Source organism: Sminthopsis crassicaudata, chromosome X, assembly GCF_048593235.1.
Source record: "Sminthopsis crassicaudata isolate SCR6 chromosome X, ASM4859323v1, whole genome shotgun sequence".
In the NCBI taxonomy this organism is placed as follows: Eukaryota; Metazoa; Chordata; class Mammalia; order Dasyuromorphia; family Dasyuridae; genus Sminthopsis; species Sminthopsis crassicaudata.
In genome coordinates, this window is record NC_133623.1 from 61331983 (window position 1) to 61403330 (window position 71348).

At 43.1% G+C, this 71348-nt stretch overlaps 2 protein-coding genes across 2 annotated transcripts; both read left to right on the forward strand.

Moving 5' to 3' along the window:
* The first annotated feature begins 15302 nt into the window (after positions 1-15302).
* On the forward strand, positions 15303-41268 carry LOC141549041 (uncharacterized). The gene is made up of 7 exons (XM_074278389.1): positions 15303-15434; positions 15958-16572; positions 31557-31630; positions 32240-32535; positions 33930-34089; positions 38570-38693; positions 40896-41268. Exons 1-7 carry the CDS (start codon positions 15303-15305, stop codon positions 40896-40898), a joined length of 1404 nt encoding a protein of 467 aa, XP_074134490.1. The 3' UTR covers positions 40899-41268.
* Positions 41269-49908: 8640 nt separating this feature from the next.
* On the forward strand, positions 49909-68189 carry LOC141549216 (uncharacterized). Its single transcript, XM_074278641.1, has 7 exons — positions 49909-50044; positions 53239-53336; positions 54422-54469; positions 56072-57301; positions 58941-59092; positions 61772-61877; positions 65300-68189. The coding sequence occupies exons 2-7, from the start codon at positions 53291-53293 to the stop codon at positions 65434-65436; spliced, it is 1719 nt and encodes a 572-aa protein (XP_074134742.1). The 5' UTR covers positions 49909-50044; positions 53239-53290; the 3' UTR covers positions 65437-68189.
* Positions 68190-71348: the final 3159 nt, after the last annotated feature.

A 71348-nucleotide genomic window follows, 5' to 3' on the forward strand; every position in this document is an offset into this window, starting at 1 on the left:
TTCCAGTCCCTGGGGCTGAAGCTCCTGCCTCTCTATCATCTCCACTTTAAGATGCAGGAAATCTCTAGGAACTTGGGTGCTACCAGCTCTTCCTAACTCTAGGTCGAGTCTTCCATCCACTGGGCCAGTTAGCTGTCTCTCTTCAAGGCTGACCCTCTATCCCCTATATCAATATACCACTCCTGACCAGGACAGTGCTTGTGGAGAATGGATTATATCAAATTAGGGAGAAAAGGCCTCAACTTACTAATATGAACGTGTCTGCAGGTGGTCTCCAAGAAGCAAAAGCAGCTCATATTCACACAAGTAGGTGGCCATTTGCAAATAAATAGGTTTTCTCTAAAAAAAATCACTCCCTTCAACATTGAGAGGATTCAAAGCAGTTCCACTTGTTCAGTGATGGAGAGAGCCATCTATACCCAGAGAGGACTATGGGAACTGAGGGTGGAACACAACATAGCACTTTCATTTTGTTGTTGTTGTTTGCTTGCATTTTGTTTTCTTTCTCAGTTTTTTTCTTCCTTCTTGATCCAATTTTTCTGGTCCAACAAGATAACTGTATATATATATATTGGATCTAATATGTATTTAAACTTATTTAACAAGTATTGGACTACCTGCCAGCTAAGGGATAGGGTGGGGGGAAGAAGGGGAAAATGTGCAACAAAAGGTTATGCAAGGGTCAATGTTGGAAAATTTACCCAGGTAGATGCTCTGTAAATAAAAAGCTTTAATAAAAAAAAAACCACAACCCTAACCTTATATGCAATTTTATGAACAGAAGTATAGAACAACCACAAAGACCAGATATCAAGGAATGTACACATTTACAGTAGGGGCCCAGTGGTGTTTGCAGGCAGCAGGAAAGGAGCCAGGAGAACTCACTATCACCTTCCCTTCAAGCCCAACCCTCTTAGGAACATTCCTATTTCTGCCCAGAGAATCACTACCCTTCCATTCACCCAGCTTCATGGGCCTCAATGCCATAATTGAGTTCTCCTTCCCTTCATACATCCAATCCATCGCCAAAACCTTTCCATTCCCCTCCCCACCACTCCGGGCCTCCTCATTCAGTTTTCTGTCATTTATTTCCTGGATCACAGCGACTGATCTCTCAGCTTCCACTCTTTCCCCTCTCCCATCCACTCTCCATGCAATTCCCAAAGGAATATTCCCAAAGCAGAGAAAGGGCTACTAATGCTATTCCCTGACTCAATAAACTCCAGTGGTTCCCCGTTCCCGTGAGCATCAAAACCAACATTCCTCTATGTTTGGTCTTTAAAGCCCTTTACAACTTGGCTCTGACTTCTCTTTCTAGGATTATTATGCATGGCTCTCATCTGGCCCAGGAAAACTGTTCTTGTTGTTCTTCTTCCCATAAGACATTTCACCTCCCATCCCTGCGCTCTTGCATGGCTGCTCCCCTATGCCTGTCCTCCTTACCACCACCTCAGAATTTCTAGTTCTCTCCAAAGCTCGGCTCAGAATCCATCTCACATGAGACTTTAAATCCCCTTCAGCTGCTAGTATCCCCCTTCTATTTATTTGTTCTAATATATATTTTATTATATATATATTTATAATATATATATATATATATAAATACATATATATGTTTATATATATTTATAATATATGTGAAAACAATATTTTGACATTTTTTAAAAAATGGAATTCCAAATTCTGTCCCTCCCTTCTCCTTCTCCCTCTCCCTCTCCTCCTCCCTGAGCCAGTCAGCATTCAGACATAGGTTATAAATGTGCAATTCTATATAAGATTTCCATATTGGACATTTCTCCTCTTGAATATAGTTACATAGAGACACACTTGTTTTCTCCCCATAGAGAATGTAAGATCTTTGAGGATAGGGACCGTTTTATTTCTTTGTATTCCCAGTGCCTAGTACAGTGTCTGAGATACCTTAGTTGCTTAATTGATTGATTGAGCTAGTGGATCCGGGATAGGATGGATTACAACAAAAAAAAAGGGCAAGATCCCAGAGGATCTTCTGGTTCCCACCACCGCTCAATGCAATGGGTCTTTGGGTTGAAATTAGGGAACTCTGGGCCAGGAACTCAGTCCCACATGGAACTGAGGACTCTGCCTCCGGGGTCTTTCCTTCTGGGACACTCACTGTTAGTGAGTCAGGCATGAGTGATGGGGAGGCAGGGAGAAAGGGTCTTCACTGGAATAAGCTTCAGGAAAACAGAGGCCCAACAGTCTAGGTGTCTAAGCTTGGGCCCGACCTGCTTCCCAGTCCCCCTCAGACTTTTCTTAGGTCTTTGGTTAAAGCCAGTCAGCACGCCCAGGGCTATGAATAGGCTCTCTGTAGAGACAGGAGTGGATAGTTTCCAACCCAGTGAGCGAATTTATGCAAATGGAAGCCTACTGACTTACATTTTAAAATTAGAGATGGTTTCTAATGGGAAAATCCCCTCAATAAACTAAGGCGACAGGATACCATAGAGGAAAGGGCAGTGAATCGGGCAATAAGACACCTTGATTTGAATCCCAGTTATGTCCACTAATCAACTATAGGACCTGGAAAAACGAAGTCTCTTCTCTCTGGGTCTGTTTTCTCTTCTTCTTATATACTAGTTGTGAGATCTTGGACAAGTCCTTTCACTCTGGGCTTCAGTTTTTCCAACTGTGTTTGGCAAGGTTTGGAAAATGGTTGATAAATGTTTTTTCCCCTTTCATTCACCATATCATCTGGCTAATATTTAATATCTCTTTCCTCCTTTTTCCCACTTCAGTCCTGCTCTGTCAGAGCTGTTTTAGAAATCAAATGAGATAATAGGTTGAACTAAATGATCCCTAAGGCACCCTGTAGTTCTGGCATTATATGGTTAGGCTCTTAACATGTTGTAGGCCTGTTTGCTTTGACATTTCACTGGCTTTGGTACTTCCCCTTGGCTACTGGCCACCTCTCTATTTCTTAGAAAAAAGGCCTTTGCATTTCTTTCTATAAAATCAGCTTTTTAAAAAAATTAAAACTTTTTTATTTTCAAAACAAATGCATAGCTAATTTTCAACATGTACCCTTGCAAACCTTGTGTTCCAAATTTTTTCTCCCTCCTTTCCCTCTACTCCGTCTCCTAGAGGGCAAGTAATCCAAACTAAGGTAAGCATGTGCAATTCTTCTATACATATTTCCACAATTATTTTGCTGCACAAGAAAAACCAGATCAAAAAGGAAAAAAATGAGAAAGAAAACAAAATGCAAGCAAACAACAGCAACAAGAGTGAAAATGCTGTGTGGTGAACCACACTCAGTTCCCACAGTTCTCTCTCTGGGAGCAGATGGCTCTCTCCATCACAGGACCATTGGAACTGGCCTGAATCACCTTGCAGCTGCAAAGAGCCACGTCCATCACAATTGATCATCACATAATCTTGCTGTTGCCGTGTACAATGATCTAGTTCTTCTCACTTCCCTCAGCATCAGCTCTTGTAAGTCTCTCCAGGCCTCTCTGAAATTATCCTGCTCGTCCTTTCTTATAGAACAATAAAATTCCATAACATTCATGTGCCATAATTTATTCAGCCATTCTCCAATTGATGGTTGCAGTCCCTTGCAACTAGAAAAAGGCTGCTACAAATGTTTTTGCACATGTGGGTCCCTTTATGATCCCTTGGGATACAGAGCCAGTAGAGACCCTGCTGGATCAGAGTGTGTACGGTTTGATAGCTCTTTGGACAAAGTTCCAAAGTCACATGATGTCACCATCCACCACAGACTAGCTTGTTTCCAAGGAGGAATCTAGTCACCGTGATGACTTGGAAACATTCTCTTGCTGTGAACTGGGGGAAGGGAGAATTCAAGGTTTATTTCCCCAGTTAAGCTTCTTGAAGGCAAATTCCTCCCCCCCTCATTTGGATATCATCAAGGGAAACTCTTGCCTTTGGCCCCATCTCCCCAAAGGAAATGCACACCGTGCCCAGTGCTTACCCCCTTCTAATAATACTAGTCATTTTAAAAAATGAAAGGTTTTTATTTTTAATTTATTTTTTATTTTTATTCTGTGACATCAACCCTTGCAAAACCTTGTGTTCCAATCCCCCCCCTTCGTTCACCCCCTCTCCTAGATGGCAAGCAGTCCAATATATGTTAAACATGGTAGAAATACAGAATACTAGTAATTTTTGTCATGTAACAGCAATGTAACAGAAATTAAAGCATTCTTGTACCTATTGGACCTCGGGAAGAAAAGGGCCCAAAATCATACATAGGATCCCAGAGTTAAAGCTCGAAGGGCTCTGGGATGCCCTCTTGTCCAACTCCCTCTTAATACAGAAGAGATAACTGAGGCACAGGGAGGGAAGGGGACTGGTTGAAGGTCACATGAGTAGTAAACGTCAGAGGTAGAATTTGAACCTATATTTTCTGGGTCTAAATCAAGCTCTTGTAATTATACCAAATCACATTGCAAGTGAATAGCAGAGCTAAGATTAGAACCCAGGACTCTTTGCACAGAACCTCACTCACTCTCTGTTTCACATCTGGAGGCTTAATTTCTAAGGACTGATTTGAGGGCTAGACAGGTAAGGCTTATCTTGATATCTATGGTCCCTGAAAAGCCATAATTCTCCTCCTTCTCCCCCCCCCCCAAAAAAAAATCCCACACCACTCCAAAGCCCCAATTTCCTGGGAGCATTCTGCAAGAAGAAATTTCTGCCCGATGACGCCTTTGTACATCTTTCCATTGCTTTGGAATCCACACTCTAGGTTCCAAAAGAGCGCCTCTCCTAAGAAATATTGCCATTGGCAGCCTTGGCGGAGGCCGGGACAGTGTAGAGTTTTTGCCTCAAACACTCATTTCCAAGCAGGAAGAGGAGTCTATAGGAACTCTGTGTGAGTGTGTATATGTGTGTGTTTATCTGTGTGTACATATGGGTATGTATTTATTTGTACATATATATATATATATGTGCATGTCTGTGTATTTGTGTATTTATGTGTGCATCTATCTGTATGTGTATGTATATATGTACTTGTGTATTTACATCCTTGTAGTTATCTGTGGACATGTATGTACATATGTATTTGTGTATTTTTATGCTTGTATTTATCTGTGGACATATGTGTGTATATTTATCTGTGTGTATGTATGCATTTGTGTATTTACATCAGTGTATTTATCTGTGAACACATGGATGTGTGTATATGTGTGTATTTGTATATTTATCTATGTGTATGTATGTGTCTGTATATATATGTATTTATGTATTTACATGCATGTATTTATCTGTGGACATATGTATGTGTATGTGTTTATATGTGTGTGTATTTGTGTATTTATCTGTGTGTATATATATATGTATTTGTGTATTATGTGTGTGTATCTGTATACATATGCATGTATTTATCTGTGTATATGTATATCTACTTATATATGTATGCATGTGTATATATGTGTGTATTTGTGTATTTTATGTATGTGTATGTGTGTATTTGTGTATTTATCTGTGTATATGTATGTGGCTGTGTATATATATATGGCTGTGTATATATATATATGGCTGTGTATATATATATATATATGTATTTGTGTATTTATGTGTGTGTATCTATCTGTATACATATGTATGTATTTGTGTATTTACATACGTGTATTTATCTGTGAACATATGTATGTTTGTATATATGTGTGTATTTGTATATTTATCTGTGTGTATGTATGTTTCTCTCTGTGTATGTATATATGTATGTATTTGTGTATTTACATGCATGTATTTATCTGTGGACATATGTGTGTATTTGTGTATTTATCTGTGTGTGTATATATGTATTTGTGTATTTATGTGTGTATCTATCTGTATACATATGTATGTATTTATCTGTGTATGTATGTGTATGTGCATATCTACTTGTATATGTATGTATGTATGTGTATATATGTGTGTATTTATCTGTGTGTATATATGTATTTGTGTATTTATGTGTGTATCTATCTGTATATATGTATGTGTACATATGTGTGTACGTGTGTATCACTGTATGTATGTGTATGTGTGTATATGTGTTTGTGTATTTTTAATGTGTGTAGTTATCTGTGTATGCATGCATGTATATGTATAAATGTGTATTTATGTGTGTATGCATGCATGTGTATTTATTATGTGTGTATGCATGTCTATGTATTGTGCATATAGGTGTGTGTCCATGTGTATGTCCATGTGTGTTTGTGTGTGCACCTGAATGGTTCCATGGGTGCAAGAAGTCGAGGGGTCTGGCGTTCTTTCTGCGAATTTTGAAGGAAGCTCCTTCTGTATTTGGATGGAAACCAGCGGGGAGCCGGTCTCCAGTGTCCACATTTGCACTGAGGTACAAGTGTATAAATAATGGACTTTTTTGTGCTAGAGCTCCGAGTGCTGTAGTAACCTTGGGATCCTAAGTTAGAACTGGAAGAGATCCCAGAGCCCATCTAGAACAATCTCTTTTTACGGAGGAGGAAGCTGAGGCTCAGAGAAGGAAGGGACTTATCCAAAGTCACACCTAAGATCCTCAGTCTAGAGTTGGAAGAGGCCTTGAGGGCCATTTGGTCCAACGCCTTCATTTTACAAAAAAGGAAACTGAGGCTCAGAGAAGAAAGGGACTTATCTGAGGTCACAATAAGATCCTTGATCTAGGGTCAGAAGAGACCTCAGAGGCCATTGATCCCTTAATAACAAGTGCTCATCCCTGAATACTTGCAGACCTTCAGTGAGGGAAGCCTCCTATTTCTCAGGCAGTCCTTGGGACAGCTCTAATTAGGAGAAAATCACTTCATTTTCCATGAGCCTCAGCTTCCACAATCCTAAAGTACTGAACACATATTTACTAAACATCCAGATAATCCACTGCAGGATCTTTGCCAAGAAAACCGGCTCACAGAGACTCAGCCCCGACTGAAATGACCCAATGAGCAGGTGCCAGGCTCTATGCTAGTCATTTGGAAGGCAAGAATAAAAATGAAATTATCCTTGCCTTCAAACATCTTACAATCAAAAAAACGGATTCGAGATGCAGAACTGAAAGGCAATTTAGTAGCTTCTTAGTACGTTCCTCTCATTTTCGGGGGAAGAAACTGAGGTCTGTAGAGATGGAGTGACTGGCCCAAGATCACACAGGTAGTAAGTGGTAAAAGCAGGATTTGAACCCAGGGCCTCTGACTCCATGTATAACTCTAGTTTCCGTTGCACCACGTAACCGAGTTCGGAGGACCGACTCTGGGGTTCACCTCCCTGCTCTGGCCTTTATTCTCTGGATGTCCTTTTCTACACCTATTCCAGAATATTTCCAGTTAGGGTGCTGTTGTACAAAGTCCAATGGCTGCTGCAGCTGTGGGAGTGGGGCAGGGCCCACGCCACTGGTGGAAGGGGCCTTGGGACTCGGTGCCAATTCCAGTGGCCATCCCCAGCAGCACAGTAAGCCCGGTGAGGGGGACGACAGGCTCCCCGGCCTTCTGCCACGACAGGGTCTTTTCTGTTCCTTAAAGTTCACTTTTGACCTTCACTAGGTTTAACCCGGCACCCTTTGCACCCCCTGCTACTCAGTCTAAGTGGTGACTTGGAACTGATCTTAGCCCAGGAAATAAAAGTACAGCAGGAGGCCATTGGGCAGATGAGGCGAGTCAATGATTCCGGACCTAGGAGTGTCACTTCCCTCCTAGCTGCCAGAGAAAGGAAGTGGACTCACTTCTGGACCCAGTGAGGTAGTTAAAAGAGCTTTGCTTTGCCAAACAAGCCTCTGATCTCCCTTGAGATGGCCTCCCCTGGCCTGGCTGGCCCCTGTACCAGGGTTACAACTCAGAGCTATTGGTGGAACCTTGGAAAGAGAGGCCTGCGGGGGAAGTGCAGCTGGTCAGGGTGTTGGCCCATTACCTACTCCCTAGGAGGCCGAAGCTATAGAGTGAGAGCAGCCATCCTGCCCCCCAACTAGGGTGAGGGCCCGACGTGTGTGTGTGTGTGTGTGTGTGTGTGTGTGTGTGTGTGTGTGTGTGTGTGTGTGTGTGTGCTTCGTCTTTCTTGGTGAAGTTCCAGCTTGGGGGTATTACTCTGGGCTGGACTTGAGGTGAGGAAAAAGAGAAAACTGGAACGATTCTCCTCCTCTTTTTTCTTTTAAATTGACCATTTCTTTATTCCCCTTCTCCTGAAAAGCTGGGACTGAGTTTCCACCTTAATCCCCAGCTGCCTGTTACCTTTTCTAATAGAAAAGGATGGGCTTAGGGGAGAAAAAAACCAGGGAATCAGAAGAAAAGAAAAGGGGAGGGAGAGAGAAAGAAAGGAAAGAAGGAAGAAAAAAGGAAGGAAGAAAGGAGGGAAGGAAGGGAGGAAGAAAGGGAGAGAGGAAGGAAGGCAGGAAAGGAAGGAGGAAAGGAAGGAAGGAAGGAATAGCGAAGAAAAGGGAGGAGAAGGATGAGAAAAGGGGAGGTGAGAAGGTAAAAGGAAAGGAGGGAAGAAAGGTACAAAGAAAAGGAGGAAGAGGAGAAAAAAGTTGGTAAAATTGGGGGGAAAGGTAGGAGGAGAAGAAAAAGAAAGGGAGAGGGAAAGAAGTCAGAATGAACATAGGATTATCATCCATGGGATTTCACCCACCCAGAAATAAGGGAAACGAAAACTCCCCAAATCAACCGGAATGCCATCTTTCTGCCTCCCCAGGTCCTCCTCAAGGCGTGTCTAGGGTCATCTGGGTCCTAGCCAATCAAGCTGAAAAGGTGGTAGGTCTGAGTGCCAAGGGGCGAAGGTGAAGAAGTCTTGAGGGGGACAAGATAGAGCTGGTTGAAAGGGGTGATGGGTGGATGGAGGCCTTTGAATAGGTCTGAAGAAGTCAGGGGTTACTTAATTTTAGGAAGAAGTTTTTTTTTTTTTTTTTTTTTTTAATAAAATGGGATCAAACAATCTCCAGGAGAAAAGGGCAGGTGCTGTTGTCTTACTTGTAAACTAGGTTCAAGTATGAGGCTTTTGGTTAAAGTCACTAATAATAGTCAATAAACTTTTATTAGGCACCTCCAATGTGCCAGACACTATGCTAAGCATTGGGCGTCCAAAAAGACACAAAAATATAGTTCCTGCCCTTCAAGGAGCTTACAATCTAATGGGGGAGACAACCAGCAAACATATGCAAACAAGTTCTATACAGACTAGATAGGAAATAACAGAGAAAGGCACTAGGATTCAGAGCTGTTGGGGAAGGTTTCCTGTGGAAGATGGATTTTAGTTGGGATTTAAAGAAGGCCAGGAGGAAGAGGTGAGGAAGAAGAGCATTACAGGCACGGTAGAAAACCAGAAAAAGGCCCAGAGGTGGGGTGTCTTTTTTTGTGGAACAGATAGGAGGCCAGAATCCCTGGATCAAAGAGTACATGGTGGGGAGTAAGGTGTAGGAAGGGAATAGGTAATGAAGGGCTCTGAATGCCAAATAGCAGATGTTTAAAGTTTGATCTTGGAAGCAATAGGGAGCCATTGGAGTTTATTGAATAAGGGGGGAGGGAATGACATGATTGGATCCATGCTTTAAGAAAAATCACTTTGGTGGCTAAATGGAGGATGGATTGGAAAGGAGAGAACTGAGGCAAGTGGGTCAGGTGATGATAGTCAGCAACAAAATGGTGGCAGTGTCAGAAGACAGAAAGGGAAGTTTTAGAAAGGTATTGCAAAGGTGAAATAGCTGGTATTTGGTAGCAGGTTGTGTTTGTGGGGGATGAGAAACAGTGAAGAGTCCAGAACGACTCCTAGGTTGTGAGCCTGACGGACTGGGGGACTAACTAATAATAAGGAAGTTATAAAGAGAGGGGAGGGTTTAGGGGGAAAGATAATGAGTCAGTTTTGGGCATGTTGAGTTTAAGATGTCTTCTGGCCCAGGACAGAACCCTGTGGGAAGCCTGCAGTTAGAAAATGTAATCTAGGTGAGGATCCAGCAAAGGAAATTGAGAAGGAATAGAGAAGGAGCCAGTCAAGAGGGAGAGATCAAAAATAAGTGATAGAGCAGCCATTCTGGAGAGCCATTTGGAACTATGCCCAAAGAACTATCAAACTGTGTATACCCTTTGATCCAGCAGTCTCGCTGCCAGGTCTGTATCCCCAAAAGATCATAAAAAGGGAGAAGGACCTACATGCGCAAAAAATGTTTGTAGCACCCTTTTTGAATTGGCAAGGAACTGCAAACTGGATGCCCCAAATTGGTTGAATAAGTTCTGGTATATGAATGTTATGGAATATTATTGTTCTATAAGAAACGATCAGCAGAATGATTTGAGAGAGGCCTGCGGGGATTTACAAGAGCTGATGCTGAGTGAAGGGAGGAGAATGAAGGGAACACTGAACACAGCAAACACAAGATTATGTGATGATCAACTGTGATCTCTTTGCAGCAATGAGATGATTCAAGCCAGTTCCAATAGACTTGTGATAGAGAGTCATCTGCATCCAGAGATTGAATGTGGATCACAACATAGTATCTTCAGCTTTTTTGTTTCTTTTTTGCTTGCTTTTTTTCTTTCTCATTTTTTTCCCTTTTTGATCTGATTTTTCTTGCACAGCATGATAAATGTGGAAATATGTATGGAAGAAGTGCACATGTTTAACATATTGGATTATTTGCTGTCTAGGGAAAGGAGGGAGAAAAATTTGGAACATCAGGTTTTGGAGGGGTGAATGATGAAAACTATCTTTGCATGGATTTTGAAAATAAAAAGCTATTATTAAAAAATAAGTGATGGAAGGAGGATATCAGAAGGACAATCTGATGGAGAGATGGGATGGAAGAAGATCACTTGAGCAGGAAGAGAGGTTAGATTCAATAAGGAGTAAGGTGCCTTCTGTCATGTGATGCAAGGGGGAAGTAAGAGATAGTAACAGAAGGTATCTGAGGGATAGGAGATGAAGAAAATAGAAGAGGGAACTTATGGAAAATGACCTATTTTTTTCTATAAAATATGAAGCAAGATTCTTAGCTGAGAGATTTGGGTGAGAGGAGGAGCCAGGGGAGGTTTAAAGAAGGATAAAACAAAGTTTGGGAGCTTCTGTGGAGTAGTAAATCGATAAGGAATCATTCTACAGAAGAATTGCCTAGCAGCAGTGAGGGCCCAGTTGAAGTTGTAGTAGAGAACAATCAGAACAGTTGCGTTGATTTTCTTGCAATTGCACATATGTAAACTCAAAGATAGGCTGATGGTGGGAATGCTCCAAGGCTGAAGCTTGAGAGAACAAAATTGGGACTATGATAAAGGGGCCAGGGACTGGAGAGAAGAAGGCAAATTGAACCAGTTCACCAAAGGATTAAGATGGGGGGAAAAGTGGAAAGAGTGTCTAGTGTAGGGGTGATATCCTGGGAAAGAACAAAGAGGTCAAGGGATCGAGGGCCACAATGTGGAGAAAGAGTCAAGTTTGGTAAGGGAAGGCAGAGGGAGATGTAGAAATCCTATAGGTTAGCAATAAGAATTTTCGGAATTATTGAACGTGGAGGGGGTACATGATTGATGCAGGTATGACACTTTATGTACGTGGCTGAGACAGGGTGGAGGACTAGGCTCTGGGAAGTGAATAGCCTGAATGAGTGCTTGGGGGAGAGTCCATATGGATGTTGAAGTCCCCAGGGATGATGGTGGGAGTTGAGGAAATATGTGTGAAATGGGCATCCAGCTATTCACAGGAATCCTGTTCCAGCCTGGAAGGAAGAACCCTTTAGGATTGGAGGGCAAAGGGTAATGTACTCCCCCCCTCACCCTCATCTTCTGTATGAGTGACCCTGATTCTTGATTTGTCTCTTCTTCTCTAGGTGTCCATTTGATACAAGTCAAGGATGCTAGGTAGAATATTATACAATAATAGCTCTCGAACTGGCCTAGATCTAGTCCAGGGGTTCTCAAACTACGGCCTGCGGGCCAGATGTGGCCCACTGAGGACGTTTATGCGGCCCGCTGCATTATGGCAAATGGGCTGAGGGGCGGAGACAGAGTGGGAGCTTTTGTTTTTACTATAGTCCAGCCCTCCCATAGTCTGAGGGACAGTGAATTGGTCCCCTATTTAAAAAGTTTGAGGACCACTGATCTAGTCCAATTCCCTCCTTTTATGGAGGCGAAAACTGAGGCCCAGGGAGGAGAAGGAATTTGCTCCAGGACATATGGGTAATATTCCAGGTGGGATTTCTATTTTTAAAAACCCCAGTAGCATTTACTTAACGATTAAAAACAATTCTGTGGCTAAGCCCTGGTTTAGAAGTCATCATTGACTATAAGAACTCAAAGGGGAATAACATCACTCTCACTACAGCAAAGCACCTCTTGGACTGCCCTCCCTTGTACCCAGTGATTATTTAATTTTTGTTTTTCTGGACTCAAATGTTATTCAGTGGGGCTTTGGCCTTCTGGAGGTCTATCCTTGAAAAATGCTTGTCCTCTTGGGCAACTCTTTCCCCCCCTCCTCTCCTAACCCTCCTGCAGGGATCCATCAAGAGACCAGAGAGCTTTCCATTTGTCATAGTCCACTGCCTCCCTATGAAAGTGCTTTGAGATCCTCGACCGGGTGGCTCTGTACAACCCCTTATCTCATTCTCCTCTCTCCTTGAGATGTCGCTCCATTTAGCTCGCCGTGACCGGACCGAGGTCACATGCAAGTCAAACATAAAACTCTTACCTCTTTCATCCCCAACGTCACCTCCTTCTCCTCTTCACTCATTTCTCATAACTCACTCACTGGTCCTAGTTGGGGAGGGAGGGTTAAGGTTATGTGGAGGAGCTGAGGCAGTGATGGGACACACAAGTACCACCCATGGGTACTTCGCTTCCTCTGAAGGGCCAGGGCTCCTCATTCCAAGGCTGGAGGTAGAAGTGGTTATATTTTTGCAAACACAGTTTCAATGGCAATATCCAATATATGTGTTGGTCCCACTTGCCTCTTTATACACGGAGCTACTACAGTTAGGCCTTCTATCTCAAGGCCAGATGGTGCAGTGGATAGAGCCCCAGTCCTGGAATCAGGAAAACCCAAGTCCAAATTATTTCAGTCAGTTAACCTCAGTTTGCCTCAGTTTCCTCATCTGTCAAATGGGGATGATCATAGTACCTACCTCCCAGAATTGTTGTGAGGATTAGATATTTGTAAAGTGTACACAGTAGGCATGTAAAAAAATTCTAGCTAAGATTGTTTTGACACTTTTTCCTGTATGTAAGCAGACTTGGTTTCTCCTTGTTGCTTATTTCTCTGAGATCACAGACCTACTGAGTGGGAAGAAAGTTTAGAGCTTATCTAGTCCACCTCCCTATCTTACCAATGGGGCCTGAGGCCCAGGAAGGGAACCATGGTAACTGAGAATTCGTACCCAAACCAAAATTCCCTTTGTCTTTTGTTCTACACCAAGGTTATACCCACCAAGCAAATTACTGCCTCTCTCACCCCCTCCATTCCAGCCAAACTGATTTACTCATTGTTCTCTGTACCTGACCCTCCGCCTCCCATCTCTGCACCTCTGCATTAGCTGACCCCCCATAATGCACCAGAATGCACTTCCCCCTCTCCTAAAAGCCCTAGCTCCCTTCAAATCTTAACTCAAACGCTGCCTCCTACACAAAGGATCTCTGCCCCACACCTCAGTGCTGTCCACCCTTTCCAAAATTACTTTGAATAGATTTATCTGTGCATGAGCTGTATTCCCTATCCCTCCCCTCCCCGTTAGCCCAATGTAAACTTTTTTTTTTTTTTTTTTGGGAGATAGCTGCTTCCTGTTTGTCTTTGTATCTCCAGGCATCTAATAGATGCTTGCTGAATTGAATGGAAGGGAAGGAAGGAAGGAGAGAAAGAAAGAAGAAAGGTAGGAAAGAAGAAAAGGAAGGAGAGAGGAAGGGAAAAAAGAAAGGGAGGGAGGAAGGAAAGGAAGGAGGGAAGGATTTCCCATATTTAAGATCTAAAATGGACTGAGTTCCCTACAGATGCAGCCACTGGATCTTGCAACTTGAACGCTTCTCTCTCTTTTTTTGGACTCAGGATTTCAGGGTTCCTATCTTGGCACTTCTCAGCTGTGGGACCCTGGCCCTTTCTGAATTTCTGTTTTCTCCTCTGTAAAATGAACTATCTCACAGAGATGTGATGGAGATAGTTCTTTGCTTTTTTTTTTTTTTTTTTTTTTAATCCCTATTTTGAATTTTTTTGAATGTCTTTTGTTTTTACACCACTTTTACTTCCAAACAGACTCCTTTCCCTGCCCCTCCCCTTGTAACAGATTAAAAATGAAAGAGGGGAAACAAGCAGTTAAGCAAAACTAATCAACACCCACTGACAGCACACACACACATACCCACTAATAGTGTGTGTCTATACTATTGGTTGTTGGTTGGTACACACACATAAATGTTTATATATATATGTGTGTGTGTGTGTGTGTGTGTGTGTGTGTGTGTGTGTGTGTGTGTGTATGTATATATATATATATATATATATATATATATATATATATATATATATATATATATATATATATATATATATATATATATATATATATATATATATATATATATATACACAAACATACACACACATATATGTATGTATAACAGTACATATACAAGATTCCACAATCATACACTTCTGCAATTCTCCAGTACGTACAAGTTCTTCCTTCCCTCTTCTCCCTCCCTCCCTCCCTTTTTTCCTTCCTCCATTCTTTCCTTTTTTCCCTACCTTCCTTTCTTTTTCCCTTCCTCTTTCCTACCTTTCTTCTTTCCTTTCCTCTTTCCTTCCTTCCCTTCTTCCCTTCCTTTCTTTTTCCCTTCCACTCTTCTTCCCTTTCTTCTTTCCTCCCTTTCTTCTTTCCTTCCCCCTTCCTTTCTTTTTCCCTTCCTCTCTCCTTCCCTTTCTTCTTTTCTACCTTTCTTTTTTCCTACTTTTCTTTTTTCCTTCTCTCCTTCCTTCCCTCCCTTTTTTTCTTTTTCCCTTCCCCTCTCCTTCCCTTTCTTCTTTCCTCCCTTTCTTCTTTCCTTCCCTCCTTCCTTACTTCCCTTCTTCCCTTCCTTTCTTTTCCCTTCCTCTCCTTCCCTTTCTTCTTTCCTATTTTTCTTTTTTCCTTCCCTTCTTCCCTTCCTTTCTTTTCCCTTCCTCTCTCCTTCCCTTTCTTCTTTCCTTCCCTTCCTCCCTCCCTCCCTCCCTCTCTCTTCACTCGGTTTAGAGGATGTGGGTTCAAATTCTTGCTGTGTTTCGTACCCATGGGAGCCTGGGCGTCTCTTCCCTTCCCTGGGCCCCAGTGTCCTGATGTAGATGTTCCCTGGGGTTCCTCCGGACCCCTATTTTAAGCTGAATTACAATTTCGGCAGCCCTTCCCCGGAAGGATGGCCCGGCTCTCCGTGCCCCCCCCCCCCCAGGTGCCCGTTTTCGAGGCGGTGGGACCTTCGGGTGTGGGAGCACCTCGGGCCCAGCGCCTCGCAGTGAGCGCCTCCCGGGCTCTGGGCGTGTGGCTGATGGCGAGTCGCTGTCCAGGCAGCGAGGCCCGCGCCCCGGCCGCCCGCGCCCCGCCACCGTGGCCCGGCTCGGGCTTTTGGCCTCCGGGCCCGTTGGCGGCTGGGAGGAGAAACCTCGGGCCGCTTTGATGTGCATCTCTCCTGTCATTAGGGCCGAGGCCCGGGCTTTCAAGGCTCGTAAAGAGCCGCAGTTTGCTTTGGGAGCTGCTTGTTTACGCCTTTGTCACCCTCGAGGAAAGTTGTGGAGAAGCCAGTTCTGCCTAAACGGGAGTCCCGCTCTTAGCGGCCCGCAGCCCTTCTTTTTATTGCTATTTATTGTTTTTACATCTTCTGCTGGTCCTGCACGTTCTGAATCCGACCAAATAAGTGCTTGTGGGGCTTGGGCCGCCGCCAGGGCTCTCCCCGCCCCCCCCCCCCTTATTTACTATAATCTTAGCTAAAACTTCTCCGGGGGAGGACGACCACGACTAGGGACTGTGACCTTGGAGCCGGCGCCTGTACGCCCCTTCCCCCCCCTTCTGCGCAGCCCTCCGGGAGGCCGGCCGGGGAGGACGGCCACGTGCCCCGTCGCCTGTGGGCTGAGGTGGCCTCGGGGAGGGAGGGGGCGGGAGGAGAGGGGAAGTGGAGAAAAGGAGGAGTGAACCGAGGTACTTCCCGACGGAGGGAACGGGCCGGCCCTTCCTCCTTTGGCAGCCGTCCAGGCGTGAGAGGGAGGCTCGGGCAGCGTGAGCCTTATCTGGCCCGGCTGACAGCAGCCTTTTTAGGCGCGAGCGCAGCTGCCGGGACAGCTCAGTTGGAGCCGGAGTCCGACGGGAGCGCAGAAGGAGGGAGCGCCGGGCGCACGGCTGGCCGCCCGTCCGTCCGTCCGCCCCGCTGCCTCGGCGCGCCCGCCCCTATTCCGGCCTGCCCATCTGGCCCGCCCGCCCGTCCCGCGGCCGCTCGGCTCGTCAGTGTGAGCGCCCGTGTAGGTGACTCTCCAGTGCGCCTGGACTTTTATGTGTATGCGTGCGTGCGCACGGTGGCGCGCACAGAGAGAGAGTGCACTTCCACAGAAGACCAGCAGCTCGACCGGCCCGCGGGCCTTCCAGAAGAAGCGGACCAGAGTCATGAGCAGTTCCTACAGGTGCTGGAAGAGCAAGAGGTGAGTAGCCCGGCTCCCTCAGCGGCCCCTCGGGGAGAGCCCGGGGTGCCCGCCAGCCCAGTGCCGTCGTCACCAACGCGCCTTAGGCGTCCGCGCGTCGGGGGGAGCGGGGCGGGGGGTCCCCGGAACTGAGGACCACGGGCTTCCAGCTTCCTTCCATCCCGGCGCGAGCCCCTTCCCCCGTCACGCTGCCCTCGACGGGGAGACGGGCGCCAGTGCTCCGGGACAGCGAGCAATCCCAAAGGGGGAACTCCCTCGAGAAACCCGTGTGCCCGGCGAGACCGAGCCACGAGGGGGATGGGGGGGGAGGCGCATGTTCCGCTAGAATTGCGCAGAGAACAAGCCGTCCCCTCAGTCAGCAACTCCCCAAACGTAACCTGAGGGTCCAACGCTAACTCACCCGTGAGGAACACGATGAAAATAGTCCCCTGAGGGCCGTGCCCTTGTCGTTAGTCAAGTGTGTCCTTTTGGTCATACGTGTCTGTTAGCGGCTCAGATGGCCGACGAGGAACGTAGCCGTGGGACGGAGGGCAGGGATCCCCGAGGCCACCTAGTCCGGCCCACTCCTTTTACAGACGAGGAAACTGAGGCTCGGGGAGGGAGGGTGACCCAGGGGCTCCTAAGAGCCTAGATCTAGAGCTGGAAAGGACCAAAGGAGAAAACAAAATGCAGAGATCCTGTGTGTGACCCGGAGGCACGCAAGTAGGAATGGGCAGAATTGGAACTCAGGACCTCTGCGTCCAATTCTAGTGCTCTTTCATGTCAATGTTAAAAACAAAACAAAACATCCCTCCCCCCCAAAAAAAAACAAACAAACCTCCCCGGGCCTCAGTTTCCTCATGTGCCAAAGGAGGAGGTTGCTCCTTTTTTTCATTTTTTCCGGAAAGGTATTTTGTGTCAGGGCTTGTTGGGCTGTTCATCGGGAAACGTCTGTTGTGTGCAAATTGAATCGATATATTGAAACAAAATTAACAAAATCTCTGGGGATCCAAAAGTAAAATGAGAAGTCCTTTCCAATCTCAGCCCTTTTTGTTCCAGTTCTCTGATCCAAACGCAGTCATGGTGGCGTGGGATGGGGCAGACCAGGAGGAGGAAAGGGAGGGAGCTTGGAGAGAGAAAACCACTAGAGGAAATTTCATTGTAAGAGTTTGTTCACATCTGTATATAGTTCTTATTTTCTGGCTATACAGGTGATGTAAATAGGGTTGAAGCAAAGCAACTTTCTCCCTGGGTGAAAGAACGTTTGCAGGTAAGTCCCACATCCTTTCCTGAGAGGGAGGCAGATAGCTAACAAGTGGGGCTAGCGGGTAGTCCTCCTGTAGGAGGCGGCATCTGCTCTGCTTTCCTGGTAGTAGCTGGAGACAGGTTTGTGTGTCTGCACACACATGATTATTTTGTTTTCACTTAGGAAATTAACAAATCTCTCAACCTTCTTCTCAGTTCTTTACAGGGGAGAATCCCTGTTAAAAACTAGTCATTCTGCAGTTGTCCATGTTAGAGCTGACCTGGGAAACCAGGAATCTTAGTGAAAATTCCGAAGCTGACATTGGGACTGAAGTACAGGTTTGAGTCCCTCTCCCTCTCCCTCTCCTCCTTCTCCCTTTCCCTCTCTCTCTCTCCCTTCCTGTCTCCTTCACCCCTCTCTTTCTCTCTCTCCCTTTCTCCCTCCCTCCTCCCCTCTCTGTTTTTCCCTGTATCTCTGTCTTTGTTTCTCTCCCTCTCCCCCTTTCCTCCCTCCTTCTCTCTCACCCTTTCTGGCTCTCTCTCCTTTCTCCTCTTTTTCTTTCCATTCCCCTTTTTCTCTCTCCCCTTCTATTCTCATTCTCTCTCTCTCCCTTTCCCTCCCTCTCTCCCTTTCTTTCTCTCTCTCTCTCTCTCTCTCTCTCTCTCTCTCTCTCTCTCTCTCTCTCTCTCTCTCTCTCTCTCTCTCTCTCTCTCCTTCCCCTTCCTCCTCCTGTTCTGTTTCTACCTCCCTTCCTTCCTCCATCCCCCTCTCTTTCTCCTTTTTCTCCTTTCCTTCCTCTCTTTCCCTCTCCTTCCATTTTTTCTCTCTCTTCCCTTCCCCTTCCTCCTCCTTTTCTGTTTCTATCTTCCTTTCTTCCTTTCCTTCCTCTCTTTCCCTCCCCTTCTATTTTTTATCTCTCTTCCCTTCCCCTTCCTCCTCCTTTTCTGTTTGTCTCTCTATTTCCCTTCCTCCCTCCCTCCCCCTCTCTTTCTCCTTTTTCTCCTTTTCTTCCTCTCTTTCCCTCCCCTTCTCTTTCCTCTTCTCTCCTTCTCTATCTGTCCCTGTCTTTCAGCATAATCTCCAATTTGCATTTTCCATAAAATTAGTTGACACTAATGAGCCATTATCATCAGTAGGACACCCGTTCTGAGCCATTTGTCCAATAGTTGTGACCGATCTCTCTGAACTACTCCAAGTATGCTCTCTTTCTTCTGTTCTCTTCTTACCAAAGGGCACCCATGTTCCTTCCACCTGGGCCCTGGCCACAGACTAATTAGCACTGGCTGCTACTTGTTGTGTTTCACTTCTAAAGCAAGAGTCTCTTGATTCACTGTTAAGAGATCCTGACATCAGAAAACATGGCCTCACTCCACACTGAGCAGTGAGTGGGTGCACAGATATACTTTTTTGAGGAGAGCATGGCCTTGAATTCACGTAGCTCCGTTCAAGGATTTGTGAGGTCATATCAAAACTTCACTTAATCTAAGAAGATTCTGCTAGAGGGTCAGTAACTTATGTTTTGTATCAAAAGATTCATTTAATTTTCAAAACATTTCCATTTGACAGGTTGCACAGGCATTACTATTACCATTTTAATTGAGGAGAAATCCCTGCACAGAGCAGCTGACTCGCTCAAGGTCATACAATTAATGAGTGGACTCTCCAAATGACATTTGTCCTTCAGAGGTTGGGGAGTATTAGCTTTGTTTTACACAGGGGAAGTGGTGAGATGCTATAACTCCCCGCTGGAGCATGGAGTTGGCTAGTGGCAGGGCCAAAATTTGAAAGGAGTTCAGAACTAGGGGCAGAGGAAACTGATTTTTAGAGATATCAGGCTGTGAACAATGGTACCAAACCAGGAATTGTGGGAATTGAAACCATCGGATTATTGATTGGCAGCTGGAAGGGATTTTAGAGGTCAGCCCATTCAAGGGGAGCTAAGAGAGGCAAAGGAAGGATGGATGGCTTGCCCAGGAGCCCACAACTAGAATCTGGGGCAGAATGAAAACTCGGGTCTGTTTCTAAGGTCCAGTGTCCTATCTACTGACCATGCATGCGTCCTTATGAATCTGAGAACTGAAGCAGCCCAAACTGCAGCCTTGCTGTATTGAAGGGTGACCCGGGGCAGGTGAGTTAGTCTCTTCTATTGGCTTCCTTTTTAGTTCCACCCCATCCTGCCCGGGGTGTCTGCCTTTGTATCCCACTCACAGTATCACAGTGCCCCTCTATCAAAAATTATCTGTTCTGTGGTCTATTCACCTAGTGTTTGTCTACATTTTGGGTGATTAAATCAATAAACTGAACTGTGATGAGGTTTTGGGGGATGAGGTTACTTTCCCTAGCTCAGGGACCTCCAGGAGACACAAACTTAATTTATTTCACAGAGGGGGAGAGATATTTAAGGATGGAAGGTTCTACCCCTCCCCAGCATTAGGTAAGTGGCTGAGAAGCTAGGGAGCATGGCAGTGGATATAGGCTTGCACTGGGCTTGGAATAAAAAAAGCATCTTCATGAATTCAAATCTGGTGTCACACATTTAATATCCAATTGATCCTGTGCGACTCACTTGATCCTGTTTGGCTCAGTTTCCTCATCTGAGAAAATAAGGTGGAGAAGGAAATTACAAACCACACCAGTACATGTGGGTCCTTTCCCCTTTTTTTGATCTCTTTGGGATACGGGCCTGATAGAGACACTGCTGGATCAAAGGGTATGCACAGCTTGAGAGCTTTTTTTGGACATAGATCCAGAATGCTCTCTAGAATGGTTGGATCTGTTCACAACTCCACCAACAATGTATTAATAACCTAGTTTTCCCACAGCCCCTCCAACATTTCTCATTATCTTTTCCTGTCATTTTAACCAATCTGAGAAGCATGAAGTGACACCCCAGAGTTGTCTTAATTTACATTTTTCTAATCAATAGTGATTTAAGCATTTTTTTTTCATATGACTAGAAATGGTTTCAATTTCTTCACCTGAAAATTGTCTGTTCATATCCTTTGACCATTTATCAATTTATCCTTTGACCAATTGACTTATATCTTTAGAAATTTGAATCAATTCTCCATCTATTTTAGAAATGAGATCTTTAATTATAAAATTAAAAAAAAACAAAAAAAGAAATGAGATCTCTATCAGAGCCCTTGGGTGTAAAACAATTGCTCCCAGTTTTCTGCTTCCCTTCTAATCTTGGCTACATTGGCTTTGTTTGTCTAAATCCTTTTTAATTTAATATAATCATTCATGATGTATTGCAGCAATAGAATATAAAATGATTTTTTGCATTTCCTAATGTTATCTAGTTCTTTAGCCATCAATTCCTTCCTTCACAGATCTGAGAGGTAAATGATCCCTTGTTTTTCTAATTTGCTTATAGTGTCCCCCTTTATGTTTAAATCATGAACTCATTTCAACATTATCTTGGTGTACGGTGTTAAGTGTGAGTCCATGCCTAGTTTCTGCCACACTAATTTACAATTTTCCCAGCAGTCTTTGTCCAATAGTGAGTTCTTATCCCAGAAGCTGGGGTCTTTGGGTTTATCAAATACTAGATTACTATAGTCATTGGCTATTGTGTCTTGTGAACCTGACCAATTCCACTGATCCTAATCTCTTTCTCAGCCTGTACCAAATGGTTTTGATGACCTCTACTTTATAATATAGTTTTAGAGCTAGGTTACCTTTGTTTGTATTTTTTTCCCAGTGTCCCTTTAGAAAAATTATTGGTAATAGAATAAATTGTCTTTCCTCCACCACCTTCCTTACTATCCTCCTTCCAGGAATCTTATAGATCGAGAGCTAGAAGGAACCTCAGAGGCCACTGAGTCTAATCCCTCTACCATTTTACAGATGAGGAAACTGAGACCTAGGGAGCTTATATAGCTTATAAAAGGAGGTGCAAATGGTTGAGTATCAGAGTTAAAACTTAAATCAGAGTCCCAGGACTCTGGAGTTAGTGCTTTTTGCACTGTAAAACATGACTTCCCCTTTCTGTACTCCCCAAATGAACCCTTCTTTAGAACAAAGAAAAACAGCCAAGCTCAACTAGTCAGCAGAGTGAACACATCTGGCAGGGCATGAAGCATTCTGCAGACTTGGGGCCCTATTTCTTAGGAGTGTTTTTTTTTGGGGGGAGAGTCTCTATCTGTATTTTCAACAATGTAAAGTCCCCCTGAGTTATGGCTGCAGCCTAATTTGATCGAGAGCCAGCCTCCAAGCCCCGACTCGGGTCCAAACTGATTTTATGACCCTCGGTCAATAACCGAATCACTTACTCGTGGCCCCATGCATCTCATCAAGACCTGAAGTCTTTGACTTTAAAATAAAACAAAACTTGGTGACTTGTTTTCAGTGTAATCAGGATCCTTGGTAATCCTCTGAATTTTATTTTATGCATTTAAGAATATGATTTGAGAAGGAGCTGTTCAAGGATACCAAAAGGTTAAGAACTCCTGCTTTGACTTTAAGTGGTAGAGCAGCTGCTGATTTGTGATGGGAGAAGGGGTTTCCTTGGCAGGAATCTCCCATATTCCCTTGTGATTAATAGTCCCAGTCTCCCCCAAAGGAATAGAGCTTGTAATCAACCAGCTAGCATTTGTTAAACACCCACTGTATGCCAGCCGCTGCTCTAGGTGATGGGGACATGAGGAAAATAAAAGTCCCAGTGGGGCAGCTAGATAGTGCAGTGGTTAGAGCGCCGGCCCTGGGAAGAGCTCCTGCTTCCAAATCACAGTTCTTGCTCAGACATAACTGTGGATCTCCCCTCTCCACTAGAATTAAGTGTATCTAATGCGGTCATTAGAGACCCCCCTGGCACTTCTCCTCCTTCCTTCCCTTCCGAGTTCAGAAAAGAAGGGTTAGTGCTGATTCTCTGGCAAAGGGCCCAGCCTGAGTTATTTCGTTCTGCTAAGCTATACTCCTTCACTCTGTGGCTCTGGTCTTGTTTCCATTTGTCAGAATGGTCCCGGAGCTGGGAGGTTCTAAGGACAGGGGATAATCTCCTCCCCTTTATAGGTATCTTTAGTCCTTAGCATAATACTTGGCACATAGAGTTCAAGAGATTCTCTCCCTCTTTCTGTCTCTCTGTCTCTGTCTCTTTCTCTCTCCGTCTCTGTCTCTCTTTGTCTGTGTGTCTCTGTCTGTCTGGCTCTCTCTGCCATTGTTTCTTTTTCTCTCTGTCTCTTTCTCTCTCCGTCTCTGTCTCTCTTTGTCTGTGTGTCTCTGTCTGTCTGGCTCTCTCTGCCATTGTTTCTTTTTCTCTCTGTCTCTTTGTCTCTGTCTCTGCCTGCCTTTCTCTCTCTCTCTGTGTTTCTCTGTTTCGGTCTCTTTGTCTCTGGCTTTCTCTATCAGTCTCTCTGTCTCTGTTTCTTTGCCATTATCTCTTCTTTCTCTGTCTCCTCCCCATCTCTCCTTCTCCTCTCTGTCTGTCTCTCTGTCTCTTTCTCACACCTAGGAGCTATCTATCCACATATCTATACTTATACCTATGATCTATCTATCCATCTATTCTTCTCTCTCTCTCTCTCTCTCTCTCTCTCTCTCTCTCTCTCTCTCTCTCTACTCTCTCTCTCTCTCTCTCTGTGTTTGTCTTTCTCTCTCGACTATATCCTAATACAGAGAGACTACAGCCTCATCTCTTAATACCCAGGGTCTTTTTTTTTACTCTGTAAAATATGGTGATAACATTAATTCCCTAAAAATAATGCACGTGTCAGACTGATATATGTATGATTGTGAGGTTTCCATTATGAATTTATGCAGGTGAAATCCAAATAACGAGTGATCTTGTCCTGGGATACTTTTCATAAATTCTATGGGAGCCATAGAAATTACGGGGGTCTCCTTGGAGTTGGGCCCTCCATAGCCCTCTTGCTGGTCTGATAGCACCAGAATTTCTTCCTTCTGTTGAGTAGTGAGCTCTCTGCCAGGCTATTGGAAGCAAGGCTATTATAGGCTGCTAGATCTAGAGTTGGGAGGGCCCTCAGAACAGCTGCCTCGTTTTACAGGAGGCCGAGACCTGAGGAGATGAAGGGGATTGTCCAAAGGCACATGTGGATGTGAGAGAGAGTGATAGATGCAGAGCTGTAAGGGATTTCAGAAGCAGTGACTATGAATGGGGAAACTGAGTACAAACGAAGTTAAATCACTTGCTCACAGTCTTTGAACTTAGCCCCCCTTGCCTCCCTCCTCCTTTTTCCTCTCTGCCATGTTGCTTTCTATACGCCTGATCATGTTCTCCTAGCTGCTGATTTGGGACTCCTGTCTCTGATTCTTATTCCCCTGCATGTCCCTGAGCAAAGTTCCTTAATTTCCTTGGGCCTCAGTTTCCTCCTTTGCAAAATGGGGGAGATTAGATTCAGTGGCTTCAGTGGCTGAGCAAAGTTCCTTAATTTCCTTGGGCCTCAGTTTCCTCCTTTGCAAAATGGGGGAGATTAGATTCAGTGGCTTCAGTGGCTGAGCAAAGTTCCTTAATTTCCTTGGACCTCAGTTTCCTCCTTTGCAAAATGGGGGAGAGTGGCTTCTGAGCTTCTGAACCCTCTTCCAGCTCTAAATCTAGGCTCTAGTTCCTCAGCATAAAGACTAGCCTGACCTGTAAGATTTGGTTTTTGTGAGTATGAGGCCCACCTTCTCGAGCTCTTAGTGTGAAAGGAATCACATCAGCCTTTCGCAAACCCCCCTCCACTACATCCCCCACCCTTAGTCCTTCACTGCCTGTAGCAAAGGACAGCATCCTATAGAATTGTCACCATACTTCTGGGCTGCTTAGGATGTGAGATTCTGCTGCTTGGCCTTCCATTATCCCGTAACCCAAATGGGTAGTGCCTCGGAGAGGCCACGTATGAGACGCTGACTTAACACAAGCCTGCTACTAGTCCTAGGGAAAGAACTCAGCACATGTGCTCCAGACCAGAGATCCCTGTGCGAGCCAAGCAGAACATGTAACTAAGACAAAGTGACCAGGGATTAGCACCAGGGAGCTGGAATTTATTTTTTTTCCCCCTGAGGCAGTTGGGGTTAAGTGACTTGCCCAGGGTCACACAATTAGGAAGTGTTAAGTGTCTGAGGCTGGATTTGAACTCAGATTCCCCTGACTCCAGGGCCAGTGAAGGGAAGAGGCGGGGGACACAAGGAGTTAGATATTGCAGAGGGAAAGATCAATGGACCTGGAGTCAGGGAGACCTGAATTCAAATCTAAGCTCAGACACTTAGTAGCTGGGTGACTCTGAGCCAGTCACTCTCTGCCTCAGTTTCCCTAGCTATAAAGTGGGGACAATAATACCTTACTTCCCAAGGCTGTGGTGAGAATCAAATGAGAGGTTATATTTCTATTCATCTTAATTAAAATTTAATTTTAATAATCCCAAGAAAATTCCTATTGAAGGGCAGGGATTTGGCGTCTGGATGAAGACCAGTGTTTGGTTGACTTTGGGGTCCAGCTTGCTGGGGTTGCTTTTGGCTTGTATAGTCAGTTCCCTGCTGTCAATAAGGAGGAAGCAAGGGTAGGAGATGGGCCCAAACACAGAACGAACCCAGGAAGTTGGGGCTTGTTTTATTTTTTACTGACGCGAGCTTGTTCTCTTGTCATTTTTCCATCTCTTTCCTTCATGTGGTGTACGGGAAGGGTTCAGATGAATGGAGACCGCACTAGTTGGCTTCCACTTAGCTCTCTCCAAGGACTAGAAATAGGTTGAGTCTCTCCATCCCTGGCCAGTGAGGCACTCTGTGTGGTCGCTGTTGTGGGAACAATAAGACCTTTTGGCCTCCCTGGCATATCTTTGGCTCTGAAGAGACTCCTTTGGTTGCGGAGCATCTGGGATTTGGCAAAAATAAGGCTCTTCTTCCTCTTGACAAGGTATGTGTGTGCTGAGCAGCTGAAGTGGGGAGTGATCCCAGGCAACTTTAAGAGCCAGCAGAACCCCCCTCCTTCTCCAGGAAGGCCGATTAGGACACTCCACCGGCGGCCCAGCTCTAGGATGGGGAAGTTAAGGGCTTGACGTGAGTTCGAAGATCGCACAGGCCGGGTGTCTGGGTGTCCCGAGCGATACCCAGCCGTGCCAGTTCAGTGGGCCCTGCCTGATGGCTAGACAGACTCTGTTGGCAAAGAATCTGAGACGAGTGCCGCTGACTACAGAAGATAGGGGAACTTCTGCCTTCTTTGAGGTGGGCAGCTAGGCATCATTTTGCCAAGCTGACAGTAAGGCCAGAAGGGGGCAGTGGTGGGCAGTGGCTCAAGTTCAAGATCTTGGATGCTCTTGGGCACCTCCTCTGGCCACAGACTTGAGCTAGATGAACTATGGACACCACTTCACGTCCTTCCCTCCTTTCCTAAGTGACTTTGACTAGGGATTCTCGTGTCGATTGTGGAATCTGAGAGGGGCCCTTTGAGAGAAGTGTAAGTCCAGTCAATGGATTAATATTTTTCCCCCTGGGAAAAAAGCACAGGGAGTCAGCTCTGAGGTGGCCATATCTGTAGAAGTGATGTTTGAATGGCTCATTCTCTGAGATGGGGGATCACCATTTCCAAGCAATTAATCAAAAGGTTTTTGGTGCCCCGGAGATAGCGATATAGCAATAAATGTTTAACAACCGGCTCTGACGGGGAAACTGTACACAAAACATACTTTTCGGTTTAATTTGCATTGTGAACATTTTCTCCATCACTTTCAAAAGCCTCAACGATCAACAAAAGCATATAGGAAGTACTGATTTGTAATGTTTGCCAATTTCCAAGGTGTAAATGCTCACACTGAAGATTTAACAATCAGTTCTTCCATTGGAATCGCCATCGGCACACTCTTGCCTGGAGGAAAGGAGCAATGATTTGGGCTCCCGTATGTTGTTTGAGTTATTTCTGATATCAAAGGTAATGAGGGGATTTGCCTTCAGAGTCTCAAAGCATATGTTGGGGAAGTTGTGTGAGTAGCCTTTGCAAATGACTAACCGTCATCTGACTGATGATCTCTGGGAAGGCTCCCGGCTGAGATCAAGAGATCTAAAATTCCCTGGGGAATCTATTTCCCCATTACACCTTGGGTGGATTTAAGGGATCTGGCTCTGTCATAGAAGCTGCTTCTCAGTTGCTGGCTACTTTCCACCTTAAGCTTCCAAGAAGGTAGATTGCTGTCTATCAATACTGTTATATTGTTAAGTGGGGGTGTGGCAAAGTAGATGAGGGATGGATTTAGTGTTAGGAAGGGTCCACATCTCTCCCTGATAAGCTGTGTGACCCCAAACCAGTTATTTAATCTCTCTGAGACTCAGTCTTTGGGAGACACAAGTTATTTCACCTTTTTGAGGTACTTCTTGAGAGGCAACATGGGAAGGTCAGGAGTCGGGAACAGCTGGGTTCATACTGCACACTTAGACACCGGTTAACTACGTGATGTCCCTGGGCAAATTATTTAGCCTGTCTTTGACTCAGTTTCCTCATCTACAAAAGGAAGATAACAGCCACCCAACGACTGAGACCATTTATGCAAAAGCTTTGGAGAAAAGTGAGAACCATAAAATGTAAGTGATCAGTTTTGACCCCAGAATTCCCTCCCCAGCTCCTCTCCCTCCTCTTTCTGCCAAGAACTCCATTACCTTGGCCCTTGCTGGGGGCAGGCCCCTACCTTAATTTCTCCTGTCCTCCTTCCAGCAAGCATTTTGGGATTCTGCTAGCCCAATAATGGGATTTCTCCTTTTTCTGAGATGAGATTTTTATTCCCTCCAACTTTGAAACATTTTTTCAAGTTCTGAGTTCCAAATTCTCTTTCCCTCTCCCCTCCCTGCTCCCTGAGATAGCGAGCAATCAGATCTATGTTACCCATGTGCAATTAGGTAAAACATTTCCATATTAGTCATTTTGCTTAAAAAGACTTGACTAAAAGAAAAAAAAATGAAAGAAAAGGTGAAAAATAGCCTGTTTCAGCTTTTATTCAATCAATAGCAGTCCTTTCTCTGGAGGGAAATACTACATTTCCTCATTAACCCTTTGGGATTGTCTTGGATCATTGTAGTGCTGAGTAGAGCTAAGTCACTCCCAGTTCTTTGTGGAATATTCTTGCTGTTACTATGTACAGTCTCCTGGTTCTATTCCCTATACTATGCATTAGTTCACGCAAGTCTTTCCAGGTTTTTCTGAAATCATCCTGCTCGTCTTTTCTCACAGCCCCATAATATGCCATCAGTCCCCAGTTGATGGGAATCCCTTTGATTTCCAATTCTTAGCCACAACAAAAAGAGTTGCTATAAATATTTTCGTACAACTAGGTCCTTTTCCCTTTTCTTTGATGTCTTTAGGATATAGACCTAGCCGTGGCATTGCTGGATCAAAGGGTTTGTACAGTTTTATAGCCTTTTGGATATAATTCCAAATTGCCCGAGATGAGATCTAAAAAAAATACAAGGTAATTAGGGGAGTCAGAGAGCGCCAACATCTGAGGGGAGGGAATGTGCAGGAAATACTAACAAAAACAACAATACACGTCTTCAAGGTCTCTAGAAAGTTTTATATACGTTATCTCATTTGGGCCTCACGACAACGATTTGAGGGGGGGGGGCTACTATTGTTTCCATTTTCCAAATAAGGATGCTCGGCCCAGAGAGATGAAGTGATTTACCTTGGGTCGCCCAGTTTCTAAGTGTCTAAAGCAGGGTGCGGATCCACGTCTCCCTGACTCGGAGTTGAGCAGGCTTCAGAGAGGAGCTAACATATGGAGGATGAAGATTCAGAGCAATGGAGAAAGGAAGAGGAAATATATTCCAGGCATGGGGTCCCGATGGTCGATGTGAACCCACAGAAGCTGCATATGGGGCACTGAATTTAGACTAGGGGTCTGAAGCAGAAAGGGCACGAAGAGAAGCCATAGGGATGAACGATTGGAGAGGTAGGTGGAAGCCAGGCTGTTGTATGTCTTCAGTGTCCGGCTGAGGGGTTTAGATTTTACGTCAGGGGCACTAGGGGACCATGGAAGGCAGGACATGATCAGAGGCCTTTCTGTTTTTTGGGGGGAAGGGTGCCCTCACTTTGCCACACCTACCTCTAACTCATGATAAAGGACTGCTTCCTAATTTGGCCCCAGAGCAGTAAGATCAGGGGTTAGGAGGGACTAAAGCTGCTTGGATAGGGACAGCCCCCAATCAGGCTATCCTCAGAGGAATCAAGGGATGACTTGGGTTGAGTTCAAAGCCAGCAGGTTGTGTCTATGATGGAGATCAAACACGTGTGTGTGTGTGTGTGTGTGTGTGTGTGTGTGTGAGAGAGAGAGAGAGAGAGAGAGAGAGAGAGAGAGAGAGAGAGAGAGAGAGAGAGAGAGAGAGAGAAAGAGAGAGAGACAGAGAGAAATAGAGGGAGAGGGAGAGAGAGACAGAAAGACAGAGAGAGAGAGAGAGAGAGAGAGAGAGAGAGAGAGAGAGAGAGAGAGAGAGAGAGAGAGAGAGAGAGAGAAATAGAGGGAGATAGAGACAGAGACAGAGAGATGGAGAGATGGAGAGAGAGAGAGAGAAAGAGAGAGACAGAGAGACAGAGACAGAGAGAGAGACACAGAGAGACACAGAGAGAGGAAAAGGAGGGAGGAAAGGGAGACAGAGACACAGATAGCATGTTCTAGGCTTGCAAGTCACTTCTGCTCCCCTCCTCACCAATCCTGCTACAGGGAACTGTCACCTCTCCTTCAGGAGCCACAAGGCCCGAGCATGAATCCCGCCTCTGTTGTTTATCAGGTGCCAAGTCCCTTTGCCTCTCTGAACCTTAGTTTCATCATCTGGAAAATGGGAGGCAGCAGGCTGAAGTAGAAAGAAGGCTGGGTTTGAAGATTCTAATTTCAGGTCTACCACTTTATGAGCTAGGGTGGATCGTTTAATATCTCTTGGTCCTCGGTTTCCTGGTCTGCAAAAGGAGAGGTTGGACGCGATAGTTTCTGAGGTTGCCTCCTAGCTTTCTATTGATGATCCTGTGTGTGATCTTGGACCACTTCCTTTTGGGGGGTTTCAGATTCCCTCTCTGCATAGTAAGACTGGACTAGAAAATAATAATAATAATCATAGTAATAATAATAATGGTAATAATAATAAGCACAATAGTAATAGCTAGCATCTATCTGGCACTTACTTTAAGGTTTAGAAAGCACTTGACATAGAATGTCTCATTTGATCCTTATAGCACTATTGCCATTTTAGAGGAGGCTTGTAAGATCTCTGCTAGCTCCAGCTCTCTGCCGGTAGCAGTGATCCTGGACAAGTCCTTTCCCATCTCTTGGTCTCAGTTTCCTTCTCTGTCAAATGAGGGAATGGGATTGGGCATCCTCTCAGGTTCCACCCAGCTTTTAGGGAATACGATGTAATTGCTGCCCGGGTTACTTCACACAGCTGCTCCTTGTGCCCCCTGAAGCTTTGCAGCAGTACACCGCGGCAGCTGTTGTTAACCCAAACGTGTGACAGATGTTGAGGGTTTTAGGCCAGTGGGGGGAGATCGTTGGGCTGGGGAAGAGGAGGAGGACAGATGCCTGCTTTTGCCGCAGCATGGAGATAGGGGATGGACATTTCCTGTTGTTCTCTCTTTGACTTGGAGCTTACTGGGAAATGGCCTGCAAAATGGCTTCTTGGGAGAGGCCCCCCCGGGGGGAAAACCCCGGAGGCAGTTTTTGATGTCCACTTTGAAGGACCAGCGAGTCCAGCAATAACTCTTCGCTGGTAATGGCCGAGATGGGCATCCAGGTGGCCCATCTGGCCAAAGGGAGAGATGGGAGAGATGGCAGAGGAGATAGGAATGCCTGTTCTCCTTTGCCAGTCTCTGTGGGAGGTAGGGGGATGATCAAATCCCAAGCAGACTTCCGGCTGGCCACCAAGGAGGGCCAAAACTTAGCATTCATCAGTAACCCTTACCTAGTCTCAGGACTGAAAGGCCCATCTGTGCTTAGTGTCTTGGACACCCTGGGGCCTCATCCCCCTGGCTCTGGGGAGCTTTTCTGGCTAGGTGGCCTGGGCTGTCCGGGCACAGGGGGATGACTGCAATGGCCTACTTAGGCACGCAACACTGGAAGTTGGGTGAGAGTCTTTTTCGAGGAGGCCGGTCAGCCCCCATGAGGGCCATGCTACCAAGTCTAGCACCTTAGAAGAAGGCTTGCCTCAGAGAACTCCTGCTCATCCAGTACTGTAGTTGCCCTCCAGTGGCCGAATTTCCTTGCTTTTGCTCTTCCCGCCCCCCCCTTGAGATGAAACTCTTTGGACTCAGTGGAAAACGCTTCTCCCCATCGCTTTAAGAGGACCGGGCTCAGGCCAGCTGCATCCCATTAGCGGGCTCCATGCTGGGGGGTAGGGCCCCAGTGGAGCACGAGAGGTCCTGGAATCCTTGAACCTGAACCAGGCCGTTAGGAAAGCATTGCAGCCTCCTTCTCGAAAGATGGTCCCTTGTTTTTTCTTCTTCTTCCCGTCTTGGTTAGCTCCTAAGGCAGGCAGGAAAAAGGGGATACGTGGGATGATAAGCTGCTGGAGTAGCCCCAAAGAGACAGACTGAGGGAAGTAATAGTTCCCTGGTGCCTTGATAACGAAAAGGGACTCTCTGTGCTGATTCAGACTTCCTGATACCCGTTGGTACAGGACCTTTTAGGGCCTTGGAAGCCATGTGAAAAGTCTCCTGTTAATTTTTTTGGGAGGGATAAAGCCTCCATTTCCTGCTTGGCCTTTGGATAGACTGTGACCTTCCTACAGAGGAGGGCTGAAAAGACAGTGATTCTCCCATTTCATTCTTGGCAACTCCTTTGTGTACCCCCAGAGGAGGGAGAATGATGTAGTGGGTGTGGAGTCACGACCCAGGCTGCAATCCCAGCTCTGCCTGTGTGGCTTTGGGTAAGTGCAAGTGCCTTCCTTTTGCTGGGCCTCAGTTTCCCACTGTAAAATGAGGGGGTTGGATTAGGTGGCCTTGGAGGTCCCTTCCAGCTCTAGATCCCACTCTCCATCCTGTTGGCTCACTCAACCATCCTCAGTCAAATGAACCGTCTGGGAGTGACTGGCACGCTACCACGGGCTTTAATAGAATATCAGAAATCACAATTCATGCTCAAAATGTTGCAGTGGATTTGGACAATTGTTCATGAGCTCCACGGTTCTCAAGAGAAGACTTAGCTGTGGGCATCTCAGGCATCTCTCCTCAGGAACCCCACCTGCTTTGCTCCATTAAGTACCAAGGTTCCCCAGTAGCCCAGCTGCCCAAGGGGTATCATCTCCCATGGTACCTACACAAGGAGCTAGTGGATGAGACTCATGGCATCATTATACACACACAGGCCCTCAACACCCCACCCCAAAGCTAGGGAGGCTTCTGTTTAAAATGGGGGGCTACATCTTTCTGATTAATCTTGCTAAAAAGAGTTCTTTCCAAGGAAAGGGTTATTTCATTGTCCAGGAAGCAGTTTAGCATTCACAGGAATTACTTTTGGCTTTTTTCTACTCTTTTAGTGACTACGTTATGGCTCTGAAGTCAAGTGACATCTTCCAAAGTCTTAAGACAGAGGAAGTCTGTGAGTATCAAGAACCCTGCTTGGGCCTCGAGGCCCAAGGCGCCTCCAAGTTCTCCAAAGACAGCCGCGAGGCCCGAAAAGCTCAAGAGGGCCGAAAGGCCAGCCAGGCCTGTGAGCTCCTTGAGCCCCGAGGATTCCATGATCCCCGTGAGCCTCAGGATGACACTGATGACCAATTCTGCTACGAAATGTTTGATGGTGATGAAGCTGGTGAAGCCAGTGAAAGTTTTTCAGGTAAGGGGCTAGTTCTTTTTCCTTTTGGAACTTATTCCATGGAGTCTTTTGGGTTAGCACCAACAGTATCCAACTTACAAACCGATCCTATTCCAAACTAGTGCATGGTGGTCATTGTGCCGGAAAGGCTTCTTACCTACACAGACCCCTAAGGACATGCTATAGTCCCATCTGACCCTTTGGTCATCCTTTCTTTTCTGCAGAGAATCTCTCTGCTTCCTTTTCTCCTGCTAAGGGTTAAAGGGCTCCTTCCTATGTTGGGTACCTCCTCCCCCTTGCCTTAGTTGTCTGTAGGGTGATGGCAAAGTCTTTTTATATATAATGGGCTGAAGTAACATTTCTATTTCAGAAGAAATTGGACATCTGGGAACTGGGGCTAAGAGAGGTCTCTGGGATAAAGGGTAAAGCCCAGGAGGAGGTATTATTCACCAAAGGAGCGAAAGGTTTGAGTTAGAATCTGGCTGTGATGCCGGATGTGACTGGGGGGAAGTAGAGATGGGAGAAAGAAGGCATGGCCTCTAGCGTATACAACCCCTCCTTTCTTCCTCCTACCAGCCACGGCAAGACTCAGTCTTGGGGAATGTGTTGACCTGAAGTCAGCCATGGCCACGTGGCAGGAGGAGAATGGAACAGGGATGGCCTGCCTTATGGCTACCCAGCCACCCTGTTAGATTAGCCAAGAAGCCAAACTTCAATTAAACATTAAAGACATACGGGTACTGGGGGTATAAAAACATAAGGAAGTGTTTTTGCCCTCAGGAGGCCTACGTTCTAGGAGTAGCCAGTTTTCACTGACAAATGCTTCACCTTCAGAGGTGAGGGTTAGGGGTGAGGAACAAAGTCTGGGGAGTAGCAGGAGCTCTCTAACAAACATGGCTGCTCGTATAGCAGGTTGGATCTGTCTCCTTTTTAAGGTCTCTTCCAACTCAGAGTCTCTATACATTGGTGGTTTGTATGGAAAATGTTTTTCCTGCGCATACCTTCTTTATTTTTAGATAGATTTTAATGCCGTCAGGCCCTAGGGTGAGACTAACCAAGCAGCAAAAATTTCAGAGTGGGAGGAGGGGAGGGGCATCGCAGAAAATTAAGCAGCTTGGCCAGATATCACTAGCAGGACAAGGAAATCTCTCTGCTTGCTGTTTTGAACAGATAGCATCAATAATGGAAACTTAGTACATGAGGTACTAAGATGTGGAGAAAATAGAAGCATCTTAAGAGTTCAAAGGCTAGGTATCAGGGCCTCCGCTTTTCCCAGAGAAGCTCGGGCTCAGTCATCCAATGATCAGGACAGGCCCCAAAGCTAGCAAATGGGGCATGCAAACAGATGTCCTGTGTGCCTCAGCCTAATCTCTGCTGGGACAGTGTGCTTCCCTTCTCTCATATTCCATTTCCAGGAAGGAAGAAATCCAAACTGCAGGCCTTCAAGGATTTCTTTACCCGAAAGAAGAAGATATTCACTAAGTCCCTGAGAAAGACTAACCTGAAAATGAGCCAGTCCAGCAGTGACAACTCCGTCTCAGAGCTTGGGGTATTTCATCCATTAATTCAGCCAGGGTAAGTCAAGGGAAGACTTAAATACCAAGACCGAGTCTACCTCCCTAAGGTGCAGAGGATGCTTTTACTCTTCTGGGGGTCTGACATCAAGGTCCCAATCTCAGGTACCTCCCTTCCCTCTTACTTGTGAATCATTTCAACTGTTTAGCCCAGCCTGGTGTGGAGGAATCCAGAGATAGATGACAGGTAGTGTTGCAAAGTGGTTAGGGGTCCTTGACACGAAATCAAGTCAATCTGGTTTCTGATACTGAGTTATCGGATGACCGTGAAGAAATCCTTTTAGTTTTCTCTCTTTAAAATAAGGATAACATCTCCCTGTTCCACCAGTTTAGTAATCCTTTGAGAAGAGGAAATGGTTAGGTTGAAGATGACCTGTGCTTTTTCTTTTTCCTTTTTAGAAAGTATTTTAATTAACTCAATGCTATTTTGTTATTTTTAAATTTTTAATAGTATTTCATCTTTCCAAATCCACACAAAGATAGTTTTCAACATTCACCTTTGCAAAACTTTGTGTTCCAAATTTTTCTACCTCTTTCCTCCCTCCTTCCCCCTTCCCCAAGATAGCGAGCAATTTGAAATAGATTAAACATGGTCAATTTTTCTACAATATATTTTCGTATTCAGCATGCTGTATAAGGAAAATCAGATCAAAATAGGGAAAAACATGAGAAAGGAGAAAAAAAGCATATAAACAACAAAAAGGTAAAAATAATCTGCTTTGATCCACATTCAATCTCTGTAGTTCTGTCTCTGGACATGGATGGCACTTGCCATCACAAATTGACCTGTGTTTTGATGAAGTTATGCAGGGTCCTTGTGATTGCAGCTTCCTTTTCTATATGTTCACTGACAATCCCTTCATTAATCCATTCTAAAATTTCTTCAGGAATCAGTCAGGCTCAGTGGGCCAGGATTTTCAGACTTTTGATTCCCCTTTTCACAAAATCAGGCCATTTTTTACTTTCTGGTTCCATAGTCCTAGCAGAGAAAATGAGTGTGTGTATGTGTGTGTGTGTGTGTGTGTGTGTGTGTGTGTATACATATAGTACACACACATACATATATATGTTTGTACACATACACATACACACAATATACATGTAGTAGAGGGAGAATATTTTCCCTTTCTTCTCCAACAACCAGATGCTGAGAAGAAGTGCCTTTTGGCTTGACTCACTTTACCAAACTTTATTTTTTAAAATTAATTTTATAATCATTTTTAAAATTTTTTTTATTATATATATATATTTATAATATTATCCTTTGTATTCATTTTTCCAAATTACCCCCCTCCCTCTATTCCCTCCCCCCGATATAATCATATTTTTTTGACAGTACATATGCATGAGTAATTTTTTTTTTTACAACATTATCCCTTGTATTCATTTTTCCAAATTTTCCCCTCTGTCCTTCCACTCCCTCCCCTAGATGACAGGCAATCCTGTACATATTAAATGTGTTACAGTATATGCTAGATACAATATATGTGTGTAAATCCAATTTTCTTGTTGCACGACTATACCAAACTTTAGAAACACCAAATGGTGATTACTGGGAGATGGAAACCAGAGCCCATGGCTTAGGATTTGGCACCAGAGCAACAACATCGGGTCATTGAAAAACCTTTTCTCCAAAAGAAAGGATCAGACATAGAGCTGGAAGGGAGCTCAGACGCCATCTTCCAATCTAGCCCCATCTTTTTATGTAGAAAGAAACTGAGTCTTGAAGGGGAAATGGCTTGCCCATAGTCCTACCTAAGATCATTGAGATGTGCATTTTCAGCAATGGTTACTACAGGAATTTTTTTTTTTCAGTCAGCTGCATATTTGTTACAAAGGCTTTGTTTTGTCTTTTTTCTAGTTGTAGTGGGTGAGAGGGAGAAGGAAGAGATAGGAAAATAAACAAAACAATTCCCCCCAAAAAAGAAAAGGAGAAAATAAAAGAAAGAGAAGGGAGTCTTTGAAGTCTCTTTTAAAAAATGCACAGAAGGGGCAGCAAGGCGGTGCAGTGGACAGAGCACCAGCCCTCAAGTCATGGGGATCTGAGTAAAAATGTGGTTTCAGACACGTAACACTTCCTAGCTGGGTGACCCTGGGCAAGTCACTTAACCCCGGTTGCCTCAGTCCAAAAAAAAAGGCACAGAAAATAGCATCAGGAAAGTAGGAAAGCTTTAAAAGCTAGGTTGAATTTATGATGTATTTGAAAGAAAAACAAGCTGTATGTGCTGGAGAACTACAGTCTGTTTATGCACCTCCTCTGTTGCAGTATGATTGTGAAATTATCCATTTTGTTTGGTGTGTGGTGAATTGAGAATTTTTTAAAAAGAAAAAACCCTCAGCATGATTAATCTAGAATTAAAGGAGACCTCATTGGTCTTAATCTGCAATTTGTCATCTATTTTTTCCCCAAAGAAGTGACCTTTGAAGCATTGTCTACTTTTAGGAAGCCAGTGCGTCAGGGTGGGCCCATCTATAGGTATCAAGGGATTGCAGTGGAGGGGGAGGATGGAGGAAATGTAATTTTCTAGCAAATTGAGCTAGGTCTTAGACCTGATTTCAATTACCTAGCCTTGATTGGCAAGATCTCACACAAGGGAGAGCACAAGCCGCCTTATCCTGCTACCTTTTGTAGCAGGTTTGCAAGGAAGGCTGGAAAATAGCACTCCACAAGCAAGAGGAGGTAATTCAGGGGTGGCTTTTGAATCCATCACCCACCAGCTGGGAAGGTAGGCCCTCCCTCTCAGTCCTGCTATTGTTGGGCAAATCTAATTCCTATGCTTGCCACAATTGTGATTTTGGGTCAAAAGCAGAATCCCTTAGTCATATATTTGTTCCAATCTAAACACCAGGCAGCCATGGGTCCATGGGTTTTCTGACCACCTTGTCCAGGACCCGGTAGGGAAGGATTGAGTCTTTGTGACCCCATTTGGGGTTTTCTTGGAAAAAAACCCCACCAAAAACCAAACCAAGACAAAACAAACGAGACTTTGTTTTCCATTCTCCAGTTCATTTTACAGAGAGAAAAATGAGGCAAACAGAATGAAATCATTTGGCTAGGATCACACAACCAGGAAGTAGTAGAGGTCTGGTTTGAACTCAGGAAGGAGTCTTCCTGACCCCAAGCATAGCACCACCTGCCTGCTCTAGGAAAAGATTAGTTCTTTTCTTCTTAGTTGACCTAAGGGAAAGCAAAGCACAAGGGTGCTGATTTTGCTTGTAGAGGACTGGATTGAAATCCCCAACTTGGGACTTGCTTCATATGTAAGTTTGAGTAACTTTCTTTTCCCCCTTCTCAGTTTCCTTTTGTCTAAAAGGAGGGGATTGGAATAAGTGACCTTTGACTTTCTTTGCAGCTCTTGATCTGGGCTCCATAAAATTAATATGGAGGACAATTTAGCTGCTGAAACCTTTCAGCTCTCAAGTTGTGATCTATATTCTCTGGTTTATCAAGGAAATTTAGTGGATTTTTATGTCCAATAATAGCTGGAGATGTGATCCGGGCAGGACATTATGGAAGATATGAGGAAGGAGGAATGATTTGCAGTTGGAGGTGGGAAGGTTTCAGGCTTCAGTGGTGGAGAACTCCTCCTTTTCCAGAAAAGGAAAATAAGGCACAGAAAGGGGAAGTCCATTAATTGGAATCCTATGCTAGAAGGGACCTTAGAAATCACTCATTTTACAGAGGAGGAAACTGAGGTATAGCCATTTTAAATGACTTTCTTTCTTTCTTTCTTTCTTTCTTTCTTTCTTTCTTTCTTTCTTTCTTTCTTTCTTAAAAACCATTTAATTAGTGTATTTATTTTTGATTAAAGCTTTGTGTCGTTGTATTGTATTCTTCTAGATCTCCCCATGATTCTGGAACTTCTTCAGATTCCTCATGTCTAATTGTGCAGTAATATTCCATTATCTTTAGTTCCTGTAGTTTTTTCCCCCATATTTCTGTTGCTGAACACATAAGTTTATCTTAACAAACAATGCTGTAAATAGCTGTTGTTTTTGCAACATTGAAGTTAACTTTGCATTTTGAGCTATCTGCCCTTTCTAGCCTAACTCCCCTTGGGACAGGAGTATACATTTCTAAGATGGCAGATAGGTATCTGGAACACAGACTAGAGTCATGGAGAGGTTTTTCTAGTCTGCGTTAGTCGATCTACGTATGGAAGAAGGATCATTTTTTGGTGACTTTCTCCTAAGTAAGGCCGGTCTCAGAGAAACAGAAATATGGCTGTCTTATCTCCTGAGCTTAGTTGAAGGGGCTTGTCTGACTGGGAGCTTGGGAATATTTCGCTTACTTTGTTGCCAAAAGGGGCAACCTGCTCATGTGATGGTGGAGCATTTGCAGGAAGTGCTGTTGCTATTTGGCACCAGTCTCTTCCCATAGATTCCTAGGAAAGTGTTCCTTCCATTGGGAGAGTCTCACTCTGCCTTAAGTTGGAGGTGGCGTCCAGAACAGTTCTGAGAAACTTTTCCTTCATTTCCAGTTCCAAAGGCAACATGTCGACCAAATCCTTGTCTGATGAAAGCATTTTTATGCTGGATTCAGCCCAGGAAACCTCTGCAGATAAATCTCAGCGTGGCCCACCCGAAAATCCAGGAACCTTCCAGGTAAGAAAGCAGCCCCATAATTTTAGGCCCTAAATACATAGAGTCACCAAAGTGTATTTTGGCCTTAGGAGTCTTTAGACCAGTTATTAATCTTCACTGAGAAATGGGATTGGAAGTCCAGGTCTTCCCCATTAGGTTTACAAACTCTTGTGTGGATCTGAATTTATTTAAATTCCTTTAATTCTCCACATGTGCTCACCAATTGACTTCCTCAGTAGAGTGTGGTCTCCTTGGGGGTGGGAGTGGGAGTGGGAATGGGAATTGGGGTGGAGGTGGGGGGTGGGTGGATGAGAGGAAGCTTTGCTCTCTCTCCCTTTTATTTGTGTGTTTTGTCCGTATTTGTAACTCGTGTCTATTTGTGTGATTATTTGATCATAAATTTAGAGGTAGAAGGGAGCTTTTACAGTTTATTCAGTTGAATCCCTTCATTTTGCAGATAAGAAAACCAAGGTCCACCTAAAATTCAACTTTAGAATCTTACAGCTAGAAACATAAGGCCCCTAGGGGGCACCACAGTGCATGGAGTGGTGGACCTGCATCATTCAAATAGAGCCTTACACATTTACTAGCTGTGTCACCTTGGGCTAATTTCTCAGTTTTTTCATCTGTAAAATTGGGATAATGATACCATCTCGTACACTATGGGGTTATTGTTATTATTATTTTAATACAGAAGTTTCTTTAGGTTTGTAAACAAGTTTAAAAATGAAAATTGTTTTCAAAATCATGAAATAGTAAATTTAAGAACTAATTAGGACAGAGGCTTTTCACTCAGTTAGAGACGCTACCACTTGTGTTTTTAGAGAACATTAGTATTCTCTGTTTGGCTGTCAGTATTAGCAATTTCTCTACAGTATTTGACAAGATAAATCATAGGCAGAAATGGACTTCCACTTCAATAGAAAAACCCTTTTCTCTTGAAAATAAAGCAAACCTTGAAGGACTCATTTTTCTCTATATCAGTTATAAGGAAGTTTCCTATCCATGCAAAAAAAAATATTATCCACAAACACTGTTTATTTTGTGTCTCACTTATAAATGATCCCAATTTGTAACAGCTAGTTGAAGTAAGAATTCAATCAGTTCAAGCCCTTTTGCAACATTCCTCCTCCCTCACTCCCTTCAAGAACTAGGAGAAATCAAAGTCTGTTGAACACACCTTTTAGGAACATTTGTAAGGACAATCCGGTGGTCCACAGGCCACTTATGTCAAGTTATTGTTTTGCAGTCAGAGTTTATTACTCTCCACCCTACAAAAAAGGACTCTTAGTCCGGCAGAAAGCCTTTTTGTTAAAACAAACAAACAAACTTATTTCCCTACAAATATGTCTTTTGTTAAAAATCTAACACAGGGTCCCAGATTTTGTCCATCATTATATGTAAAAAGAACCAGTTCCTGATCCACCCATGCTGGAGGACAATTTGGGACTATGTCCAAAGGGCTATCAGACAGTGTGATTATTGGGTCTGTATCTTAAAGAGATTATAAAAAATGGAAAAGGACCCACATGTGCAAAAATCTTGGTGGCAGCTATTTTTGTAGTGGCAAGGAACTGATAAAAATGGCTGCCCATCATTTGGGGAAGGGCTGAATCAGACTGTGTGATTATTGGGTTTGTATCCTAAAGAGATTATAAAAAATGGAAAAGGACCCACATGTGCAAAAATCTTGGTAGCAGCCATTTTGTAGTAGTAAGGAACTGGTAAAAATGGCTGCTTGTCAGTTGGGGAAGGGCTGAATCAGACTGTGTGATTATTGGGTCTGTATTTTAAAGAGATTAAAAAAAATGGAAAAGGACCCACGTGTGCAAAAATCTTGGTGGCAGCCATTTTGTAGTGGCAAGGAACTGGTAAAATGGCTGCTTGTCAGTTGGGGAAGGGCTGAATCAGACTGTGTGATTATTGGGTCTGTATCCTGAAGAGATGAAAAAAAATGGAAAAAGACCCACGTGTGCAAAAATCTTGGTGGCAGCCATTTTGTAGTGGCAAGGAACTGGTAAAATGGCTGCCCATCAGTTGGGGAAGTTATGGTGTATGCATGTTATTGTTCTGTAAGAAATGATCAGCAGGATGATTTCAGGGAGGGCTGGAGAGACTTATGGGAGCTGATGCTAAGTGGAGTGAGTAGGACCAGGACAATATTGTGCACAGCAACAAGATTATATGGTGATCAATTCTGACGGACGTGGCTCTTTTCAACAGTGAGGTGATTCAGGGCAATTCCAATAGTCCTGTGATGGAGAGAGCCATCTGCATGCAGAGAGAGGACTATGGAGACTGTGGAGCACAACATAGCGTTTTCACCTTTTTTGCTGTTGTTTATTTGCTGTTTTTTTTTTTCTCTTTCTGATCTGATTTTTCTTCTATAGCACAATAACTGTAGAAATATATATATATATATATAATTGCACAAGTTTAACATACTATTGGATCACTGACTCTCTAGGGGACGGGGTGGGGGGCAGGGAGAAGGGAGGGAGAACATTTTGAAACATAAGGCTTTACAAGGGTTAATGTTGAAAACCATCTTTGCATGTATTTTGAAAATAAAACGTTCTTATTAAAAAAAAGAAAAGAAGCAGTTCACATTTGTGTTTCTTTACACTGCAGCTTACAATGAGAGCGCACTTTCTAGACTATGCAGTGGGTCTCCTGAGAAGGAAAAGCCAGCCGGCTTATTTGTTGTGATTGCAAGATGAATCCCACTGTCTCGTGGAGTTGTAGTGAGGATTAAAGCTTTGAGCACAGCGCCGGGCACATAATAGATGCTCTAGCAATTCTCTAGTTTTTATTGTTGCTAGCTCTATCCGATAGGAGGTCACATATAAGACCAGAGATTTAGAACAAGAAAGGATCTCGGGAGTCGTTTTAGTCTGTTAATTAAACTGTTTTACTCTAATTGGGTCTAAGGATCAAGCATCTGGGATGGCACAGGGGATGGAACACCGCAGCTAGAGCTGGGAAGACTTGAGTTCCAAATTTTTCTCTGACATTTACTAGCTGTGTGGCCCTGGGCGTGTCATTTTACCCCTGCCTCAGTTTCCTCATTTGTAAAATGGGGCTAATAATAGTTATTGTGGGGACTGAATGAAATAATCCTTGTGATGTCACAAGGAGGGTCAGAGCTGTAAAGGCTCCCTTAATGTTCATCTAGTCTGAGGCCATTTTAAAGAAACAAAGTGAAATCCTGACAGACCTCCAGCCTCAGTTCACTGATTTCAGACCCAGCATGCTTTTCACTGTAAAACCCAGCAGAAGTGACAATTCGTTAATTGCTTATTGGAACGGAATTTCAGAAAGCTAATGCTTCTTAGGGGTCCCCTCTTCCAGCCTCAGTTTCCCTCCCCTCCCCCAGCCTCCCTAGCCTTTGTAATTGTTCTTTGACTAGAAGGGAGATGGGTGACTCAGCAGGTGGACTGACTGCCCCCCCCCCTACCCCCAGCCGCCTTCCAACTCGGAGATTCTGGGCTTCTGTGAAATATCACCCGGGAGAGGCCCGCAGCCATGAATAGCCTAACAATTGGTTGTCATTTGTATCACATTCATATCTTATTCTTCCTTTGGAGCGCCTCTCTGAGTATACATTGCCGCCATCTCTCAGCTGCCAGCTACCTCTCGGAGCTCCCTGGGTGATGCTCACCTGCTGTTCTTGGAGATGGTTGTGTTCCATGTCTTGCTGGCTTGCTGCCTGCTGCACCCTATAGAATGGCTGCATTCAAATGACTGGCCTTGGTTTCCATGGCAAACGGGGAGAAGAAAGGAGCCTGATAATTATCTGAAAGCAATGCAGCCCATGACCCTTTTCAGCTCTAATTCCAGGCCCATTTTTTTTTCCATTTGGACTGTCTGTTCCAGACATGTTTACCATTTTATAACAACACACGAAATCCAACATTTTTAGACACTTAACCATTTTTTAGCCAGCCGGAGGAGCTCTCTTGTCTGCATCCCACAGAGGCTTCCTCAAACCTGAAAAGAGGTGATTTTCCATAGGAAAATATTCTCCTTCCTAACCTACCGCAATATATTCATATGCTTAATATGCCCCCCCCTTTTCTTCCCTGATTATGCAAAGGCAGACTTCCAACCAAGCCCTCCCAGGGGGTCTTCTGAATCCCACAGCACTGATTTTAAAGCAGGGAGTGACTGGGTTATTCAGTGGCTAGAACACTGGGTGTGGAGTTAGCAAGGCTGCCTTTCAAATCCTGCCTCAGACACTAGTGATTTTATTTCTTTGAGCCTCAGTTTCCTCTTTTATAAATGAAAGAATTGGATTAGATGGTTTCTGAGGTTCCTTTTGAGCAAATCACTTAATCTCTCTGCCTCAGTGCCTTTTCGGTAAAATATGGCACTTGGACTCCCTGTGAGGGCCCTTCCAGTTCTAAACTTAGGATCCACGAACTATTTGGGTGCTGGCCTTGCAGAATAAAGAGGTGTGTGTGTGTGTGTGTGTGTGTGTGTGTGTGTGTGTGTCATCAGCAGGAAAGATGAAAAGTTACCTGGGTTGGGCAGCTAGGTGATGCAGTGGATAGAATAAAGAAGGGTGTGTGTATGTGTGTGTGTGTTCATCAGTAGGAAAGATTAAAAATTATCTGGCCTGGGCAGCTACGTGATGCAGTAGTTAGAACACCAGCCCTGAATTCAGGAGGACCTGAGTTCAAATCTGACCTCAGACACTTAACACTTCCTAGCTGTGTGACCCTGGGCAAGTCACTGAACCCCAACTGCCTCAGGGAAAAAAATTATCTGGGCTTGAAGTGGGTTTGCACAGAAGTATCCCCAGTCCAGTTCCTTTCTCAGACATTCAGACTTGTAAAAATAAATTTTAATTTCTATCTTTTGTTTTTATATCAGTTACATTTCTCGGTATACCCCTATTCTCTTCCCCTTCCAGAGAGTCATCCCTTGTGACAAAGAATAAAGAGTGGAAATAAAAAACCCAGCAAAGCTAATCAATATATCAAAAAAAGTCTGGGATTGTGTACAGTGATTGATACCCATAGGCCCTCGCCTCTGCACAGAAGTAGGGGATGTGTCAGCCATCCAGTGGAAGCAGGTCTGAGGCTTATAAGCATATAGCAACTGATTGCTCTCTCCAGGCAATCAGGGTCTTGGAGGTGGGTCCCATCTCTGGGTCCCAAAGGTGGGCATCGGCTGTGGTTTGACCCTTCCCCATGAAGAGAGGTAGCCGAGCAGAACAGGATGGGTGGCAGAGTCAGGCTCCAGTGCTGGTGAGCTGATCTCTGTCTGGCCACATTATTTAGTGTTGCTACCCAGGCAAGCACTGCAGCCGGAAGGTTGGGTGAGGAGGTTTGCTAAAATGTGTGCAAGGCAGAGGCCCTGGGTAGCTTCGGACCTGCAGGAATTGCAGGCACGGGGCCTCACGTGTGGGAGGCACGAGATCAAGGTTGGAGCTTTTTGAATCCTCCTCATTCCTTATTGTTCCCAATGCCAGCTTATATGATTTCCCTGGCGTCAGCCCAGAAGGATTAGGAGATCACAGAGTTTTTGAGCTGAAAGAGACCTTAGAAATCTAGACAAACCCTTCATTTTACAATACAGATGAGTTTGACCCTAAGAAGATGGCTCTCCTGCTTCTGGGTTCCCGGGAGAATGGGATGCACCCGATGGGGTGCACCAGTGCTCTGTGGGCAAGGCTCCAGCCTGAATTAATGAATCACTATAAGGATGGCCCCGTCTCAGATCTAGAGCTGGAAGGGATCTTTTGTTTAGCTTTTCCTCCACCATCTTACAGAGGAGGAAATGGGCTGGAGAGAAGAAAAGACTTAGGGAGGTTACAGAGCTAGTAGGGGGCAGAGTTCCACTTCAGACCCAGGAGGCAGCAAAGGGCAAATTGCCTACTTAGAACAAAGCAAAGGAAAGTCAGGTTCCTCCCGTTTCGGTTTCTTTGGCTGTGATTCCCACGCCCTTTCATTCTTTGGGAGCCTTGTCAGGGGTGGGGGGATCACTTGGACTACTGGCAGATCTGCCTTATCTCTGCTGCCCTCTGTCATTTCCCCTGCCCAGAGGGCGGTACCCAGCCCAGGAGGCGCTTCTGCATTTTGTCATGGGCCACCGTGTACATCTACCCCAATCGGCTACCGAGTGACAAATGGTAGCCCCATGTGCAGGTTGGCTACCGATGAGAGCCCCACCTTCCTTTGACACCCCACTGGATTCCTCTGCATCCTCTTAGGTGAAAACTACAGTTACCCCTTCCACATCATGACATTCCCCATCAGGGCCCCGTGTAAGAAATTCACTGGGAATTTGGGGGGGGGGATTTTTGCAGAAGTTGCAGATGATACACGAAAGCCAGCAATGGACACAGAAAAAGTTTAGAAATCAATAAAATATAGGGACAGTGTGGTGTAATATGCATCCAAATTTCACAACGAGGTACTATCAACACCCCATGAAAGAAAAACAATTCGGACTCCTTTTCTGGTAGGGAGGGCCACAAAATTTTCGGTGGATTTTCCAGATTTTGCCGGCTGGCAGCCTAACATCCCAAAGCTCCTCAATGTGTTAACTGCATTTGGTTTTGGTGCTGCTGTTAATTTTTATTTTTAATTCAAATTAAGCAGTGCTTGATTGGTTTTCCTTTGTCTAACCCTCTCTTTCTTTTTCAATCCCCCAGGTCCCCAATGTTGATCAAGACCAGAGCTCCAAGAGTTTATCTGGGACAGATGTGGAGGAAGCGGTAAGTGTGTGCTCAGTGGGATCTCTGCCCACGCTCAAGACCCTTGTGTATTCCAGACCAGCCTGGCTCAGCCACCAGGACACTTCAGCACGGCCCATCTCAGCCTTGTTGGCTCAGATTTCTCTGCCGGGCTCACTTTTGGGGGGTGAGGGGCAGTGGTGAGGGAATTAGAACCACAGCCAAAAGACATTTGACTTTTGAGGGGATGCTGCCATCCTAAGTGCTGAACTCTTCTCAGGTTATATTGGTTAAAAAAGACCCTGACCACTCCTAGATATCATAGAAACATGGTCCTTTGCTAGGATGGGGGAAGTGGGGTTCTTATTGATAACCTACAAATTCAGACTCCTTCCATTGGAGGGGTGAATCCTTCTCTATGTATTGTCTTCCATATTGGACTGCTAGCTTCTTGAAATCAATAATTTTCTTTCTTTCTTTCTTTTTGCATCCACAGAGCTTTAGCACAGTGTTGTGTAGATAGTAAATGCTTAATAAATGCTTATTCACTTAGCCATTCTTTTCTTAATGTAAGGCAATGCAAGCTTTTTTTGTGCAAAAGATGGTGGGTTTGGGGTTGTTTAGTAATACGCCCCCTCCTACATTTTCTTTTCTCTGAAAAAAAAAATCTAAAGGAAATTTTTCAAAAGCATGGTTAAAATTGATGTCTGGGAATAGAGCTTGAGAGGATGCGGTTGCCATGGCAGCCGTCTCCATGACGTTCTTTGCAGATTATAGGAATCGTGCCCCGATCGTTTTTTTTCCTGCAGGATGTGCTCTGCTTGACGCAGAGCCGGTGACGTCTGTTGACTGTTCTAGAGATTGGTGGCAATTGACAGCCTGCTGGGCTAAATTCCTCAGCTTCATCACCTTGGACTTTTTAATTTTGACCCCAATTACTTGTTTCCTCTGGTGGATGGTCTCCTTGAGCTTATCATGCTCTTCCATGAGCTTAGTTTCACGCATTGCAGTATTTTCCTCAGCCTACTAACAGATCTGCAATCAGGTGGGCTATTGGATTTTCTGGTCCACTATTTCATTTAACCCATAAATCAAAACAACCAGGAAATAGCTAGTAAGTGCCTACTATGTGCCAGGCACTGTGCTAAGCGGGAAGCATATAAAAAGATAGTCCTTTACCCTCAAGGAGCTCACAATATGATGGGGGAGACAATATAGAAATAAAATAGATGCAATAGAAATAAAGAAAATATTGAGTAGGGGAAAGCACCAGAATTCAGAGTGGTTGGGGAAGGCTTCCTGTAGAAGGGGGACTTACTTAAAGAGAGGTCAGTAGCTGGAGCAGAGAATGAGGAGTGAGCCAGAGATGGGGAACAGCCAGAGAGAATGGGAGCTGAGAGATGCAGTCTTGTTCATGGAACAACCGAGTTGCCGGTGTCATTGGATTGAAGAGTAGTCAGATTCACCTCCAGGATTTGTGTGAGTTTTTCAAATTGGTCACTAAGAAAGACCCCCTTTGGGGGGCTCCGTTGTACTCTAGCAGCTTAATATAAAGCATAGATCAATTGGTCATCAGCCACATTGTACTGCGTCACTTTTTCTTTCCCAAACTCCAAGTACATAATAAGCCCTTGTTCATACAACTGGTGGCTGGTGAAGTGATTCTTATTTGGGTGGGTAATTAAAAAAAAAAAGAACTCCCAATAGGATGTCCCATAGATTATTCAGCTCTTTCCCACATCCTGTGGCCTGAGATTTGCTCACTAGACGTGCCCTGCTATACTATGTCTGTCTCTTTTGGAGAATTGGACCCACTCAGGGAAGCATTTTGGAAATGATCAATAATGTTTGACAGGATCGCATTTCTCTTGGTGGTATTTCTGGGAGATGATAAACTGGCAAGGAGGGCATCGGCAGGCAGAAAGGGGCTCCCCAGCTGAAGCAGGAGCTTCTGGGAACGTGATAGCCAGGGACGGGGTTGGGATTGGGACTGGGATGTGGAGTCTTCCAGCAGTTCTAGGTGGATTGGGCGAGTCAACTCTGAGACCAGTGTCTCCATCTTTAATAAGAGTAATCTTGCTGGTCCATTAAAAACCACAGAGGCCGGTCGTTCTCAGCTGATCCCGGCAACCCCACCTTTCTGTGCTCTGTCAGCTTAGAATGAGTCTCAGTGGGGGAGAGGGAGCATGGAGATATCAATGGGGGGGCATAGTGGCTGGGAGCAGGGAAAGAACTTGGAAATTAGAGAGAGCTGGGAAGAGTGTGAATGGCTTTGGTCCCATGGTGTGCATGAAGACTCAGCTTGGGGGCACGGTTGCCCCTTTGTCAACTCTCCTGGGCATCCCCTAAAGCTTTCTGGACAGGGATCTGATGAAGTGAGGGCATAAATAACCACTAGGCATTTATTTCTACTCTGTGCTCAGGGATCTGAGCTTTAGCTGAATTTCCTAGAATCATAAAATTTCAGAGTTGGAAAGGACTTCAGAAATAATCCTGAACCATTGGTTCTATTATGACTAATAATTATTTATTACTTAATATAATAATATACTTTTATTAATAATATGTTATTATAGAATAATAAATACTATATGCATTTATTATAAGGTAACATATTATGTATCATTACATATAATATAAATTATAAATACAACAATATACTATTATTTAAAATGATTATTTATCATTAAAATGATTACAGGATTTATTACAGGATCTTATTAATAATTACAGATATTCATTACAAATAACAATAATAAGGCAGTAAGGTACAGTGGATAGAGAGCTGGCTTCACAATCAGGAAAACATAGGTTCAAATCCCACTGACTGTGTGACTACTTCTGGGAAGTTTTCCCCCACATCCTATGCAGCCTTTTAAGATTAGAAGTTGCCAGGAAGATGTCTATCAGCAGAATTTCCTCATCTGGGACTTTTTCTATCAAGGAAATCCCAAGTCCAATTAAAAAGAAGTCAATAATGACAGCTGATGTTGATATAGAATTTAAGATTTGCAAAACAATGCAGACATTAACTTATTTGAATCTCATAAACAACCCCCGAGGTAAGAAATACAGTTATTATTATGGCTGCTTTAGAGCCAAGAAAATGGGTTTAGAGAGTTTCACTGATTTGCCCAGCATCAGCCAGCTGGGAGGTGTTTACAATGTTCCCAACTAGTAGTCCAATCAAATTGGCCTTCTCTTGGTTCTTCCCATATGACACGTCGTCTCCCACCCCTGTACCTTTATATTGACTCTAACTTGTGCCTAAAACACACTCCCCCAACTCAAACGCCAACTTCCACTTGAGCCTTTTCCTGATCTTGCTCCACTCCCAGTTGCTAGGGCCTTTCCACCCCCCTCCAATTACCTTGTGTTTACTTTGTATGTACTTAGGAGTGTATGTTGGTCCAGAACCAATCAATCAGCAAGCATTTATTAAGTGCCTATTATGTGCCAGGCCCCATTGTTTTCCCTAAGATATTGAGGCTCCTCAATGCTAGAGACCCAATTTGGGGTTTTCTTGGCAATGCTAGAATGGTTTGACCTTTCCTTCTCCAGCTCATTTTACAGATGAGAAAACTGAGGCAAACATGATTAAGTGACTTCCCCGGGGTCACACAGCTAAGCCAGTTAGTGTGTGAGGACAGATTTGAACTCAGGAAGATGAGTCTTTTTTATTCCAAGTCCAGAGCTCTAAAACACTGCAGTCCCACCTATTTATTGTTGTCTGTCTTATAGTAGGTGCTTAATACTTGTTTGTTGATTGAATAGTAGACATTTGCCCCACTGGTTTTGTACTTAAAATGGGAACCAGTAGTCAACTTTGCATCAGTTTGCCCAAATGCCATCTCCTTTGGTATTTACCCATACCTCTCCTGTCAAGAACTTTGGAATCTATTAGGAGACATGGGAGATGCCGGCCACGGGAACATCTAGCCCAATGTTCCCACATCAAAGAAGGCACTGTAATCTATGGGCAAAGCAGAATTGCAGTAGCTCACAAGAAACATGAAATGTTCAATTTGAGCCAGTTCTACCTCAAATGCTCATTTGGACCATTTGGACCTGACCCTTCTAAGCTCAAATTGATCCGATCATCCACAGTCGGACACACTGTACCTTCACCCCAACATCGTGACGTTATTTTGGTCCAATTCAAGAACAAAGGACTTTGAGAACAAAAGACAACCACCAGCTCTAATAAATATAGTGCCTGGAACATACCGAGTGCTTAATAAATGCTTGTCAGTTGATTGATTAGCTGACAATGAAGGCCCTTTGAGTTCTGATTATTTTCTTGATTATGTTCCTACTGATGGTAGAATATACAGGTCTAGGGATGAAGGACTAGTCTTTTATCTCAGAACCAGTCAAGCAAGTGTTTATTAAGTGCCTAGAATGGGCCAGGCCCTGTGACAAAATGAAATCCCGAGGGAACAGTCTTGGTACATGGTGAGTACATCATGGCTTCTGTTTTGTTCTCCTTTAGAGTTCCTCCTCTGCCTCCTCCCAACCTGCTAAGACACCAGATTCATCCACAATTGGCTCTCAGGCCATCTCCGAGCTCCCCATTGATTTCGATACTGCTGCCAGCCCCATGGGGTGCTTGGACACCTCGGCTGCCCGACACAAGATGGCACTGAACCCAAGGAAGCAAAAAATCAACCGGAACCAGAGAGCAACAAAAGTAAGTGCTCAGTTGTGCAAACCCCCACCGCCAAGTTGGGGGGTTTGACAGCCATGCACAAGGAAAGACAGATCTGGAGTTCTAGAAAGCACCCTTGAATGGGCCATTAGGGCTGGTAGGAATCGCCCAGGAAATGGGCCAGTGAGCAGGGCTGGGAAACGAGAGGCCGTAACCCTGACCTGGCTAGTACTCCCTAAGACATTGATTCATTAGGCGGGGGTAGCTTAGACTTGGAGACTTTTAGAACTAGGACCAGGACAGGAAGCGGAAATTCTGGGAGGCCCTAGAAACATGTTAGATACTTTTGACCTTCGAAACTCCAGGCTCGGCACCTGGCAAAGTGCCCGTTCTTTGTTGTGAAGGATGTATCAGCTTATGTTGTCAAAGTACATCCCATCCATCACAAAATGCAGCACAGCCCTTCTTATCCCCACTTATCCACTGGGCAAATTGGGGGCAACCGCCACCCCCGAGAGTCCAAAAGTGATACCCGAAGGGAAGTTTTGAGAAAGTGGGGAGGGCCTGTAGCATGGCGAATGGCTGTCACAAATCTGATACTCTTTACACGCCGGCTTAATTTGGGTCAAATAAGGCTTGGAGGCAGAGTCAAAGTACCCACTGATCCCATCCAGAAGAAACAAAAGTAAAGATAGCATAAATACCAGTGAAAAAACAGAGTGCTGGGGGTCATTCATCTTAGAAGCAACCAGCTTTCCTTTCATAGTCTCTGAGAGCAACAAAGTATTATAATAGCACAATAATGAATGTTCATGATGATAAATAACCCTGTATCAAGGGAAGGAGAAGGGAATACGCATTTATTAAGCACCTACCATGTGCAGGCACTGTGATAAGTGCTTTTTTTCTTTTTCTTTTTCTTTTCTTTTTTTTATATAATTTATTAATTTTATAATTATAATTTTTTGACAGTACATATGCATGGGTAATTTTTTTTTACAACATTATCCCTTGTATTCACTTTTCCAAAATTTCCCCTCCCTCCCTGTACTAAGTGCTTTTATAAATCTTATCTCCTTTGATCCTCATCGCAACCCTGGGAAGTAGATGCTTTTGTTATCCCATTTTGCAGAGGAGGAAACTGAACTGACAGAAGTAGAGTGCCTTACACAGGGTCACACAGATAGTAAGTGTATGAGACTGAATTTGAACTCAGGCTTCATGCCCAGAGCTCTCTCTAGCCACTGAGCCACCCAGCTGCCTTGTCTCAAGACAAAGATGAATTATGTTTATGTAGTCTATTCTATAGAAGGTAGAGAAGTATAAAACACATTTGAAATTATTTTCTCTTCCTTAGTGAAAGATATCTATTTATTAAAATGTTTTATTGATGCCTTTTATGTTTATCTCATTTCTGGAAATACTAGTTCCTCCTTGTTTTCACTCCCACCTTGAACTTTTCCTTGTAACAAAGAAAAACAAGTAAAAATATCACACTTGACTAGCTACTAGCTGTCCTAAAAGTCTTAATGCAGTTTCAACCTCTAACAAAAACTTAATAATAAAATAATAATAATAATAATAAAAACTTGTAGTAATAAAACTTCACTTTTGGGACACCTTATGTGTTTATATATATATACCTTATGTGTTTATATATATATATATATACCCAGATATACATATACACACATTAATATGATATATATTACCATGTGCTTTGTTGTTGTGGCTTAAGGACCAGGAGACTTTTCCATCTAACTTGTAGCCCAAACTTTTCTTATGTGTTGTGCCCCATTAGAATAGAAGCCCCTTGGGGCAGCTAGGTGGTACAGTGGATAGAGCACCAGCCCTGAAGTCAGGAGGACCTGAGTTCAAATTTGCCACTTTGCTGGCTGTGTGACCCCGGGGCAAGTCACTTAACCCCAATTGCCTCAGCAAAAAAAAAAAAAAAAAAAAAAAAAAAAAAAAGAATAGAAGCACCTTGAGAATCAGATCTCTAATTGTTCTGTTTAGATCCCCAGTGCTTAGTATAGTGCTTTGCACATAGAAAGCACTTAATAAGTGCCTTTTCATCCATTTATGCATTCATTCATAGAATTCTGCCTTTAGTCCTCCGCTTTTCTGCTTCAATGAGAGAGTAGTTTTGTGTAAGTCATTTTAAAAAGATTTCTGTTTAAAATAGATAAACAGTATGGTTTGGAAAGTGCCAGGTAGAATTGATTATATGTTATTTATTTATTTATTTAAAGCAAAAACAAGTGTGAAATGTTGATTCACAATTTCCTGAAGAGCTCTTTTTTTGTGTGTTCTACTATGTGTATGGAAATGCCCCTTTTGGGGAAGCTTAAGTCTAGAATAAAAAAAATAATAAGAAAAAAGCACAGTTTCTATCCAAATGAAGTTAGGTGTATGAAAGTACTCTCTCTCTCTCTCTCTCTCTCTCTCTCTCTCTCTCTCTCTGTATATATATATATATATATATATATATATATATATATATATATATATGGTTTTTTTTTTTTTTTAATCATGTTGCATGAGTATCTGTGGGAAGTAGTGAAGCACATTTCCCCTTCAATACTAATGCCTTCTTTTATAACTGTCTTTCTCTGTGAGTACATTTATTCTGATGGGGGTGCTAATTTATCTTCACATCCACGCTGCCAAAGACTTCTAAGGGTAACAGGTACTGAGATTCTCCCATGCAGTGTTGCTTGGATCTCTGGGTCCAAAGCAATTTCACCTACTTCTCTCTCTACAAGACGGACCTTTCATGTCCTCTCCCCCTTAAAACCCCCCGATCCTCTTTTCTTATCAGTTTTGTCTTGAAAAGATACTGTTTATAATACCTATTAAAGCTTAGACTGCAGTAAGCCTTTTGGGATGCTTTTTGTTTTCACTAAATGAAGCCAAGTGGGATTTAAATTTGGCAGATGTTTAGATGTGAGAAGCTCCTGCTTACTAGGGAAGTGCCTTTTATCAGACTTGTCCATGCTGTTACCAGACTCGTGCCTTTCAGCGGAGCCTCAGGGGCTACAGGTATGCCCCACAATCCCCAGAGAGCAGGGTCCCAAGTAATCTGTTTTAAAAGTACATCAGAAAGCTTTCGAGCTATAGTGTAATAAGGACAGTGGGCTATCAAGGACTCGTCTCTGAACTTGAATCTTCATTCTCACTTGGGCACAGCAGAGTGAGTAATACTCAATCCGATCCAATCTCTTCTTCTGTTTCAGGTGGAAAAAGAGGCAAAACCAACTGAGCCAAAGGCTGAAGAAGAGAATAATAATGGACCGTGAAGAAAAGGGCAACCAGGATGACAAAAAGGCTGAAGGTAGTCATTTTCCTCATCTTTGTTCTTGTTATTCTCCTCTTCCTCCTCTTCTTTCTCCTCCACATTCTCCTCTCCATGCCCCAAAGCATTTGCTAAGTATATAACTGTGTGTGGAATTTAATAAATGCCTTGAAGAAAGCATCACTCAGACCCAATTCCTTTCCCCTGAGAGCTTACAATCCAAGTCCAAGGCTGTTAGGTAGCACCGCCAGTGTCTCAGGGTCAGGAAGACCCAAATTCAAATCTGACTTCAGATGCTTCTTAGCTGGATGACCCTGGTCAAGTCACTTTTCCTCATCTGAGAAGTCGAGATAATAATAGTACCTACCTATTTCCCAGGGTTGCTTTGAGGATCAAATGAGAGAAGATCTATAGAGTGTTTTATAAACCTAAAATTGCTATGTATAAATGCTAGACAGTACCATTACTACTACTACTACTACTACTACTACTACTACTACTACTACTACTACTACTACTACTACTACTACTACTACCACTATTAAAATAGACCAATTGGATGGGGCCAACATATGTGATGCAGCTGAGGTGTGATGACCGACACAGGTCTTGCTGAATGTGAATTTTCAGCATGATGGTTTCCAATCCCTTGCCTAGAGTGCAGGACACAAAATGTATGCTGTGCAGGGATCCTCAGAACTCAGCTAGCCGTGCTGGTGATTGCCTTAGATGGCAGGACCCTCTTGCATAGACCAGAAAAAGCACCGAATTGGCTACCAATTCATTGTCAATCTATTATTCCAATGTAGCAAACATTTACCTTGAGTGTAGTAAGTATAGTAAGCCAGACTCTAAGCAATGCCTGCCCTCATGGAGTTTCCATTCCCCTAGAGAGAAAAGTAAACCCAATGCAGATGCGAAGGGATTTCTAGGGCCATAGAGGATACCAACAATTGGAGTCATGCTAGATTTACTTGGGATCTGAGGCCCAAGAGGAGTATATTTCCTACATGGGCCAAGCCATCACTAGCTGAAATGACACCTGGGAAAAAATCCCAGGTTCCCAGATAGAGAATTGGACAGGAACTCAAGAAATCATCTGATTCACTCCTGTCATTTTACAGGTGAAGAGACCGAGGCACAAAGAGCCAGTGAAGGGACTGAAATATCAGGTAAGTATTAGGTAGCAGGTACAGGGTTTAAACTTGGGTGAAATGACTACAAATCTAGCATCCTTCCTATAGCACGCTGGCTCTTCAGGAATTGTTGATCATGAGGTAGCTCCCAAAGTTACTTAACCCTGTAAATGACAGTTTTCTCCTCTGTAAAATGAGAGAGTTTGGACTGGATGATAGCATGGTGCGGGTAGACCCATTCCTCAGAAAGGCCCAAAGGGGCACGTGCATCCTATGTCTCTGTAGTCCTTTGTGTTAAGTTATAGGAACGGCAGGGGAGAGGACGTGTACCTCTGTTGGTCCCGTGCTAGTTGTGGCTTTTGGCTGGACACGGAATAGGGAATATGAGGCTTAGCAGGTTAATTTGACTGGAACAGAAAATGCTAACAAGGTTGTAAGAAGTAAGATTGAAAAGGTAAGCGAGAGCTACATCACTTAGGGCTTGAAGAGTTTATATTTTATCCTAGAAGCAATAGGGAGCCACTGAAGGTTGAGAAGAACACTCAGAAGTCAGAACTGTATTCTAGTCAGATGAATTCTTTTTCCAAGGAGAGAAATAGTCTTGGTAGTGGTGAGACTGATTCTGATATTTCTGGGCAAGAAAGAAGGATTTGGAAATACCAACACAGTGAAAGATCACTGCAAAAGAAGGTGAGGGGGAGGAGGTCTCCAAGTCCCGTGACCTTCTTACTTTGGACAATATTTCATGTACTAAAATCCAAGCAGAGCCAGTGAATCCAGACACTTCCTTGGAGTATGTCGTGGTGGGATTTGACCTCTGCACTCAAACTTTTCACTCCTTAAGAACAAAATCTCTTTTAAGGAAATGATCAGGAACCTTTCCATCCTCCCCCTCACCTAAGACATCTTTGTCATATTGCAGATCACATGGCTGATTTGTTGCTGTCAGAACACTGACCGTGCTCTGATGGGGAGGAGTGAGTTTGGGCTGCTTCAATTGAATTTTGCCCTTCCTTTCTCCTCTGCCTCCATTCTTTATGACGTGTAACTCGTGAATGTTCATTTGTGAGACAGTTGGTTAGGATTAGGATTGGAGCCTGCCATCAAGCATTCCTACTCTTGGAGGTATTGGTCCTTGGCATTGAGAGCTGTGTGTTAGCCAGTTGTGTGTTAGCCAGTTGTGTGTTAGCCAGTTGTGTGTTAATCAGTTGTGTGTTAGCCAGTTGTGTGTTAGCCAGCTCATCTCAATAAAAAAGACTAGAGAGGAAAGAGAAAAGATGTTTTCTATCCAGTCAGTGGTTCGGGTCAGTCCAAGACCTTGAACTGGTACCACATGTGGTCCTACAGGAAGACGTTTTTAGCTTTCTTCCGAATGTACCACTCTGCCTGACAGTGCGCACATTGGCCAGGAGGCTGGGTGGCTAGATCCTGGTGCCAGTTCTACTTGGACTATCCTTGGTTTCTAGTTCTAGAGTTAGAGTGCAGTGTTCTGTGTCTGCTGAAGGACAGCCTCTTAACGTTAGGGAATTCAGTGGTAGATGGCCACAGAGGGAACCAGAATTTTGTCTAAAGCAGCCTTACTAAGTGGAAGCTAAAACCCAAACTCTTCATGTCTTTCTCACCTTTGCAAATGTCCAGGTCCTTCCGTTGTAGATCGCAGCAATAACAGGGCTAAGAGCATGCCAGACTTGGTTCCAAGCTTCGGGGGCGCCAGGAGACGGGGTCCCCTGCCAGCTGCAGCAACTGGTACCACTGATGGGCAAAAGAGGAAAGACTCTCCAGAAGTCTCCTATGCTAATCTCAAGGCAGCCTTCAGACAGAAAGTCCCACCTACACAAATTGGTCCTTTGTCCATCAGAGATAATAAAGGATCAAGGCCTTTCCAAGACCTTTCCAGGGAACCCATCTTCCCATCGTGCTACCCCAGATGTAAAATCATCGGGCTGCCCAAACCTGCGCCCGTAGAACGAAGATCGTCTTGGGATTTCCCTTCTTATTTTCTTGGCCTGGGAAGAAGGAGCGACACCATGCCTGTAGATAGCAAGTGGACACCATTACTGAAATTATTTCCTGAGGCCAAGAAAGGTTCCCTGGGCGGCAAAGGCAGTGAGAGAGAATCTTCTGCCTCCACCACTTTTGAGCCTTCTCATGTCGGGCAACAGTCAAAAATCGAGCCTCCGCTTGGCCTAACACCCAAAAAGAAACCAGCCGTTAAAGTAGCTACAAAGATCCCTCCTGTTCAAGAAGGTGACGTGCCAAAAGGCCATTTTGCAGCTTGGCAGAATATATTCAATGATGAGTTTTTTGATGAAGTGGACCTATCTCAGGACCCCAGTGATTCAGAAGTCCAGATATTTGACCCCTCACCATCAGAGGGTGCTCAAGCTGACCTGCCCCAGAAGCCTGGCCAAGCTCCTTCAAACCCTTCAGCCACCAAGTCTGTGAGGTTCACTATGAATCCCGTCTGGCAAAAGTCAATGCCAGAAGCCTCGGGTTCTAAGAAGAAGCCCTTGGGTAGCAGTTCTTCACTTCCACTGAAACCAGAAGCATCCAACAAGACGTCCAAAGAGAAACCCTCCGATGTTGAGAGCAAGGGTAGTGACCTGAACTTCCAAGAATCTACCAACCTTGAGAACCCATTTGGGGTCCGACTGAAAAGGATCAACTCTTCCCTGAAGTTGACTCGGAAGAAACAAGAGTCTTTTCAGATGTCCACCATCATGAAGGAGGTTCCCAAAGCAGAAGGGGCCAAGAATCCCGAACAGGAGCCATCAGACTTTGACAAGAACTTGGAGCCTCCAAAAGATGTTCCTTTCAAGCTCAAGTTGGAAAATGAAGACAGAAAGCCCCGTGCTGCCAAGCCTTTAGGTGAGACCATATCTTAACATAGCCAATCACCTGGAAAAACCTGAGTGAGAAATACATACTAAGTCAGTCACCCATTTCTAGCATCCCTCCCCTTTAGTTGATATTTTGGCGGAGCCATTTTGTGGATTTGGGAGCAGGTAAGGGGATTTGGAAGCATGATTTCAGTGATTAGGGTTGGAGCCTGAGATCAGTCATTCAGTGATTCATATACTCATTGTTGCAAAGGGAGAAGGGACCCAATCCAACTTCTTCCTTTTACAGATGCGAGACTGAGGTTTAAGGACTTTTACAGGTATGTAGGAGGTGGAAGTTGAATCCAGGTCATCTGCCTCCAAAGCTTTTTCCTATGTCAGAAAAAGATAGCCAAAGAAAATCATAGCCCAGGAACTCTCAAAAATGTCACACCTGGAAAAGACCTTGGAGACCACTGACTTTAACATGCCCCCTTCCATTTTACAGGTGGCAAGACTGAGGCTCAGAGATATGAAGGCACTGGCCCAAGGTTACATAGCAAGCTAGTGGTAAAATTCAGACTAGAATATAGGTCTCCCCCTTTGTTATCCAGTACTCTCTTCCCCCCACACCAATTCCCTCATTGTTACCTTCACATCACTGATGAAATGAGATAATATATGTAATAAATAACATTGCAAACTTTAAAACTCTTTATAAATGCTAACTATTATTTTCTTTCTGGACAGGCCCATATTTTGTCATTGCCATGAGATGCTTGCTTTATTTATTTTTAATTTAATTAATTATTAATTTTTTTTCCTGAGGTAATTGGGGTTAAGTGACTTGCCCAGGGTCACATGGCTAGAAGTATTAAGTATTTGAGGTTGGATTTGAACTCAAGTCCTCCTGACTTCAGGGCTGGTGTTCTCTCTGCTGTGTCATCTAGCTGCTGCTATCTTAACTTTTAAAAAATATTTATTATTTTTATTTTCAGTTACAGGTAAAAAAATTATATTTGTTTTTGAAACTCTGAATCTAGATTCTCTCCCTTCTTTAGGCGGATACATGTGAAGTTAGGCAAAGCATTAGGCAAACTCATGTTGTTAAAGAAAACATGGATTTTCCATCCCCCCCCAAAAAAAAATCCTCAAGAAAAAAAAAGTGAAAAAAAAGCTGTTTGGGGTCTTTTAGGTTCTCGCCTCTATCAGGCACTCTCTTGCTCAGTCTCTGCCCCACTTGAACCCATTGGTCTAGGATAGGATCATGTCATGTCCCCTTTTCCATTGAGGAGAGAAGGAGGCAGTGGAAACATCCAGGGACTGATCTGACACCTTGGCAGCAGCTATATAATGTTAGGACTGGAAGGAGCCCGAGAGCTCAGCTAGTCTAGGGCCCTCAAATTACACTAGGGAGACCAAGTTGCCCCAACTTGATTTGGTGACAGGATGTATGAATCATGGAAATGATGCCACTTGAAATAATTTTTTTTTTAGCCAAGTTCTAACATTGTCCAGATGCAGGGGCATAATTACCATCCCAGAAGCCTCTCTGTTGGAATGAACATTAAAGGAGCATTTAAACCCATTCTCTGGAGGGTTAGCTTTTAAACAAAGAACCAGATTCTGAGAATGGAAGCCTTTATCTCTCATCTTCTTTCTAAGCTCCTTCAATTCTTTTTCCTCAGAAAAGGCCACTGCTGCCCAAGGTGACTCAGAACCTGTGTGGGTGATGCTGGCCAAGCAGAAGCAGAAGGGCTTCCAGGGCCATCTTCTTGCCAAAGGACTTTTCTCTGAGAATAAAGATGGAGATGAAGCAGCTGCCATCGATACTGAGGAGGTATGGAAACATTCTGGTGGGGAAAGGGGTGACATGGTCTGGAAGTCAGGGGTAAGAAATTGCTGCCCACTGGTTCAATCCCTGGCAGAGTATCATTTCCTCAAAAGTGGTTTTCCATCTGCTCTAGACTTATGTTTCAGTTCATAGCTTCCTCCTCTATTAGAAGATACACAGTTAACTTATATCTTTTTATCTTTAGCACAAGTTTGGCACATCATCAGCCCTTAAGTGTTTCCTCATCTATCTTTCTACTTATATATTAATTAATTCATTCATTTATGTATTTAATTTAATTTATTCATTCATTCATTTCTTTGTTCATTCATTTATTTATTCATTCATTCATTTCCTCATTCATGGAACCTCTTTTAGAGTAGGTAGAGATTGTTTCATTTTTTCCTATGTGTATGTCTTTGTGTGTCCAGTACAGTTCCCCAGCTCTCAGTAGGTGCTTAATAAACGCTTGTTGATACCTAGAAGGCCATGGACATTTACAGGGCTAGACACTTGAACTGGCTACTTGTCCTTTGCCGTGAATATAGTTTTGTTCTACTTTGTGCAGTCAATGCATCCTTGAAAAGTATTTTAAACAAGTGTATATGTATATTGGATTTTTTGGGCAAATCTACTTCTATCTTCAACTATCTAGGATAAAGATAACTCAGGATTTATAGGGGAAAACTAATCTTTATTTCATTCTAATTGATTTTCTATGTGTTCTGTACATTTAAAACCATATATATAAGTTTCACTGCCACACAAAACATATTTCCCTCAAACTTGGGAAAGGAGGATTTTTTTTTAAAAACCTTAAATTCATTCTTTTTGTTAAAAAAATTGTCCAGACTTGTAATTTAACTGGTATAGAGGACTTCTGGTAAGGAATTCCTTTCACCAATACAGTTCTGTGACTTGTAATTTTAGAGGGACCCTTGAGAAGTTACCCAATGTGCTTAGGAACTCAAGGCAAATATGTGTCAGGGTAGACCTTGAACTCCCCTCCTTTAACTATTGCCCTATTCTGCCAATTTCCATATTGACTTATGTGTTAAACCAAAGATCCATCCCATAAGATGGATAATTGAACCACTTGCAATATATTACCTGCATAATTAGTGATTTAGTAGGTTGAGATTTTTAAAAATATCCTATTTGTTTAAAGAGTGACTCACCTGTTGGTAGCTATAGAAACTGAGACAGAGGATATGGAGTTTGTCGATAGCACGATGGGCAAAGAGTGTGGCTCTCTGGTCCTGGTCTCCATCTCACTATATATTAGTCTTCATCCCTAACAAGGAGGAAGCTAGGTGGAACTGTGGTGGATAGAACACCGGACCTGGAGCTAGGAACACTCATCTTCCTGAGTTCAAATTTGACCTCAGACACTTCCTACCTGTATGACTCTGGGCAAGTCATTGCTTCACTCTATTTGCCTGAGTTCCTCATCTTTAAAATGGAGGTATACTGGAGTTCCAGGGAAATGGCAAACCACTCCAGTATCTGCCAAAAAAACCTCAAATGGGAGTCAGAAAGGATTGGAAACTACTGAACAACAACAATCCCCATGATGACGGGACAATCCAAGACAAAACTGAACAGTTAATTAAGAGACTTTTCTCAATTTATCTGTTTACCATAATCTTACTCTTTTTATCAAGGAGCCATGGATTAGAGATAGGATAGGAAAAGCCCTTTATTTCCAAGTTTTCTTTTTCATCAGAATATGGAGAGGTACAGGATCTCACAAAGTGTTGGGACTAATCAAATCACCCACTGATAGAACTGCAAGGAATCTTAGGACCTATTCACTCCAATTCTCTTATTTTATAGAGGAAAGAATTGGGTTTGAGAGGGGCAGGGACATGTCCAGTGTCACATAGCTAGTGACAAGTCAAGCTTCCACTCAAGTTCTCTTCTTGATATTTCCATTATATAAGTGACCTTTCTCAAAAGGTATTTGAACCAGGGAAAATTTTGAATCCTTGAGTATTTAAAAAAAGAAATGCCTTTTGAATAGTTTTTAATACAAAGGGTGATTTAGACTAGATGTTAAATGCTTGTTAAAAAAGCATTTGTTATACAGGGATCTTTCTAAGCATCTCCCCTGACAATTGGAAGCCTAGGTGAGATTCTGTTATAATTAATACTAACAACAAAAATAAAAACAATCCTTACTCTCAAAGAGGTTTCATTTTTCAGAGAAGGAAACTGAGGCTGAGAGGGATGATACAACTTTCCTAGAGTCATATGGCTGGGATAGGATTTAAACTCAGGTCTTCCAGTCTCCAAGTGCAGCACTCTATCCACTGTACCACCTTTAGGCTTCATGAAACTAGATGTTGTCAAAGATCTGGAAACCGGCCTTCTCTTCAGTAGCTCCAATGGTTCTTTTGTACATTTGTCGATGCTCTTGATTCATTTTTCATTTTTTTTTACTAGACCATCCTTCCTTCATAGATCAGATAATGGCAAAATTCAGCCCAGGTCCATGTAGTTATTGTTGATTCCAAATGAGTTGAATGTAAATGAATGATGTATTTGCTTTCTTCCTTATCACTATGCCTAGAACAGAATTTTTCCTACTTTCTGGGCATTGGATAAGTATTGATTGCCTGATAATCTTTGCTAGCTTCATGCTTTTCTGACTGACTTGCTCTCTGTCCTCATTGTATATTCAAGAAAGCTGATTCTGAAGTGGAAAACCAACCAAGAAAGACTTACATTTCTAACATCCCTAAGCCAGAAGAGGCACCTCATGTGCAGGTTGTTGTTTCTGCCACACCAGGTAAAAAATATCCTTGGCAAAATATGACTAAAATCTCTACATATGGAGTGTCCCAACAGTCTTAGTGCAAGTTGAAGCTAAGTGAAGCTTTACAAACTTCAGCTTGCACTAAGACTTTGGGGACATGTTGTATATTCCCTATTACCTAAATTAGCTTTAAAGAGCTCCGAAGTCATTTATTACAACCCTCTACTTGAAGGAACACCCCCTGTAAGTTGTCCAAAGTTCAGTTTCTTCTTGAATGGCCCCAGTTCTGGGGAGATCCTTAGTTCCTGAAGCAGCCCATTTATTCCATTTTGGGCCAGTTCTGATTATCAAAGAGTTCTTCTTATATTGAGCTGGATCTGTCTCTATATCGCTTACTTACCCTTATTGGTTCTATTTGTTCTGATCTCTGGGACCATCTTTATCTATCTGGAGGCTTGTCAAACACAGTTTGAGAACATTAGAAAGTCAAAAATCAAAAAAATTTTACAAATCAAATAAAATGGAGTTCAGTAGTGATAAATTTCAAGTCCTATATTTTGATAGCAAATGTGAACTTTACATGCATAGTATATAGCTTGTCCTATACACTACTACTAGTACATAATATTTATAATATACTAATAAAGAGGCCTAATACAAGCCTCCTTGTTACTTTGGTGAGGTCTTCCCACTCTTTCCTTCCCCAACCAATAGACTACAGGTATGAGCTCCTAATCAAGGGAATACAGGCTCAGCTGGCTGAGATGTACAATAGGAGACTGCTAATTTAACCTTTGCAGATTTGGATAAGACCAATATGTTGTCCACATTTTTATGCATCTCTTTCTTAAGTAACAACTTGGCAAATATGACTATTTTCTGGTGGCTGATAGAGCTTGTGTCTAACCCCTGATACCACCCTTATAACACCCTCTCTTGAGTCTACACATATGCACAGCACCCACTTTTTCCATTGGTACTAAGCTGTAACTTCTCAACTGTTCTCTCACCCTTGAAAGAGAGTATCTGCAAAGGCTTCTGATGTTGAGCTAAGTTTGTGTGTTTGATGAACTTTTTTGAGAGGTTTATCTAAGGTATTTGGTGTCTCTTGAGTAGTGGTCTGAGAAACAGAAAACATTATATAAAAAGCTCTTTTGTAAATATGAAAATGGCATTTTCTGACGAACTCACCAGTAGCACTGGGAATGTCCTGGGGGTGGTTCATTTAATAGTGGGAATGGATCTGCAGGAGCTATATTCTTCTGCCCAATCCCCTTGTGCCTCAGCGTATAATAAGTATATGATTCAGCAGCCTTAGGGAGCTTGGGGTTGTCTGTGCATATGAATCAGCAAAGTTAACCAGCTGCACACTAACATCTGTTACTGTTCTCATTAACACCACTGAGCCAGCCAGGCTCAGACTGGGTGATGAGCAGAATCAAAAACCTGGAAAGTGAAGGCTAGCTCTTTTTCTGAGTCCAGAGGGCTAAGAAACACAGATTCAAGTGGAGAGGAAGCAACTTGGCCCAGTATTCCTTAGCTAGCACAGACTTGTTTCTGGGTTTCCTTATGGTGTTTTTCTCCAGAGGAGTTGTAAAATTCTTAAAAGAAAAAATAATTTTCCTTTATTTGAACTTATAAAAATGGCCAGTTGCTACCTGACACTCCTGCACCCCAAGCTATGATCAAAACTGCAAGTAAGCAGGGATGTAAATTTCAATAAATCCTGATTTACTGCTGCAAAAAAGTCAGGAGGGCCTGCCGTCTTGTGTGGCTTTGCAGCAAATTATTTCACCTCTCCGGCCCTCATAAATATAATATGATAGAAAATATCATAATACATAATAAATATAAAATAAATATATTAAAACGAGAAGGCTAGATTAGATCAGGAGTGTCAAATTCAAACAGAAACACATTCCTGCCTTTAGCATATTGACTTAGAAAACACCAAGTTAACATTTCTATGTGGATATTGTGTTTTTATTTATTTTGTTAAACATTTCCCAATTACATTTTAATTTGGCTTTGACCAAACTCAGATTTTGATACTCTATGGACTACATGGCTTCTGAGGTCCCATCCGACTCTATGAGCTTATGACTTTCCTGGACTTCCTGTATCCTAAGTATTGCTCTTGGAAGTCTGTCTCAGTTGGTTATCCCCATCATGCCTTGCCTTGGGCTAACTTTCCCTAAAAGCTGTGTCTACCATCATTATAATAGGGGGTAGCTACTGGACCTTTGATTTATTTTTTTTTTTTTGAGACAATCAGGATTAAGTGACTTGCCCAGGGTCATAGTGACGGAGGCTGGATTTGAACTCAGGTCCTCCTGATTCCAGGACCTGTGCTTTATCCACTGTGGCACCTACCAGCTCCTGGACCTTTGATTTCATTGGGATACGGCAGCTGTGGTTCCCAACCTTTTTTTTCTCCGCACTCTTAACAAGGAGCGAGGATCCAAAAGAGCTTTTGTCTATGTGGGTTAGACTATTGATATTTACCATATTAGAAATTCTGTCTAAAAAGTTTTTATAATGCTTATTAATTCATTTAAAATACCCAAAATAAACCCATTATATGTTAACATAAATAGCATATTTTAGTGAAATAGCTATATTTTCCAAAATAAAAACATTGAGAGTGAAGAGTGGTACTGTTTTTACATATTTATGTAAATCTCATTTTTTTCTGGCTTAATTGAAGACAGCTGGAGTCTCCTATCTGCTTCTGCCTTCTGCAATATGTTGTTTTGGTAGAAGTATATGGAGAAAATCTGTCCTCACAGATATGTAGTTGGAAAAGGGAGGGATATTTTAATAGACAAACAACATCTTAGTGTAATTATGAAAATAGTCTTGACCTTGCAGACTTCCTCCCCCAAAAAGTGTCATAGGAGACCCTCCGATAACACTTTGAGAACTGCTACCATGGCAAAGTCCCAGGTAAGGAAAGATGTTCCACCAGTGCTGTTTGGCATCTTTTTTTTGCAACTTTGAGCCTTAGGAAGTTGTCTAGAGAGAACTGAGAGGTTAATGGACTATTCTGGGGTCACGTAGTTAATATATGTCAGAGGTGGGCCTTGAACCCAGGTCTTTCTGGCTCTGAGATCAGATTTCTAATATACTATGTTCTGTCTCAATAATAATAATACCTAGTACTTATGTAGTGTTTTAAAGTTTGGAAAGTTCTTTATATATGGTATTTCATTAATAACTTACAAGAAGCCAGTGCGATTGATATTCCTCTTATTCCTATTGTACAAATGGGGAAAGTGAGACTCAGACCTAACAAATCATCAGTGACTGAGCTTCCACTGAAGTGGGGAAAAACTTGGGATGACATTAAGAAGGTGTGGAGATCCAAAGGGACCTGAGGAAGGGGAAAAGTTGTCTGTGCTCTGTGAGCCCATCACACCTGTAGCTTCTAATTTATACTCATGTGTTATTTGCAGTGATTCCAGTTGGAGCCCAAGAGACATCTCAGGTGTCTGAAGCTGAAAAAGAAGAGTCTCTTCAGCTTCCTCAGTTAAATCCCCAGACAGCCGTCCTGGTGCTCCTTGACCAAGAAGAAAACCAAAACAAAGAGTGAGAGGCCGTAGATCGTTCAGTAATTCCATAAGCAAGCCTTTTGAGGCAGGAGTTATCAATAGATTGATAGTTATTTCATGTAGCAATTTCTTTATTTTTTGCCATTTATTATTCTTGTTCTTGGGATTATTAATAGTAGTAGTTGGGATATAATAGTAGTAGTAATAGTAGTAATGGTGGTGGTAGTAAAGTCAAGTCAAAAAGACTCATGATAATTGAAGTTTCTATGTCCAAAGACTAGCCTATTGTTAAATTCAGAGGCTCACATCAGTATCACCAGTCAACCACAGCATCTCTCAAAGACCATCAGTTAGAGAGGAGCCTTGATCTCCACTGGTGAAGGGCATGCCCACCTTAGGGAAGTCACTGATCACTGATACGTTGAAGCCAAAAGCCTTAGAAATGAGAACTTGCCTTGTAGGTATTTGAAATCCAAGCACACCAAGCACTGCTTAACCCTCAGTATAGCCACTCATCAAGTTAGCAAGCATAATCTCAAGAAAAAATAGACTGGACTAATGCAGACTCAACATATATTTTCCTCCCAGTCATCCATGGTTTCTTTGGGGAAAGATGTGAAAGCATCCCTTTCCTTCTTGAATTGCCTTTTAACTTTGGCTCTGGTCAGTGATCCTAGCCTGCAAACCCAGTTCAGATCTCTGACAGTAAAAGGCTCTGAGAAAGGATACATTAGGGCCTATTACAAAAGGGAGAAACCTACCCCCATAAGCCTTCTCAGAATCCTGCTCACTCTGCCCTCCTCTCCCATTGTAGCCCCCCAAGTTTCACAGGGATTGCTTGAGTCTGAGCTTTTTCTCCCTACTTTGCACCCCTCTTCCCCAAGTCCAATTTTGGTAGCAGTGAGATGTGGCATTTAATTTATGGGCTATTATCTTATTTCTCAGAGTAGTTAGTATCACCATTTGGCCTCTTGCCCCAAAGTGCCCCTCAAATGTGCCACCTATTTATCAGCTTGTTGCTTTGAGCATTTAAGCCTTTATTGACAATAGACATTTCAGAGATGCCAAAAGCCATCTCCGGCAAGTTTTTCTTCCTTCCTTTCTCCTCTCTTGGTTCATCCTGTCTAGAGTTGTGAGGGGAACCTTGCCGATTCTAAGAAAGAAGTTTGCACTATCAGAACTCCCCTTTCCTCTTCATTTTAACCAGCAATCGATTAACCAATTATTAAATGCCTTAGGTATGCCAAGCACTGCTCTGTGAGTGTGGAGAATAAAAAGATAAATACCAAATAGTCCCTGCCCTCAAGGAGATTATAGGCTACTTGATGAATTCAGCATATGTATAGATTGAATTAATACAACCTAATGAAGGAGAGCAGATCAGGAAAGACTTCAAGTAGGATGTAGTGCTTGAGCCATTTTGAAACAGCTGAAAGGGAGAGAGAATCCAGGCATACAACAAACAAGAAAGTGAACAAGAAATTCTACCCTTCTCTCATCATCTATATCCTAGTACAGCGCAGCTGCAAAGCAGTAATGGGACAATGAGAAAAAAGTAAGACATCCTTTCCATTTCCCTACTCATCCAATATTGCCATTCTCTTTTGAAGCTCATTACAGCTGAGTAATCCTGTAGAATTACTTTTCATGATTTTGTTTTCATTGATTGCATTTGTTATTGATATATTGATTGCAACTTTATTGATACTTTTTGTTCTTGCATCATCCACATTTGCCAATATACCTGCCCCTTTCAGAGTTCCTTTTCTTTTTTCTTAAAATTAATTCTTTTTATTTACAAAACATATACATAGATGAGTATTCATCATTGACGTTTGCAAAACCTTGTGTTCCATTTTTTCCCCTTTCCCCCAACCCCTCCTCTAAATGGCAAGCAATCCAATATATATTAAGCATGTTAAAACATTATTAAATCCAGTATGTGTAAACAATGATCTTGCCACATGAGAAAAATCTGATCAAAAAGAGAAGTAAACGAGTAAGAAAACAAAATACAAGCAAACAACAACAAAAAGAGTGAGAATGTTATATTGTGATCCACCCTCAGTTCTCACAGTCCCCTCTCTGGTTGTAGATGGTTCTCTTCATCATGAGATCATTGAAACTGGCTTCAATCATATTATTGTTGGAAAGAGTCACGGGCATCAGAATTGATCGACCTATAATATTGATGTTGCAGTGTACAATGATCTCCTGGTTCAGAGTTCCTTTTCTTATGACGAAGGAAAAAAAATCAGAAAAGATAAATGTCCAGTAAAATAAATTGAAACCTCCTAAAAGGCTGACATTATATTCAGTGCTCCATCTCCATATTCCTACTTCTGCAAAGGAAGTATGGGAACAGGTGCTTTCTTATATCTTCTTGGGGGCCAAGCTTACCCCCCCCCCCAATTTTACTGACTGGATTTCATTTTAGTGAAGCTAGCACTAGCCAGAGTAGCAGACATGGCTGAATTAAGACCTGCCTCTGCTCTATCCTAACTGTGTGCCTTGGGCCAAGTCACCTTCCTAAAGCACTACAGAGTAAGTGCCCACCTGTCTTGGGTACTGAAGACTGCCACAGGCCTGGAAGGTAGTAGATTACTAATCAAATACCCCTTTAACCCCTTTCCATTTTCTTTTAGCATTATGTTACTAGGTGTGGGCAATGAATAATTAGTATTAACTTTCTAATAAGTTCTTTAATCACAAAGACCAATTTATTAAGCTTTTGATGCATCTTTGCTCCAAACTCTGTAAACTAAACCAAATAAACACATGTTATTTCTCCTTAGCCCTGTCTCTGTCCATTTGTAGTGGGAAGGATGGGTCAGATCTTTATTTTCTTTAACTTTTGTTTGTTTTCTTTTTAGTTGATGTGTTTTGTAAATTTAAAAATAATACTTTGAGAAGGGAGCCCTAGTTTCCTCCAGACTGCCAAAGGAATTCAGATCATACAAAAAAGTTAAGATCTCCTGTAGTACCATCGAGATTAACCTCACTTTTTGATGAGGAAATTGAAGTTCCTCCTCCTCCTCTTCTTCCTCCTCCTGCTGTTCTTTTTGTTCCTCCTTCTTTTCTCTTGTTCTTTTTCTTGTTCTTGTTCTTCCTGTTATTGTTGTTCTTCTTGTTGGTGTTGTTCTTCTCTTTCTTCTTCTTCTCCTTTTTCTCCTTGTTCTCCTCCTCCTCCTCTTCCTCCTCCTCCTCCTCTTCCTCCTCCTCCTTCTCTTCCTCCTCCTCTTCCTTCTCCTTCTCCTTCTCCTCCTCCTCCTTCTCTTTCTCCTTTTCCTCCTCTTCCTCCTTCATCATCATCATCATCCCTCTAATTTCTTCCTTTCTCCTCTTCTTTCTCCTGCTCTTGCTCTTCCTGTCTCAATTTCTGCCTCTTCCTCCACAAAAAGCTGCTATCTTACATGAGTTCTATCACCTCACACTCTCTTATTGCAGTCATCTGCAATATCCTGCCTCATCTCTCTCCCCCCAAGCCCATTCTGCACTCAGTGACCAAAGTGAGCTTCCCTAAAGTGCAGATCTTACCAGATCACTCCACAAACTCCAGTGCCTTCCTGTTGATTTCAGGCCTCTTAAAATCCTTCTCAACACTGCCTATTTTTGCTTTCTTCATCTTTTTATATTACACTCCCTTTCATATTATCTCCATCTCAGAATTCTGGCTTTCTTTCTATTCCTTACAGGGGATACCCGAGCTCCTGACTCAGGGCCTTTGCCCTGGCCATCTCCCATCCCTGGAATGTTCTCCCATCTCCTAGTGTCCTTCAAGATCAGCTCAAATCCTACCTTTTCCATCACCATAATTCCTTCCATGATCACCATCCATTCACTCTTTCAGTGTCTTCTTCATACACAATTGTTTGCATCCGGTCCGTCCAGTTAGAATGGAAGCCTCTGGAAGACAGAGACCTTGCTTTTACCTTTTTTATATCCTAAGTGCCTAATGCAGCACCTGGTACATAGTAGGTATCTGCTAAATGCCTATTGACGTGAAGGTAGGACACATTATATGCTTCTTATACTGAAAACTATTATCAAGGTGTTACACTGATGAGATGGGTGGGGGAAAGGGCAGGGTACCATATACTTCCCATCATAAAGTTAGGGAAAAGCTGATGAAGAGAGATTGGCAGCTACCCCTTTGAACCACGTGTCCCTATAAACATTTCTGTGTTACTTTAAGGTTTACAAAGCACTCTTCTCTTCACACTCCTGAAAGTTAGGTAGTTCCTGTCTTGGGATACCCATTTGGCAGATGAGGAAATGAAGACACAAAGAGGGATGTGATTTGAGCGAGATCACATGATTTGTAAGTGGCAGAAGGCCGAAGTCAGATGTAGCTGTGCAGTAGAGCACCAACTGGGAGATAAAAAAACCTGGGCTCAAATAAAGAGTTGGTCTCAGACTCAGGAAAACTTGAGTTCAAATCTTGCCTCTGATACCTGCTGACTGTGATCCTGGGGGGGTGTCACTTAACTTCCCTTATGTCCCAGGCATCTCTTTAACACTGAATTGCTGAGCAGGTGTAGACTTGCATTGGTAGAGGCAGTTTTCTCAACTAGAGTTCCCTCTACAAAGGAAATTACAGTTTAGTTTTTTTAAATGGGGAAGAGGAGGAGAGATTTGAGAGATTGAAGGGATTAAACAAGAGAAGGGAATGAAGAATATGGTCAGATGAGAGAAGACTTGTTAATTACGGAGCATCATTGCAGAGAGCCCAGTGGAAAAAGCAGTTGGGTCTGAAGTGGGACACTGGGGGAAGAGGGAGGCTCCAGGGAATGTTAATAAAAGAGCAAGCAGTGGGGGATGGAGAATGGGGTTTGTATAATGATTGGAGTCCTGAACCACTAGAGTGATGAGGACACTTTTTTTCTTTGAGTGAAGGGAGAAATTACAACTTGATTTTCTCTAATGTATGATTGATTACCTCTATAGTCCTATGTGTCTTCTGCATTTAAAAACCTTATTCTGAGAAAGGATTCTTAGGCTACATCCGACTGCCAGAGAAGTTCAGAACACAAAAAAGAACCTTTGTACTACAGGTATTGTTGCTTTCAATTGTGTGTGTGTGTGTGTGTGTGTGTGTGTGTGTGTGTATGTAATACATAAATTGTATATAGATGAATATATGTAAATATATACAATATAAATTTTATAAATTTAAACTGAAACTCAGAAAGGTTGCATGATTTGCCAATGGTTATAGTGAGGAAGGGTTAGGGGCAAGATCCTTGAACCCAGGACTTCCTGACTCAAAGTTTACAATATTATCCACTGTGTCACACTGACTCTCATTGAGGAAAAGCAATTAATAAAATTATTATTATATTAATTATAGTATATGTAATTTACAATAATATTCTATATCATATTAATAAAATATCTTTGTATTTTATTTTAAAAAGCCATTTATTCCCCTTCCCTTATTCCCCTTCAATTCCCCTTATTCCCATTAAACTGTTAAAAACAACAACAAAAACCTAACACTTATAAAAGTACACAACATTATCCCCTGTGTCACACTGACTCTCATTGGGGAAAAGCAATTAATAAAATTATTATTATATTAATTATAAAATGCAATACTATTCTATATTATATTAATAAAATATCTTTGTATTTTATTTTAAAAAGCCATTTATTCCCCTTCTCTTATTTCCCTTCAATTCCCCTTATTCCCATTAAACTGTTAAAAATAACAACAAAAACCTAACACTTATAAAAATACACAACATTATCCACTGTGTCACACTGACTCTCGTTGGGGAAAAGCAATTAATACAATTATTATTATATTAGTTATATTATATGTAATATACAATAATATTATATGTTATATTAAGAAAATATCTTTGTATTTTATTTTAAAAAGCCATTTATTCTCCTTCCCTTATTCCCATTAAACTGCTAAAAACAACAACAAAAACCTAACACTTATAAA

Excerpts from the sequence above, each read along its gene's own strand:
- LOC141549041 (XM_074278389.1), top strand. The coding sequence starts at position 15,303 with ATGGCCCGGCTCTCCGTGCCCCCCCCCCCCCAGGTGCCCGTTTTCGAG. Across the intron at positions 31,631-32,239 it reads CTCTGCCTGTGTGGCTTTGG|TGACTACGTTATGGCTCTGA; the intron begins GTAAGTGCAAGT and ends CTACTCTTTTAG. Across the intron at positions 34,090-38,569 it reads CATCCATTAATTCAGCCAGG|TTCCAAAGGCAACATGTCGA; the intron begins GTAAGTCAAGGG and ends CTTCATTTCCAG.
- LOC141549216 (XM_074278641.1), top strand. The coding sequence starts at position 53,291 with ATGGACCGTGAAGAAAAGGGCAACCAGGATGACAAAAAGGCTGAAG. Across the intron at positions 54,470-56,071 it reads TGAAGGGACTGAAATATCAG|GTCCTTCCGTTGTAGATCGC; the intron begins GTAAGTATTAGG and ends GCAAATGTCCAG. Across the intron at positions 61,878-65,299 it reads TGTTGTTTCTGCCACACCAG|TGATTCCAGTTGGAGCCCAA; the intron begins GTAAAAAATATC and ends TGTTATTTGCAG.